The sequence below is a fragment of the Bubalus kerabau genome, chromosome 3, assembly GCF_029407905.1.
Source record: "Bubalus kerabau isolate K-KA32 ecotype Philippines breed swamp buffalo chromosome 3, PCC_UOA_SB_1v2, whole genome shotgun sequence".
Classification (NCBI taxonomy): domain Eukaryota; kingdom Metazoa; phylum Chordata; class Mammalia; order Artiodactyla; family Bovidae; genus Bubalus; species Bubalus kerabau.
The window spans coordinates 84,127,803-84,199,891 of record NC_073626.1 but is presented as its reverse complement, the minus strand read 5'-3'; the positions used below and the strand labels follow the sequence as shown (position 1 = coordinate 84,199,891).

The 72,089-nt window shown below is 38.3% G+C and overlaps 1 protein-coding gene across 1 annotated transcript; it reads right to left on the bottom strand.

Moving 5' to 3' along the window:
- Positions 1-16,746: 16,746 nt before the first annotated feature.
- GALNT3 (polypeptide N-acetylgalactosaminyltransferase 3) lies at positions 16,747-69,009 on the bottom strand. The gene is made up of 11 exons (XM_055572383.1): positions 67,941-69,009; positions 39,140-39,763; positions 35,212-35,384; positions 30,427-30,576; positions 28,509-28,743; positions 27,789-27,906; positions 26,153-26,353; positions 23,955-24,086; positions 23,654-23,755; positions 18,584-18,736; positions 16,747-17,870 (listed from the first exon to the last, which is right to left on the bottom strand). Exons 2-11 carry the CDS (start codon positions 39,652-39,654, stop codon positions 17,748-17,750), a joined length of 1,902 nt encoding a protein of 633 aa, XP_055428358.1. The 5' UTR covers positions 39,655-39,763; positions 67,941-69,009; the 3' UTR covers positions 16,747-17,747.
- Positions 69,010-72,089: the final 3,080 nt, after the last annotated feature.

Below are 72,089 nucleotides of genomic sequence, written 5' to 3'. Positions count from 1 at the left end.
ATCATTTATATGAAGAATTTAAAAAATAAAACAAATGAATAAATATTACAAAATAAATTTACAGATATAGAGAACAAACTAGCGGTTATCAGTGAGAAGAGAGACAAGGGAGGGGCAAGATAGGCTTAGAGGATTAAGAGGTACAAAATAAACAAGATACAAGGGTGTATTGTAGAGCACAGGGAATACAACCAATATTTTATAATACTTATAAATGGAATGTAATCTATAAAAATACTGAGTCACTATGTTGTACACTTGAAACTAATATAATATTGTAAATCAACTATAGTTCAATAAGAATAGATAAAGCTGTTTCACTAGAACATGAAACTTAAGAGTCCCAATATCCCAGCTAGGTCAGGTTTCCTCTTTATCGCTGTACCTAACTGAGTATGTACAAAACTGAAAAGTTGTTTTAATTCAAAAGTAAAACTACACAATGCATTTCTTAGCTTATAGTCTTTGTTCCTAAAGTTACCACTAAAGTAGTTGCTTGCTGCTGCTGCTAAGTTGCTTCGTGTCCGACTCTGTGTGACCCCATAGACGGCAGCCCACCAGGCTCCCCCATCCCTGGGATTCTCCAGGCAAGAACACTGGAGTGGGTTGCCATTTCCTTCTCCAAAAGTAGTTGCTTAGAACCACATAAATATCTTTTAGGAGATGTAGTAAATGGTGAAAATTGTTAACGCTTTTAAATTTTGTAGCATATTAAATGTCTATTTAAAATAACACAGCAGAAGAACAGTAGAGGAGGCCTATCTGAAGTTCTGGAAATAGAAGGTCATGGAGAAAAGGAAGGAGGAAGGCAGAGGAGGTGAAAAAAGAGGAAACAAAGGGAAAGTGTTTCCTCTTCTTTTTCTGAATGCAGGGACACCATAAGGAAAGTGGTTTTGCATCTTTCTTTGCTTTTTCATACCCCTCTTCTTTGGCCAGTATTGTCCTCAGAGCCACACAACAGACTGGCTGGCCTTACCCCAGTCAAAGCTCTCCTCCACTTAGCAAACAGAACTTTCGTTCCTCTAGCACAGTGCAAAACCCTCAGCTAAGTGTATCAATGGCACCTACTTTGTTTTATAACGGCTATAACCCAAGACAAATTATACATAGATATATGCTCCTCAGAAACTCAGTCATGTCTGACTCTTTGTGACCCCATGAACTGCAGCCGGCTAGGCTCGTCTATCCCTGGGATTCTCCTGGCAAGAGTACTGGAGCAGTTTGCCATTTCCTGCTCCTGGGTATCTTCCCCACCCAGAGATCGAATCCACATCTCTTATGTCTCCTGCATTGGCAGGTGAATTCTTTACCACTAGCACCACCAGGGAAGCCTTGGTGGTGCTAGTGTTAAAATAGCCACCTGTTTTATGTAACAGTTTTATATTATATATGTATAATATAATTTTATATAAAAGTATATAATATATATATATATATATATATATATATATATATAACTAGTTAGGGAATATAAAACAGTGAAAAACGATGATAACAACAATGAAATCAGGATAACAGGCTGGAATGCTTAGGACCTCTAACTTTATCCCACTTTTCAAAATACTTGAGGGGTAACACGGCTTATAGTATCTATGTAGATTGAAATGTGAAATCCTCTGTCAAGTCCTAAAAGACTCAAATTCCTTTCATTCACAGAGTCCCAATTCTGTCAGGTTGGTAGCATTTAAAATAATTTATTAGCAAAACAGTGGTGCCCAGATTTCTGTAATGTATGCCATAGAGACGGATCCAGTCCTTTATTTAAATTGTTTGTGTCAGTGTTTTCGTTATACTAAGGAAAAAGGTAGGCTGAAAATGGGACCCATAGTGCTTTTTTATTGTCTTCTTCAGTTTTTAGTTTGTTGTAGCTGTCATTTTTTAACTTTTTATTTTTACATAATTTCAGGTGTATAAAAAATTTCAAGAGTGGTACAGAAAATTTCCATGTACCGTTCATCTAGCCTTCCCAGTGTGAACTTTCATCATCTTTGCTTTATCTCTCATTTTTCCTCCTGAACCATTTGAATGCAAGTTGCAGAACCAATGCCAAGTCACCACTAAATCCTCCGATGTTCTACAACAATTTGTATCCACTCTGCTAACTCGGTGAGTCCCCACACCCTCCAAAGCATTCAGGCTGAAGGGTTATAACTCCTCTCTCCCTGTGTTTTCACATCAGCATTAGGCCCAAGCTTCTACTGACTGAAATATCTCTTAGATGTTTCAGGAATTTGAAGCAGCTCCTGGAGTCCTCTGGCAAAGGTGGGGAGGAGGGGAGGGAAGAGGGCAATCCCTATTGTTTACTCTGTCAAGGTCTCCGTTTTCTAATGTGCTTTGATATCTGAAGCTGCTCTAGCATTTAAAAAAAAAAAAATACCGCTCCCCTACCACCTTAGCTGCTGACCTAATTTAGCTGAACACACTCTATTAAATATTCATTAAATATCAGTGCATGGAAGCACTATATCAAAATGGGTACACAAGGGCAATGCCCACTGGGCTGGTTTCCAGTAAATCAAAAAGCACAGTTCAGAATTAGGGTGGCTGGTGCTCTAAAGAGTACGTGTAACATAAATTTGACTATTTGGAAAGATGGTTTTACACAATAGCAGGAACCAATTTTTTATGTTTTTGATGGGTTAGAAAGCAGAATCAGAAACATCATAAATACAGCATAAGAGAAGCAATGTTTCATCTTCCTATGTGGATATGGAAATAAATTTCCTTATTAAAGCTTAACCTGTTCAGCTTTCACGTTTGCAAGTGTTCATATCCTTGAGCATCAGGGGCAGATGCAAGTATTGTGGAGGCGGAAGCTTTTACAATTTGGGGGTTTCTTGTTATGAAAACAAAACTTAAAATTATGAACATAGAGTGCAAAGATAAACACCTATAGTGAGAATTTAAATCTCAACAAATAAGACCAATTTTTAAAAGCTGACAAATACCATGTCATAAAATCAATAAAGAAGTTTTAATTAATATGCCTCTATATTTTACTGCATATTTTAGCTGCATGCTATAGCCCTATGATGATATTTTAATGTTATTTTCTACATAGAGAATATAAAAATTATTCCATCATACCTCTACCATGAGTGGATAAAATTTCTATCAAAAACAAGTAAACTGACTCCTTTATCAGGGCCAACTGTAAGCAGTGCTCTGCTCGGTCGTGTCTGATTCTGTGGCTCTATGGATTGTAAACTTCCAGGCTCCACTATCCATGAAATTTTCCAGGCAAGAATACTGAAGTGGGTTGCTATCGCCTCCTCCAGGTGATCTTCCCAACCCAAGGATCAAACCATAGTCTCTTGAGTCTCCTTCATTGGCAGGCAGATTCTTTACCACTAGCAGCATCTGGGAAGCAGTAATTTAAACTACTCTTTATCAGATCAGATCAGTCACTCAGTCGTGTCTGACTCTTTGCGACCCCATGAATTGCAGCACGCCAGGATTCCTTGTCCATCACCAACTCCCGGAGTTCACTCAGACTCACGTCCATCGAGTCAGTGATGCCATCCAGCTATCTCATCCTCTGTCGTCCCCTTCTCTTGCCCTCAATCCCTCCCAGCATCAGAGTCTTTTCCAATGAGTCAACTCTTCGCATGAGGTGGCCAAAGTACTGGAGTTTCAGCTTTAGCATCATTCCTTCCAAAGGACATATAAGTATGTCCTTCACCCTCTAGTCAATATAGGCAAAATTTCCTGTGATGAACAACAGGGTGGGAGTGATATATTATCTCAAGCCTTCTCTTGGAGGAACTTTGATCAGTCTTCCTAAATATGAAGCCTTTTGCTAGAATGAGGGTAGAAGAATGAGAAGACCTTGGGACATGGCGGAGGAGGAAGGATGATGAAAAGGGACAAGAGCATAAAGAAAGAAGCAGAAAACAGAGTTAGATTAGAGGATGCTGAAATCATCTTCCGGAACACTGACTCATAAGGCCTTTGGTAACATTTTCTCTTCTCCCATCACAACATGAATCTGAATGCCAAGGAGCGGACATGCTCCCATTGTTGAGAAACAGATCTAAAAGTAAACACCAAGCAGACAAAAATGGGTGATAAACATGATGAGCACCACTTTTCAGCTAACTATAGAAAGATGTAAGCGCAGATGGAGGAGGATAGTTTATCTTTACTGCTGCACTTGAAAAATAAACACCAGAAATATAAATGCCATCAAAATGTTGACTCTTCTCAAACCAAAAATTTTGGTTTCATATTCAAAGTCATGCCTATTTAGAAGAAAAGCACATTCATTTGGGTTTTGTGGTTTGGGGAAAGGACTGCCAGAGAGGAGTGGAAGCCACAGTGGAGCATTCCTGGACAATCCATTGCAGGCCTGGGGAGATCACCATGCAGGCAGTTCCTGCTCCCCTAATAGTCAAAACAGCAACAGGACCACAAATAATTCAAAGCCTGAAACATTTTCTTCCCTCCAGTTCAAACTCTCCTGCTTCTATTAAATGGCTCCAGCAATCCTGCCTCCTCCACAAACCCTTTCCCGACTGAAACCCTGGCAACTCCCTTTGAACTCTACTTTATATAAACACACAATTCCCATGGTTCCCTTATAACTCCATTAAATGCACTTGCTCTGTGGTTGGAACGTAATGCAAATCCTTTTATGCTGCATTTGTTCAATGCTTTGGCTCTACAGCATTCATATCCGGTAGGCCCTTCTGAAGTATTCTAAGTTCCACATCCAATTCACCGAGCATTTTGCTTAGCAAAGCCTCTTATACAGATAAGTATTTATCATTAATGCTTTAGGGCAGATGAGAGACAAGAGGGCCATTTTAGGGACAATAAAATAATAGTAAACAAAGTGGACCCTCCTCATGATGTGTATTTCACCTCCACCACCACCCCCAACTCTTCACCATACTCACCCTCCTTCCTTCTTTACTTAACTATTTTTTCTTTTAATTATAAAATGCTTCATAAATACAGAAGACTGTATGAAATATAAATCTTCATTTTCATGAAGAATGAACATCTGAGCACCCACCTTAAGAAATACTGATGGAATGGACCTTAGACAGTCCTTGTGTGTTCCCTCCCAATCACAGCCCCGTACTTCCACATTCTCAGTAAACACTGATTTTCATGTCAGTTATTGACTTGCTATTCTTTAGATTTTTCACTAAATGTGATTTCTAACAACACATACTTTAGGTTTTAAAAACTCAGTAACAATTACAAGCCTATCGGTGTAAGAAAAAGATCAATATTGCTTCTGATAGAGGATATCTGCCAGCAGAAAATGAGCTGAAGAGGACCTCTGTCATAGCATGCCTTCAGTTTCCCTGTGAACTTACAAAGCTCACTAATCAGGAAGCAGAGCAAAATAGACCGGGAGGGAGGGACTGCCAAAGCTAGGGCATGTGGGGTGTGAGTCCAATAGGTCTGGCAGAAAAAGAGTCCGGAGGGGGATGAGCTCTGCTTTCTCTGCTTCTAAGTTCACTATGGCCCACCTCCTGCTCTCAAGACTGGGTGAAAGATGCTTAATTCAAAGAGTAAATGCCAGGTTACTGAGGGAAGCTGAAGGTCAGTCAGTCTGGCTAAATCTAGGTGGCCCTTCAAAGTAAAGCTCCCAGAAATATCTTCCAGCAAAACTTCCCTGACACCCACATGCCCACTGTTGTGAACAGGGTCACCCCTCTTACCTCTCTTTGCACTCTGTGCTCATCTCTATCCCCAACTTCTACCTTAACTGTAATCATCTGATCAGTGGTCCACTTTCTCGCTGAACTGGACACTCCTTGAGGGAACAGATCATATCTTACTCGTTTTAATAAGTCACCTAAAGTCTAACGTACTGATGTGTACAAATTTCTTGGAAACCAGATACCAAGACTTGATAAATATAAGACAGAATATATGGTCTCACTACCCTGCCCTTATCAAGAATAGGAGATTGGGCGTCTCTCTGGTTAAAGGGCTTCTGTGAATTCTCTTTGCATTCTCACATTTTATGCAGGTATTTCCTTACTGTCTTTTACAGGGGTAAGGAGACCTTTCCACAGTGATGCAAGTGAAATATAGGTCACAAAAATATTATTGCCTTCATTTGTGCCTAAACCAAACATGAGTGTGTTGTACTAAGTAAATAAAAGTATAATTTAATCATCTTCTACTTTTCCTAAGACAACTAGTAGTTGTTTTTACTTTAATAATTAGAAGTGAAAAATGTACTAAGGATGACACTTTTATATATTTATTTATTTTTTTAAACTTACTTATTTTAATTGGAGGCTAGTTACTTTACAATATTGTGGGGTTTTGCCATACATTCACATGAATCAGCCATGGGTGTACATGTGTTCCCCATCCTGAACCCCCCTCCCACCTCCCTCCCCATCCCATCTCTCAGGGTCATCCCAGTGCACCAGCTCTGAGCACCCTGCCTCATGCCTCAAACCTGGACTGGCGATCTATTTCACATATAATAATATACATGTTTCAATGCTATTCTTTCAGATCATCCCACTCTCGCCTTCTCCCACAGAGTCCAACAGTCTGTTTTTTACAGCTGTGTCTCTTTTGCTGTCTCGTATATGGGATCATCATTACCATCTTTCTAAATTCCATATATATGCATTAATATACTGTATTGGTGTTTTTCTTTCTGACTTACTTTGCTCTGTATAATAGGCTCCAGTTTCATCCACCTCATTAGAACTGATTCAAATGCATTCTTTTTAATAGCTGAGTAATATTCCATTGTGTATATGTACCATAGCTTTCTTATCCATTCGTCTGCTGATGGACATCTAGGTTGCTTCCATGTCCTGGCTATTATAAACAGTGCTGCGATGAACATTGGGGTACATGTGTCTCTTTCAATTCTGGTTTCCTCAATGGACACTACCTTTTAAATAATCCTTTCTAACCATAGTTTTCTATGCAATAAGCACCTTTACTGATTTAACTAATCTATAAAATAAGTTAGTAAAAGTAAGATATCTAGATTATCAGATATTACCCCACCACCCAGAATTAACCTAGTAACAATGTTATATATCCTCCCAGATTTTTTTCCACAAAAAATGAGATTATTCTGAATATGCAGATTTCTAATTGGATTTTTAAAAATCCAGTATATTCTAAATATACTTCCCATCTAAATAAATTCACTTCAAAAGCAGTAATGTTTAATGTTTGTATTTGTATATATAGTATACTAAAATTATAAACATATGTAGTAGAATTATAATAAACATAGGAAAATAAACCCAAAACTCAGAAAGTGGGCATTTTTACAGGGTGGAGATTGGATTTGTGAAGGGTCTAGCCATGATTTTAAAAGTGCAAATATTTTTCATTATTTTTTACATGATATATATAAATTTATATATAAATATACTATTTCATTGTATAGATATACAAAAATTTATTCACAACAATCTTCTTCAATAAGCATTTATAATTTTCTAATCCTTCACTAAACAAAATCCTAATGAATATTCTTAAAGTAAAAGTTAAAAAACGCTTTTTTTTTTTTTTACTATAGGACAAATTTCTAGAAATAGAATTGTTGAGTCAAAGGGTTTGCACAATTTTAAGGCAATTAACACACTGCTGAACTGCCGTTCAGGAAGATTATGTCACTCCCAGCAACTTATGAGTGTCCTTTTTTCTCAGCCCTCACCACCACTGAGAATAACTTCAAGAGAACATGAACCGAGAACTTGCAGATGTGTACAAGTTGGATTTAGAAAAGGCAGATGAAACAGGGACCAAATTGCCAACATCCGTTGGATCATAGGAAAAGCAAGAATATTCCAGAAAAACATCTACTTCTGCTTCACTGACTACACTAAAGCCCTTGATTGTGTGGATCATAGCAAACTGTGGAAAATACTTAAAGACAAGGGAATACCAGACCATCTTACCTGGCTCCTGAGAAAACTGTATGCAGCTCAAGAGGAAACAATTAGAACTGGACATGGAACAACAGACTGGTCCCAAATTGGGGAAGGAGTACAACGAGGCTGTGTACTGTCACCCTGCTTATTTAATTTGTATGCAGAGTACATGCAAAATGCCAGGCTGAATGAAGCACAAGCTGGAATCAAGATTGTTGGGAGAAATATCAGTAACCTCAGGTATGCAAATGACACAATGGCAGAAAGGAAGAGGAACTAAAGAGCTTAATGAAGGTAAAAGAGGAGAGTGAAAAATCTGGCTGAAAACTCAACATTCAAAAAACTAAGATCACAGCATCTGGTCCTATCACTTCATGGCAAATAGATGGGGAAAAATTGGAAACAGTGACAGACTAGTTTCTTCGGCTCCATGAACTGCAGCACACCAGGCTTCCCTGTCCTTCACAATCTCCCCGAGTTTACTCAGACTCATGTCCATGGAGTCAGTAATGCCATCCAATCATCTCATCCTCTGTTGTCCCCTTCTCTTCTTGCCCTCAATTTTTCCTAGCATCAGGGTCTTTTCCAGTGAGTTGGCTCTACACATCAGGTGGCCAAAGTATTGGAGTTTCAGCATCAGACCTCCTAATGAATATTCAAGGTTGATTTCATTTAGGATTGACTGGTTTGATCTCCTTGCAGTCCAAGGGACTCTCAACAGTCTTCTCCAGCACAATTCAAAAGCACCAATTCTTTGGCGCTCAGCCTTCTTTATGGTCCAAATCTTATATCCACATATGATTACTGGAAAAACAATAGCTTTGACTATACACCCTTTTGTCGGCAAAGTGATGTTTCTGCTTCTTAATATGCTGTCTATGTTTGTTACAGCTTTTCCTCCAAGGAGCAAGTGTCTTTTAAATTCATGGCTGCAGTCACTGTCTGCAGTGATTTTGGAGCTCAAGAAAATAAACTCTTGTCACTGTTTCCATTGTTTCCCCATCTATTTTGCCATGAAGTGATGGGACCAGATGCCATGATCTTCGTTTTTTGAATGTTAAGTCAGCTTTTTCACTCTCCTCTTTACCTACATCAAAAGGCTCTTTAGTTCCTCTTCACTTGCTGCCATTAGAGTGGTATCATCAGCATATCTGAGGTGGTTGAAATCTCTCCCAGGAATCTTGATTTCAGTTAGTGCTTCATCCAGCCTGGCATTTTGCATGATGAACTCTGCACAGAATTTAAATAAGCAGGGTGACAACACACAGCCTTTTCATACTCCATTCCCAATTTTGAACCAGTCCATATTACATGTCTGGTTCTATTGTTTCTTGACCCACACACAGGTTTCTCAGGAGACAGGTAAGGTGGTCTGGTATTCCCATCTCTAAGTAATTTCCGTAGTTTGTTGTGATTCCCAGAGTCCAAGGCTTTAGTGTAGTCAGTGAAGCAGAAGTAGATGTTTTTCTGGAATTCCTTTGCTTTCTCTATTATCCAATGAATGTTGGCAATTTGATCTCTGGTTCCTCTGCCTTTTCCAAATTCAGCTTGTATATCTGGAAGTCCTCAGTTCATATACTGCCAAAGCCTAGCTTGAAGGATTTTGAGCATAACCTTGCTAGCATGTGAAATGAGTGCAACTGTATGATAGTTTGAACATTTCTTGGCATTGCCCTTCTTTGGCACTGAAATGAAAACTGACTTTTTCCAGTTTTCCAAATTTGCTGACATATTGAGTGCAACACTTTAACTGCATCTTTTTTTTAGAATTTTAAATAGTTCAGCCACAATTCTGTAACCTCCACTAGTTTTGTTCGTAGTAATGCTTCCTAAGGCCCACTTGACTTCACAGTCCTGGCTGGTTTTAGGTGAGTAACCATACCATTGTGGTTATCCATGTCATTAAGATCTTTCTTGTATAGTTCTGTGATTTCTTGCCACCTCTTCTTAATTTCTTCTGCTTCTGTTAGGTCCTTACAATTTCTTTTCTTTATTGTGCTCATCCTTGCATGAAATGTTCCCTTGATATCTCCAATGTTCTTGAAGAAATCTCTAGTCTTTTCCATTCTATTGTTTTCCTCTATTTCTTTGCCTTTAAGAAGGCCTTCTTATCTCTCCTTGCTATTTTCTGGAACTCAGCATTCAGTTGGGTATATCTTTCCCTTTTTCCCTTGCCTTTTGCTTCTCTTCATTCCTCTGCTACTTGTAAAGTCTCCTCAGACAACCACTTTGCCCTCTTGCATTTCTTTATTTTGGGGATGATTTTGATCACTGCCTCCTGTTCAATGTTATGAACCTCTGTCTATAGTTCTTTAGGCACTCTGTCTACTAGATCTAATCCCTTGAATCTATTAATATGTCTCCTCCACTGTATAATCATAAGGGATTTGGTTTAGGTCATACCTGAATGGCTGGGTTGGGAAGATCTGCTGGAGAAGGGTTAGGCTACCTACTCCAGTATTCCTGGGCTTCCCTTGTGGCTCAGTTGGTAAATAATCTGCCTGCAATGCAGGAAACCTAGGTTTGATCCCTGCGTTGGGAAGATCCCCTGGAGAAGGGAAAGGTTACCCACTCCAGTATTCTGGCCTGGAGAATTCCATGGACAGAGGAGCCTGGTGGGCTGCAGTCCATGGGGTGGGAAAGAGTCAGACACCACTGAGTGATTTTCACTTTCACTTTTTTCACTTTGAATGGCATAGCAGTTTTGCCTACTTTCTTTAATTTGAGGCTGAATTGTGCAATAAGAAGCTAATGATCTGAGCCACAGTGAGCTCCAGATCTTGTTTCTGCTGACTGAATAGAGGTGTTCCATCTTTGGCTGCAATCTCATTTCAGTATCAACCATCTGGTGATGTCCATGTGTAGAGCTGTCCCTTGGGTTGTTGGAAAAGGGTGTTTGCTATAACCAGCATGTTCTCTTGACTAGTTCATTTTGTACTCCGAGGCCAAATTGCCCACTATTCCAGGTATCTCTTGACTTCCTACTTTTGCATTCCAGTCACCTATGATGTAAAGGATATCTTTTCTGGGTGTTAGTTCTAAAAAGTGTAGTGCTTCCCTGATAGCTCAATTGGCAAAGAGTCCGCATGTTCCTATGCAGTATTGTTCTTTTAAGGAAAAATTCATGTTTGTCTATACTGGGTCTTCATTGCTGTGTGGGCTTTCTCTAATTGTGATACGGGTTTGATTCCTGGATCGGGAAGATCCTCTGGAGAAGGGATAGGCTACCCACTCCAGTATTCCTGGGCTTCCCTTGTGGCTCAGCTGGTAAAGAATCTGCCTACAATGCAGGAGGTCTGGGTTTGATCACTGGGTTGGGAAGATCCCCTGGAGAAGGGAAAAGCTACCCACTCCAGTATTCTGGCCTAGAGAATTCCATGGACTGTATAGTCCATGGGGTTGCAAAGAGTTGGACACAACTAAGCGACTTTCACTTTCTAGAAAGTGTTGTAGGTCTTTATTGAACCAGTCTACTTCAGCTTCTTCGGCATCAGCAGTTGGGGCATAGAGCTCGATTACCGTGACGTTGAATGGTTTGCCATGTAAACGAACCAAGATCATTCTGTCACTTTTGAGGTTGCACCCAAGTACTAGTATTTCAGACTCTTGTTGACTGTGAAGGCTACTCCATTTCTTCTAAGGGATTCTTGTCCACAATAGTAAATATAATGGTCATCTGATTTAAACTCACCCTTTCCTGTCCATTTTAGTTCCCTCAGATGTTGATGTTCAATCTGATCATCTGCTTGACCATGTCCAATTTACCTTGATTCATGGACCTATCATTCCATGTTCCTATGCAGTATTGTTCTTTTAAGGAAAAATTCATGTTTGTCTATACTGGGTCTTCATTGCTGTGTGGGCTTTCTCTAATTGTGAGGAGGGCTTCTCTGTTGTGCTTCTCTTGCTGCATAGCATGGGCTGTAGGGCACACAGGCTTCAGTGTTTGTGGCACAGGGGCTCCGTAGTTGCAGCTCTAGAGCATAGGCACAATAGTTTTGGCCTATAAGCTTCATTGCTCCACAGCTTCCAGGATCTTCCTGGACCAGAGATCGAATCCTTGTCTCCAAATCTCAAATTTGTACATCACTCTATATATAAAAAGTATTTCAAGATTAATTATTCACCTAAAATAAAAGATAAGACAATAAAGTGTCTAGAAGAAATGGAAATACAATTTTACACCCTTGGAGCAGATAAAGATTTCTTAGAACATACAAAACACTAAACATAAAGTGTGATAAATTACACTTCAATAAAAAGAAGTTCTGTACATTAAAACATATCATTAAGAAAACAAATTCAGACTGGGGGAAAATATTTACCATACATATGTCTAACAAAGGATTTTTATTCATAATACATGAACATCTTCCACAAATCAATAATAAAGAAATCTATCCAATAAACATGTACACAAGACTTTACTTTTTTCGTACACTTTACAAAAAAGATATATGACTATCTAACACAAACATGAAAAAGTGTTTAAAATAACTGTTCATGAGAGAAATAAAAATTGAAACCATAAGATACCCTTCCACATTCATTAGAATGCCTACAATCATAAAGGCTAAAAATACTAAATGCTGCTGAGGACTCAGAGCCACTAAGAGCTCTCATATACTGCCTGTGGGAATAAAAACTATTACAACCATTTAAAAAACAACTACTCGGGGACTTCCCTGGTGGTCCAGTGGTTAGGACTCTACACTTCCACTGCAGTGGGCCTGGGTTCAATTCTTGCTCAGGGAACTAAGATCCTGCAAGCCACACAGCATGGCCAGATAAATAAAATAATAAATAAAAAACAACAGTATCTTGACAGTATCTTTTAAAGTTAAGTGTACATCAAATCTATAAATCCATTCTTATGTATCTATCTAAAAGAAGTAAAACCACACATTCATAGAAATACTTGTACATGAATATTCATTGTACTCTTGTTCAAAACAGCCAAAAAGTCAAAACTGAAATGTCCATCAATGGAAGATGGATAAACAAAGTGTGGTGTATTCATACATGGCATATTACTTGGTAATTAAAAGGCAAACCTACAGATACATAAAGTTTCATGGATGAATCTCAAAAATGTTATGATGAACAGCAAAAGCTCCCTGAATTTTATTATATATAAATTGTATCTCAATAAAAAATTAACTTTATAAAACAAACTAAAAAATACTGCTGGTAGAAAACAAATTATTTAACTCTAATAACACAGAAAAATATATATATAATATCCTTGACCTAATTTATAGACAAGGAGAAGAGAAAAGTGTGAAAATGCTCACAATATGATTAAGTGAAAACATTTTCATACATAATATGTTGTTTACTCTTTAAATGGAAAGATAGCAAGGAAATAAATCATGTTATAGTTTACAAATCCTAGGATTTGTTCTAAAGTGATTTTTCATTTTTTTTAGCTCCTTGACGTCTGGACTCCCTTCCTATTCCTGTGAAATTTCAGCCTTCTTCAGAAGCCCCAAACCCAGATTCCCACTTTCATAAATTCCATTGCTGGATACTGGTAATGGGAATTTACCCCAGCGGCAGCTATGGCAGTAACTCCGGGAATTCATTCACAACTGTAGAAGGAGGGCCGCCTAGTAGCCAGTGTCAGCAGTGGGCAATGCCAATGCCAGGTGACTAAGAGGGGCAAACCATCCGTTTGGTGTTTGGTAACAGTGGAAACTATTCTCACCAGCAACCTTCTGCAGCATGTTAGCTTCAAAGCTATATGCTTTGCTTTATCCTTCCCATTTTTCTATAGTTTTCTCCAGTGTTATAAATGATTCTGTGAACTAGTCAGTACCCTTTCAACAAATTTCTTTTCTACCAAAATCATCCAGAGTTAAGAACTTCAATGGAAAAATAAAATAATAAAAGCACTCTAATACAGAATAATGAATAATGCTCCTTCCAGATAATAAAAATTTTACAAATAAGTAGAAATTATTTCTTCTTCTTTAAAAAAACTTACTAAAAGTACCCTTTTAAAAACACCTTGGATTCCTTTCACACTTTCAAAGACAAATGGTTTTCACAATGTTGTTTTATAAGAATACCAGATTGAATCCTCATTCTCTTTTGGTCCCTTCCAAAATCCCTTGAAAATGACATTAAAAAGACAGAGAAAATTCACAGAAAGAAAGAAAAGAGTTTCAATGATGAAATTTTGGAGTTTGGAATGCAAGCCAGTTCATAGTAAGGGTCAGACCAATGGAGGAAGATTAATTCAAAGCTAGCATTGGAGAAGGCAATGGCAACCCACTCCAGTGTTCTTGCCTGGAGAATCCCAGGGACGGGGGAGCCTGGTGGGCTGCCGTCTATGGGGTCACACAGAGTCGGACACGACTGAAGTGACTTAGCAGTAGCAGCAAGACTGCTTTCAAACACTTGGAGTTTGGAGAACAGGAACAAGATTTATTCTGTGTCTCTGGAGGCCAGAATTAGGGTCAGAAGGTAATATTAGATGATAGCAGGTTGATCAATATGAAGAGCTTTCTAACAATTATCACTACAAAATAGCTAAAAGTCTATTTGCCAGTCAGACCCCTGGATCTTCTCCTGGCCTCAAGCAGAAGCCTAGATATTCACTCACTGGAGAGGGTAAAAAACAGAGAGGGTCTCTCAAACAGGGAACACAAGGCACAGTTGAGGACCGGAGTCCTATATTGAAAATACAGCCCCAGCTGCCTTCTCCCAATAACATTTCAGTCTATTCCCTCCAGGAAGGTGACCAGAAACTTCTCTTGGGATCTAAACAGTCATTTTGTTTCACCTTGCAAGAGCCCCAATAAGGTCATCTAATAGGAAAGACTACAGCCAACAAGCCCTCCCCATACTCATGAATTTTCCGTTAAGTATTCAATGATCCTCTGTTAAAGATAAAGAAGCATCAGACATTTGAGGAAAGTAGCCATTATGAAACACAGAAAGCAAAACAATATGGGAAAATATAGCTCAGAGGAAACTGTCAATACAGTAGATGTAAACACAAAAATTTTACATCAATTAATATTCTTAGAAAAATAAATGAAAAATTATGTTCAGGAATTAACAGAGTGATATATAATAAACATTAAAAGAATGTGAATTGGTTTATGAGAATTATGCAACATCTTTTCTGCATAACCACACTAGGTCAATTGTGATGCAATTTAATTTTTGTTTTCTCTTTTATAATTCTTATCCACACATAACTTGGCAGTGTTTTTTTAAAAAATAATTTGACCTTTTCTAGTTTCTCCAAAGCATTCAACTTTATTGTCTCAAAAATGGAAGCTATCTTTTTGTTCTTACATTTTAATGGTTTACATAGTATTGAACTAAATTGTCTATCAAAAGTAAGGCCACATCTCTGTCAATGTAGGAACTTAAAACTTTATCGTCATGGTCAGTTGTAGTAATAGGCAATTTTAGTGTACTGTTTATTTTCTGCTATGGTTAATTGTATGGTCATGTCATGGCTTTACACCCATCAGATTGACCTGAACGGGTTTAGTACCTCTGGAATAAGGGCAACATACTGGCTCTTCTGCAGCCTACATCATCTCCAAGGTAGCTTCATGTTGAGCAAAAGTTCCACAGTTTCACACTTGAGTGCATCTAAATCTCTCAGATAGATGATAAGAAGTCTCCAGAAATAATTTCCTGCTAGCATTGTTTCAGAATTCAGATTGTAAAAGATTCTATCCTCTCCCTTAAGGACAAATTCCTAATGAAATGAATTATATGACACTTGAGTAACAGCCTGAGACTCCCAAATCAGGTAGAAAGGACTCTCCCTTTGAATGCATTTAATGAAATTATATGAAAATTAACCTAATCTAAATAGATTTTTGGTTGGGTCTTAACATGATGATATATGACATACACAGAGGGAGCTCAGATTTGTTTTTTTTTAATGTGTTTTACTAAGCTCATAATTTATAAAGTCCCTTTGGGGATTTGTTTGGTTTTGTGAGATACAATGAGCTCCAAGAACAATCTGTGCTCCTGGATGTTTACTCTGGAGAACAGAAATAGCACATGTATGTGGGCTCTAGTGTATATTTCACAATACATATTAGTATTATAAAAAGTCATCGTTTTTAAAGTATTAAAGTACTTATTAAAGTATTACTTTTACTAAAGTATTACTTTTTATTACCTAAAGTCATACTTTTTAAAGTATTAAAGAACTATTTTAAAGTAAAATAAAGTAATAAAGTAAAGTTTGAATAATGAGCTGTCATTTGCATCATAACGTATAACATCATAATGTCACGCACTGTGCTATTTCAAAATTATCTGTGTTTCTGCTGTATAAGACCTAGGCTTAAAGGCAATATGCCTACCATAACTTCTGACACAAAGTTAGACCCACAATAAGTATCAGTTGAATTAAAATAATGTTGGCATTGTAATAAAGACTGCAGGGTTTTTTTTATTTTTAATGTAGGTTCAAAGTACAATGAGAAGACGGGGCTTATAATTTTAAAATATTTTCTTACACACAATTGAAGCCAGGTTAAAAAATGAACCCAATCATATTTTACTTCTTCAATAAAAATAGAAGGATCTATATATAAAATTACCAAAAAGAAAAATTGTTAAGTCTTCCAAGTAAGCATCACACACCAAATAGTTGTCATATACTCAAGGAAAGTTATCAGAAATTAGTAGAAATTTCCCTAAATATCTAACACAGAATCTTCTCTATTTCCCATTTTTATGCCATTGCTATTATTAAGGTTTTTTCCCTTAAGAATATCTGATGACTCTGCAATTGATGCTTAGAAATTCAGTATACAAAATTCATGCTTCTCCTATTATCAATTATATATTTTATCCAAAAAATAAATAAACTGAAATCAAATCCTTTATAATAGTGATAAAAATTGGTTTTATTGTATTTTCCATAGATAGAAATAAGGTTTTTGGTGAAAATTTTCATTGCAAAGACAATCTACAACTGAATCGGTAACAAACAAAATTTAACTTTAAAGGAGTCAAGTATTCTGCATCTGAAACTCAATTTCATAAACATTCAAGATTAGTGAATTTTGGTAGGAAAAAAACACTAACAGAAAGGAAAAAGACACCTTTTTAACATAGAGCAACTTAGAGGGGGTTTTTTGTTGTTGTTGTTGTTTTTAATTTCTTTGGGAAAACACACAGTATAGTTACTTTTTAAAAAGTCTTTTAAGGAAGACTTCAGTGTTTCAAATCAAGTAGACTTCAGACTAAAATATATGTTTAAATTTGCAAAGAAATTGAAGTGTTAAAAATAGTCTTCTCCTTATTTATTTAATTTCATGTTTAAGGAAACATTTGACAGGTAAGTTAACAAAATGCAAAAAAAAAAAAAATGTTTACCTGCATTTTTATATAATAAATTCTAGATCTATAAAAAATTTCCTGGTTTTACACAAAGGCCAACTTTTGACCTTCATTGATCCATTTCTATGTTAAAAAAATACAGTATCAAATCTTTCTCCCTCCCCCCAAAAAACTAGAAGAAATATTTTAAATTGTGAGTGTGTGAATGTAACTATGCAAATTCTCAAGTGTACAAAGCACACAAACATCACTTTACTGGAAAAATTATTTTCATCATACTGTAAACTTCTCTTCCTCTACATCTGGACATTTCAAAATAGTCTTTGGTATTACTAGTTATTGTGCTTTGAAATGGAAACTTAAGGGATTTCTGTAGCAGTGCTACATAGACATTTTAAGATATAAATAAGAAAAAAATGCACTTGGAATAAGTTACAATTAGCTGCTTTTGCATAATTTTCAAAAACTACAGTGTATGCCTAGTCACAGTTTTATGAGAAAGAATATCTCCTTTTTCAACTCCTTAATTTTAAGGAACACTTAATCATTTTGGTTAAAAATCCATTTTTGGAGTGAGTCTGATGGATTGCATGACACTAAGCTTGGATGCTCTCCACTTGCTGAAAGGCACATTTTAAAGAATGGATTATACAGAAGTTGGTCCTAGAATAAAAAGAAATGAAACAGACATTAAGTTTCAAGACTCAGAGTTAACTGAGAAATATAAAAACACTTCAAGGTCTCATGGAAGCTTAAGGTAGACTTAACAGAATAAATATATACCATTCTTAACTTTTAATCTTTCTAAGATCTACTATGTTTGATCAAATCTTGTTGGGTTTTAGTGTAGGCAACACAATTTATAATGCCACCGATATTCGATTCAAAGAAGGTGCTATATAAATGTTCTAACATTACACAAAACAATGTACAGGTAAGAATTGCAAGATTCCAGCTAAGCTTAAAAACGGGGGGAAAAAAACCACCTTTCACATATTCCCTCAAATCTAGATTCGTGAAAAAGTAGAAAAATTGAGAAGGAAAGTATCAGTTTAGGTAAGAAAAGTATGACTGTCACAGGAAGCATTATAAGAAACTCCAGAAAAACAAATACGAACTATTATTAATAATCCACAGAAAGCTGATCTGCATAAATCATGCTCTAAGACATTTTACAACCATTCTGCTCTAAGAGTGTTTAATTCATTGATACCTTCTTTCTTAACATAAGGTAGAGATACATAATGACAAAGTTAGCGAAGACAAAGAAATTCTGATGGATAACATTAATGTACTGTTTCATATATTTTCCCAGATAAGCAATAGAGCTACTCAGAATAATTATATAGAGGGGTGAATTAACTGCACGGAGGTACCTTCTGGATCTCCCATATCTGTTCTCCAGTGGCAACTGTTTTGTGACCTTTGTAGGCGCATGCCTTCAGCTGAACAGCACCTAGCGCAGCATGAAGACATAATTCCTTCTGGATGTTATGCCGAATTTCATGTTGGGCAGAATATTCAAAGTACTGTGAAAGGAAGAATGCTGTTATTGACAAAAGCACCCTTGTTGCAAAACTGTCAGCAAAAAAAAAAAAAAAAAAAATCAGCAACTCACTGAACAATAGGTATCATAATTACAAACTGAGTTTGGGGAACAGAAAAGATTATGTCCTTTCTCCAGCCTATCACCAATAGTTACTTAATTAAGAAGGTACTATCTTCCTCCCCATGTCAGAAATTGGATGCTATCGGGTAGGATGGAGGCTAGAACAGGTATGCCATAGAAAAGAGCCTGGAAACTTTTAGCAAGCCCATCATTCCTTTTTCTCCCCCCAAGTGTTCCTTCCCTCTTATTCATCTCAATTAATAGTACTTTCATTTAAACTAGTAGTATTTAAACATGGTACTCTTGGAAATTCCCTGATGGTCCAGTGGTTACAGTGGTTAGGCACTTTCACTGCAGTGGCCCAGGTTAAGTCCCTGGCTGGGGTATTAAGATCCTGCAACCCTCATGCCATGGACAAAAAAAAAGGGGGGGGAAGGCAGTTTTTCATGCCTCAGTTCCCTTGCCTGTAAAAGGTAATTTAATAGCTCCTAGGTGGCGCTAATGGCAAAGAACTTAACTTCCAATGCAGGAGAGGTAAGAGACATGGTTCTATCTCTGGGTCTGGAAAGGGCATGGCAAGTATTCTTGCCTGGAAAATCCCACAGACAGAGGAGTCTGGTGGGCTACAGTCCATAGGGTCATAAATAGTTGGACACGACTAAAACTGCTTAGCACACAAGTACACACATAGGGTTATGACTATAAATGGGTTAATATGCATAAAACATTTAGACCAGTAACTGGATGTAGTAAGCATTCAATTCATTTTTAGCTGTTGTTACTATTATTGATGCTTCTCTCTCTCCACATATCCAATTAATTAGCTCCTTAGTCTTCCTGAATCTTCCTCTCAGATGCTACCATCCTACCCATCCTTACTTCCACACCCTCATTTCTCTTGTTCAGGCACTCAAAATCTCTACTGGAACACCTCCACATGTGCCTCCAACTTCCACTCCAATCTGCTGCCGGTTTGTCTTTGTAACATAGATTTGATCCCTTACGTTCCCTGCTTAAGTGAATCACTACTGTTGCTAAGATAAAGCCCGTACTTCTTAACTGGTCTGTGAAATCTTCCACTTTCAATCTTACATCAACCACTGTCCCAGTTATGCACTGTTCCTTTCACACAATCCTACCAAGGCAGGGCATGTGTATCCACAACTCCAAGACTGCTTTACAGTGCTCTCCCTGGAATACCTCCCTGGATGCTTTTCTGCCTAGCTAACTCCCTTTGATGCTTCAAAAGTCAACTCCAATATTACCTTCCTTCTTTAGTTTTCCCTGAACTTGTCCTGTGCACAAACTTACACTCTCCTCAGGGTTCGCAGAGTCATCAGAGACAACTTCCACAGCACTCTATTAGAATTATGGTGTAGCTAGCTGACTTCACTGTAGACCAAAGTCAGGCAGTGTATCTAGTAATGACATCCATTATAAATCAAATATTTCATAATGTTGACATTCCAAAGAGAAAATGAGTGAACATAATTGATTTTCAATAGGGAAGTAATTAGTCTTAGCACTAATATTTATTGAGCCCTTATTATGTGCTAGGCAGGGACTGTTCTAAACCCTTTACGTGTATTAGAGTAGGCACTCCACAAACATTAGCTGAATTAATCTTGAGTTCCCCTGGCCTTAGCCTCATGCTTAATTTATCTCCTTCCACAAATATAATATCAGTCATTTTTATAACTGATAGCTCTTCAGATGGAGACCGAAAGCTCTTCAGATGGAAAGGAAGACTTTCTTTCTTCAGATTGAAAGAAAATGGGTTTAGATCAGGAAAACAACATTCTGTCTGTGCTTTAAAAAAGATAAACTTTAGGACCTCAAAGATGATGAGAAAGGCTGACCAGTACTTTACTTCACTCCTAATGTTTTTTAAAAAAACATTAAAAGGGAAGTTATAAGGAATGGAAAATAGTTGAAGATACTTAGCCAAAGAGGATGCAATTAGCTAGCTGAGAACACTGGAGAGACTTTATCTTAGAACCAGGACAAAAGCACCGGAAGAGAAAGGGGAAGAAGCAAGGGCTTGTGTAACAAAGTGGTAATGGATTAAACTGCACTCTGCACTACAACAGTATTTAGTCGATTTATTCACATAATCAAAATACTTATTTTCACTTGGCATATTCAAATACCACTACAATGGAGTTTTCTGCTACAAAAAAATATCATTATCTGTCGAGAGAGTAGAAGGAAGCCTGAGGAAATGACCGAGTTAGATGATATCTCAGAAACATCTACCACTCAAGGAACCACAATTCCTAAACTAGTTTAAATGCAGTGCTTGACTGAAAATAACATTTAAAGGAAATAAATCAAAATAAAATCAATGACCATGTCAGGGCAATAGAAACCAGTTATCTTCTTAAAATATAAACCAGAAAATATTATTCTTCCACTCAAAACCCTCAGATGGCTTCTGTCACACTGGGATTAAATCCATGATCTTAACGTGGCCAGCAAAGTCCTATATGACCAGGCCCCTAACCCATGTCTCTGACCTCATTTTCCACCCTCTTTTCCTGGACCACTCTACTCCAGCCACACTGGCTTTGTGCCCGCTTCATTTACCTGCCACTGGGCGCCTGGCTTTGGGTCCCTCTGCCAAGATGCTCTCTTCCTAGGACATGGTTCTTCTCCTAACTCCTTCAGGCCTCTAGGCTAAGGTCACCTTCTCAAAGAGGTCTTCCTGAACCTCCGAAAATAACTAACCACCCCCCTCCCCGCCACACACACACACACAATTTCCCTACCCTATCTTATTTTTATTTATACCTAAAATTACATATTTATTTTTTTCCTTTCCTTTTAGAATACAAGCTTCACAAGACAGAGACTTGGTCTTCTTCACTACTATAAGGGTGTGACTTACTTTATAGACTGTCAAACAAATAATTGTTGAAAGAATATGTGAATTATTTAACCATTCCAAAATGTCTAAAAGATGCCCCCATGATATTTATAATTTAAAAATTATTTTAGAGACAGAACTATAAAAATATCTTTATGGCAATGATAGAAAAATAGAACAGTGTATAAAATATATCTTCAATTTTTATGGTAAAATAGATGTAATGCTATAGGAACCCTGAAATAAATTTATAAATATTTACACTTAGCGGTAAAGAACCTGCCTACCAATGCAGGAGACTTAAGAGACGCGGGTTGATCACCAGATTGGGAAGGTACCCTGAAGAAGGAAATGGCAACCCACTTCAGTATTCTCGCCTGGAAAATTCCATGGATAGAGGAGGCTGGCAGCTGCAGTCCATGGAGTTGCAAAGCAGTCAGACACAACTGAGCACACACTCACACATTTAATGGTAAGATTTTTACAAATGAGGAAATATTTCTCATTGCTCTAAACCTTAATTTTTACTTGGATAGTCCCGTGTTATTTTCAAAAAAAGGCAACTATTTGTATAATGATTTTTTTCTTTTAAAATACGGTGTGTAGGGAAATTTCAAAATAGGAAGATATATACTCATACATCTATGTATATGTACATACATGTAAATCTGTATATATCTGTGTGTATCTCCATCCTATTTCAGAATTATATCTAACCATCAAGCAATGGATCTTATTCCCTACCTATAGCTTTTGGGCATCAGCATCATCTACCTTCAGTAAGTAGATTGATTGGTTTGGATGAGTAAGCATTGGAACTGAATTAAACTGAGGCTGAGTAGAAAAAAACATGGAAGTATATGGACCGGGAGATAAACTGGCCCTTTCTTCTTAAAACTGATATCATCAAAGTTCCATCCTGTTAACACAGGGCATCATGAGTATTCATTAATAATACCATGAAAATCCTCTATGCACATCTTGGACTCTACCAAAACACTTGCAATCCTGCCCTCCCCCAAAAGACACACCAGCTCCTCTCCTTAGGACAATCTGTTCTCACTCCCACCAGCTATTTCACTAACCCTTATGTGTACCTTTCAAAAAATGTTCCCAAATGTCACCTTTCCCAGGCAAATGTATGGACATCCTAATTCTGATGCCCTCCTCCATACCCCCAGAGCACTCAAAGCTTTATCCCAGACCTTACCATCCTGACTGTAAATGGCAGTTTTGAAACAGCGATTTCCTGAAGGAGCTGGAATCTAAACTGCTTGAACCCAGCAGTGTACCTGGTATGCAGGGGTCACTTAGTGAATTTGTTGAATTAACAACGGAGAGAAAGAGTCTAATCTTCCAGGAATTAACTTGTAAAAGGCTAGAAAAGCTAAAACCTAGAAATAATATTTTAATATGTTCTCTATCCATAGTGACATATGACATTTTAGTCTTAATTAGTAAAACAGAGAAAAGGGTAGTAACAAGCAAAGATGTCACCAATCAAGGAGAATCAAGAACATACATATTTTTTAAAAAATCTGTTGAGATAATATTGTGGCCCATAAAAGTACAGTATGAACATGATGTTATTTGCTGTCTAATCCAGTAAAGTATAGCCTTTATGTATAATTTAGCAAAATCACCATGCTAATAGTCATGCAACCTTAAAGGTTCACACAGAAGATCCTGGTTTTGTTTTTGTTTTTATTTCAGATGGCATTATTCTATTATATTCTCATTTGCCTTTCTACTGAATGGGTAAGCAACCTCAAACTGTTTTCAGAGGTAGAGTGAAAATCAAAATAAAGTACTCTGCAACTTCAATATTAATTGCCTAACTTACTCTAAAAGTATTTCACATACCAGTTTACCTGAACATGAAATTGATATATGGGTTCTGAAAGACATGCAAGAACTTACTTGTGGTTGCAGGTACTAAAAAGAAGGCAGGATTTTTCGTGCAGTGCTCACCTGATTTCCCCCAAGTCCATGACACGTGTACAGAATCAATGGTTTGCCTCCTTGGTTATTCTCTCCAACATCCAGACATAGAGGCTGACCAACACTTTTAATCTAAACGGAAATTTTCAAGTTATAAATTTTTTAAAAATCTACGTGGTTTATATATTTTCTCAACTAATTTCTGAAAGTGGTGTTAATGTAAAAATCTCAAAAGCAATAAACCAGAAAGTATTACAGCATTTTTTTTTGAACCACATAAATACTGGTGGCAAAGAATATACCAAATAAAAAGGAACAGGAAAATACTCACATATCCAGATATAACAGGATTAAGGTCTGGCACATACACTTCTGGATAAATATTGTTCAGATACCACGTAAAATTTTTACACTGAAGGCGGTGCTTTATTTCAAATCTTTTTGAAAGATCACCAAATGATTTCTGGAGGAAGATGAGAAATGAAGGGGAATGCTTAATTAAAACAGCACTGGTGAAGTACTTCAAATGCTATTATTTGTATTTACATTTAGGTCTTTAAAAAAAAAATGCTGGGCCAAAATGTAATATGCAATTTAACTACAGTCACCATTCATTCAGGCAATGAGTATGCCTGGCTGCTCACTTCTGGCTTCAAAGAGAATCAAGGACCACTGCAGCGCTGACCTTGTGCTATTTTATTCTTCCTTTGTGCCACAAACCTCTTACATGGGACAGAGATCCTAAATGAAATGCTGAAAGCAAAAAATGGTAGTGGGGACATTCGAAATGTATCCTAGTTTTATACACTAAAGTGGTCTATAAAGTGAGGTGTGAGAAACAGCGCCAATGTACCATGTAATTTATATCTCTTCTCCAGTCAAGACCACAAAGATAATAATAATTTTTATACTTTAGGAATATTTTTTCTAGTTTTAAGGGTACTGCTTACTCCTAACAATATCTCCTAATGATATCCTAACAATAACAATGTTTTAGTAGAAAAAGTCAAGTTTTTAATCAACTGTATTTTATTTCCCTTTATCTTATTTAGAAAGGAATAAGAAAATATTTTTTAAAAGCACTTCTAAATTGAAAAGGTATTTGATATAGGCAAAATTTTAAAGAAAAATTATGAGTACCTAGATATGTGTAAAAGTAAATACTCAAGCTTATCAGTTCAACTAACAAAAATATTTTCTGTGCCAACTTCAATGTTTTGAACACAGGGAGGGGTCTTAGCAAAAAGTAGGAAACTCTAAAGGACTTCTGGGTAGCTTATATATTTTATCATGTATGTCTATTTGCCCTAGGTAAAAATGGGTTTTCTGGGTCACTTGCCACTTTGTGGGTGACAAGAAATCATAAGCTGTATGTAGTATCCACTCGCCTGTTTAGCCAAGTACCTTATACAGTATACAAACTACCCCACTTGTGTCTGTGGCCCTGGGTGAAGGGCTAGCAATCCAGTCCAGTAGTGCTCTGATTTTGCTCGGTACTGACATGTTATAGGGAGATACCAGAGACCAGAGAAAAAGACAAATGAGGTGACCAGATCTTTATGACATCCGAGGTGTTGATGTCCTTTAATCCCAATATATACTTCCTTACAAACTGGCACGGTTTCTTACAAAGAATTGGATGCCATTTACCAAAGCATGTCCTTAAATTGTCTAGTTTAGTTACCACATCCAATATTGAAACTGTTGGGACTCAATTCCAAATGTATTAGGCATGATGATTCTACAGAGCTTTTATCTAGGACAGGTCAATAACAACCATAGTGCTATGCATTTGTTAGTACTTATTTCCTTATTTCACAGCTGTTTTGGGAGACAGGTAAGTATTTTATATCAAGACAGGGAAGGAGAGAGAAGAAATGTGGTGGAGCATACACTCCATGTCTGGCCAACCTGCCAATCACCCTATAAAGTACCATGACCATTTTATAGTCTCAAAGGGCTTTGCCAAAATCACCCTTCCAGAAAGTAGTGGAGCCAGAACTGGAAACAAAAAAGCTTGATATCTTGGTTCATTCTGCCACATCTGACACTGTCTCTCTAATTCAAAATGCCACTTAGCACCTTGATTCAGGAGTTAATCACATCACCTAAAACCAGTTGAAAGCAATTCCACTTAATCTTATTTTCATTAAGTAAAATATTGAACCAAAGCAATCACAAAAACTAAATATCTTTCATGTTAAAAAAAAAAGTAACATCAAGTAGAATGCCTCAATTTAAAAAATTATTTATTTTTAATTGGAAGAAATTGCTTTACAATATTGCATTGGTTTCTGCTATATATTGCCTCCGGTTTTAAATGCAGTTTATTTGACTTAAAAAAAAAAAAAAGAGAGAGAGCGTAGAGAGAGAAAACTGGCATCAGTTAGTTATATATTTTTGAGTTAAAAAGACCAGCTTCAAAAATAATTTCTTAAAAAATGTTTTATACTTGAGTTGACTCAAACAAGTCCAAGGACATGTGAACTTGCTGTGGATTTTTATTGTTAATTGTTAGTTCTAACTTACTTGTTTAACAATTTTTGCTGCATCTGTGTTTCTCCTATAAAATATTTCCTTGTATTCATCCATCCAGACTTCTGCAAGGCGAACTTGGTTGCGAGCAATCACCTGAGTGCCTTTTGGGAAGGTATGAGGGCTTTTGCTGCGAAAAACATGTCCAACAACAGAGCAAGGCATAATCTCCAACTGCCCACCACATTGCCATACCTGATAATTAATGATATTTGTTTAAATTTACAGTATTTTAGGAAAATCAAAGTGTTGCTTTTAAGTTCACCTTTAAGATACTAATAAAAACAAGAGATTTATTACAGCTTTACAAACAGCTTCCTCTTTTATCTCTCTTTACAGCTTTCTCTGTTCCCTGCCAATTCAACTTAAGTTCTTAAAGAACTATCATTAGGCAGTACAGACACTAGAGACCAAAAAAGTAAACATATTTTCAGAAATTACCGTAACAGAATAGTGATTTCAGATCACTCATAAAAATAAATTCTGAAATTTCTTTTTTTTTTTTTTTGGTCAAAAAATATGCAAGTTCTCTAGTATTCACAGAAGACCAATGGCTCTTCTGCATTTGACTTCCACAGCAGATTTGGAGTAAGTGGGCCCAAACTCTGCCTCTTGAACATTCAATTTTGTGATCAAGAAAACGATTCCAGACAGTCATTTTTCCAAAACACAACCTATTAAACTTTGTCATTATATATATTAAAAAATATCATGCCATTTAAGAGGGTCAAAAAAACTTATTTGCTTTAACTCTAAATAAAATGGCAAATCACTAAATCAGTACCTGCTCACTTAGATGTCTTGACAATCTGTTCTGCCATAAATGAAAAATCTAAACGTCATGTTTAATAGTAGGTGCTAACATTAGGGCGGTGATCACATTCTCTCTTTTAAGCACGTGAGAAAGCTTAGTGATGTGTTCAGTTCAACTGTGCTTGAGATTCAACATGTGCTGGGAGCTGGGAATACTCAAATGAATAAAACAAGACCCCTGCCCTTAGGCCACTCAAACTTGGCTAAGATAATCATTGCCATTATATGATGAAACCAGAGCCAAAACTCAGGACTTCCAACTGTTAGTTCAGTTCTTTTTCTACTACATTCCAGCCTAAGTGATGAGAAATGAATGACAAAGCTATTGAAAAAAATGAACTTATGAAATCAAATACATACATGTAGAGATCTAAAACCTTTGTTTTATTTCTCATATTAACTTTTAATATGTATAGAAAAAAAGCTCATTTAATCCAAAGAGTTAAATTCAATGTTCTTTAAAATTATATGTAAATGTTTTTCCATTCTGACTCCCTTGATAGTCAACCAATTTCCTAAAGCACTAGATTTAATTATATTTATCTTGGCTGGAATTCAGTAGCTACAAGTGCATTAATTGGTGTTAATGCCTGGACACAAGCATTTAACTGATTCCTCTTGTTACACTGGCAGCAATGAATAAATATGAATAAATATATTAAGCTACATTTTAAAAGAAAATATATTGATTCTAAAATTTCTAACAATTTAAGAAAGCACAAAAAGTAAAGACTACATACATCTATGATAATCTGTATCAGCCAACTAGAAATATATGTTTCATTGGTTAGTATGTGAGCTATATTTATAAACTTACTCTGAAAGACATTTCTATATTTTCACCTCCCCAAATTTCCATTTCTTCATCATAAGTTCCAATATATTCAAAATAGTCTTTTGATATGGAAAAAAGGCCTCCTGCAAAAGTGGGTGTTCTGAAAAATAATCCATTGTCAAACTTTGTTACACAACCAAATAAGAAAAAAAGAACTATTTTAAGAGCAACTGAATCAAATTTACAAATAAAGAGAGATCACAATTTCAAGGCTTTATACAGATTAATAAAAACTAAAAATGCAATCTTCAAAGTCAAGTTCTGGGGGATGGGGAGGAACTGATAAGTATCCTTCCCTAGCAGAGCAAAATTATTTTGTCTTTTAACTAAACTTAAAGATTCTTAAGTAATGATTATAAGGAAGACATGCTGCTGCTGCTGCTACTAAGTCACTTCAGTCGTGTCCGACTCTCAGCGACCCCATGGACTACAGCCTACCAGGCTCCTCCATCCATGGGATTTTCCAGGCAAGAGTACTGGAGTGGGGTGCCATTACATAGAGCTCACTTAATTCTACTTCCTACTAGGTAAATTGTGTATAAGCAAGTCCATAAATAAAGTACTTTTTTATTCCTTCCATACAGAATATTCTTTATTTTTGTTAGTGTGAATCACCTTGGTGGAAATTACTGTAAAAAACAAAGAATGCATAGACATTCAAACAACTGACTATATATAAGACTTTGAGAGCAATTGTCTTACTTGATTGGATATGTCTCATCCTTCCTTCTTTGCTTCTCATGATCGGGAAGTGTTTCCCAGCCAAATGAAAGGCTCCAGTCAAAATTCCCACGGTTATGGTTACTTCCATAAGGAGAAGGTTTGTTGAATTCAAACGTGTTCAGATCTATGGATGCAATATCTGGGCTCACGACAGCAGTGTAGTTCTCAGCTATTCTGGCCAACAAAGGTTCTAACCAACCATAGAAACACTCACCTGGAAAGAATACAGCTTTAATCAATTCAACAAAACACTCCAGGTTTTTTTTTTTTTTCTTTTTGTATTTTGGAAGAGAGTTTGCAGAGAAATGAGAATATCTAAGTCATTATTATTATTTTGAACATTTATATAAGGGAGATTTCTTAAAGGTTTCTTGTAATGAGATAAGGGTAGGATGACAAAAAAATCAGGAAAGCTGAAGCATAGCTAAGGAGTGACTTTGGTGGGGAGGGAGTGACATTTTTTGAACCTTAAAATGGAAGTAAAATGATACTGATATATTTAAGTTTCACACTGTGTATTTCTCTTTAAAATGGACTATGAATCAAGGGTGACTTTTTGCTATCCCAGGACGGGGGAGCCTGGTGGGCTGCCGTCTATGGGGTCACACAGAGTCGGACACACTGAAGTGACTTAGCAGCAGTAGCAGCTCCAAAAATATTCTGATTTACTTAAACTTGTCTCCCTGAGTAAGGTATAGAAATGGAAATCTTCATTTCTCTGACAGGGTTGTAGGAGAAAATAAGTAAAGGAATCAGGATATTCTGATTTTAGCAATTGGGAAAAAACCATTCAAACCAACTCAGCACTAACGACAGGGGATGAAGGTGTGGCACAAAAGGTCGGATTCTGGCCCCAGGCCAGGCTCTCACATCACACACAGACTTCAGGAGATGTGGCGTGTGCAGTCCTACTCAGGACTTTTCATCATCCAGCCATCGGCAGTCACGGCCCAGGAGGACCCTCAGACAAATCTGCCTGGAGAGGAAGAATGCCCAGTCTGATATTACTGTAATTTTGGAACAGGAGAAGGAATGTTGGAGAAGGGACCATTTCCTTTTGAAAACACCTCTCTTGGATTACCTTTAGACTTTTCTTAAATGCCTGGTATTGAGAGAATACCGGATGTGAAAGCTCTAAAGAGACTCAAGCAAATCCAAAAGCCCTTCTGTAACAATTAGTGTGTGCTCAAAACCATTTGCTTGGTCAAACAGCACCTGAGGGCTGGCCAATCCAAAGTTAAACACTCATACACAGAATAAAACTCAGGAAGCTTGGAGCTCGAGGGACTAAGTGACATTTGAGTAATATCTATGGTGAACATTAAACATTGACTCTAAAAATAGTCTTCAAGTACTGTATTTACAATCATTGGCGCTGGAGAAAAAATTAAAATACAAAGAAAAAAACCCAGCAGCAACGAAAACAAAAACTAACAACATCATGGGAAACACACAGGAAGCGATGAAGGGATACCTCTCATTTGGCACAAGAAGGACTTTATGAATCTTTGAAGGGGAAAGAAAAGAAACAAAACTTTCACTCACTTTAAAGTGCAATAATCAAGAATAATAAGGAAAAACACTTTTTTTTTCTTTTAAATACAAAACAAGCATCTGAAAACCTGTCCCAGGCATGGATAACTCACTGGGGAAGCTGGTCACTGGAAGACATAAAGTTAAAGAACCTCAAATACAAAGGAGGTAAGATCTTTAAATAAGTGAAAGGAATTTCTACCCAGAGCTATAATCTACTTGCGCTATCACTGCTATACTCACCAGTTGGAAGCGATGTTGAAGAAAATGCTATTAGACATTTAAAGAAAAGGTTTCCTTACCTTTTGAATTAGAGGGAGGGAGAGGGAAAATGGTACAACTGTGTTTCTCTGTGCATACTTACAGTGAGCATCTAAAAATGTGAGCGTTTCAGCTGTTGCTACTGTTGCTCCTAGCAACCTTGCAGTGATCAGACCTTTTCTCTCTTTTTGTCTGACTATTTTTACAATAGAAAATTGTTTTATATATTCCTCTAGTTTATCATGCAAGTACTCTGTAAGAGAAAAAAAATCAAGATTAACTCATTTCTAAGTTTATTTCACATGTAACATGAAAGCTAACAAAGAAAGCACAAGGCAATGATTCCTCTGTGTGTATAATCTTAACAGTTGTACACATCCACCCCTTAAGATAAAAAATATTACATCCTTAACTCTACTGAAAAAATTACATATACAAACCTTAACTTTTGGATGATTATAATGTATGACATTATAACACATAGACACCCTGTCCGTGTCATGTCAATAAATACAATGTGTTTGGGAGGAGTGAGAGACTTCAAATGGAATAGACCCCAGGAGTTAAGAACGTTCATTTAGAGGCCAGAGAAAAGAGACAAAGGAAAGAAAGAAACTGAATTTGGCCAAAAAGATATTTGATTCTCTTTTTAAAATTTTTTAAATTCTTTTTAAAATTGGTATTTAAATCTGGAAATTTATAGAAAAATGTGAAGTCTCAAAAAAATTCTCTGACATTTAGCCAGTGGTCAAAATAACTTTAAGACCAAAATCTTGAGAAAAATACAAGTATAAAAATGCAGGGCTACAGTAGTTTGTGAATATTTCTACAAAGAGTCAGCAAAAAAATTTTGAAAGCTCTAGAATCTGACACAGATTTTTTCCAATAAAAATATGAAGGAAGAAAAGGGCATGCAAATCAGTAATAAGGTTATAAGCAGGGAAAATCTGAGTTATGGGTGTGTAATTTAAAATCTCAGTATTCCTATTTGGATGACATACATACTAAGCAAGAGTTAAAATAATAGGTAAAAGAAACAAATGTCAGTCAAGTTACTCAAGTGTTGTCCATATTTTTAAACAACTCCTTAGGCCTGTTTTTTTCACATTAAATGCTCGATTCTTTGTTGAATATATCATGTAGTTCTTCACGTGGCCTTCTTGGGCCATCACACGGACTCAAAAAGACTTGGGAATATTGAGAATGCCAGGAAGCCTCCTGGGTAGATGTTTGCTTCTGCCAGATTTCAGAAGCAATTGGAGGTGACTTTGACTTTATCTGTAATTATGCATATTCTTTTAATTCTCCTGTGGTACAGAAAGGATAGTTGCTTATTTAAAGCTTAAACATTCATGAAAGAGGTAAGAGTCCAGGAATAACATTTGGGGAAAATTAAGTGTTTTCTAAACATTACTATCTCAGAGTAACAGATTAACTTTTTTAACACCTTCTAAGTACCTCAAAATTAATACTCTGAAAGACAAGTAGGATTGTAATTTGTCTTAAAAAAATATAACCATAGATATTTCTGCTTTAATGATAAATTCTCAAAGCAGAAACTTATAAAATAGAAACATTTCAAATATCTTTACAGGAATCGATTTTTTAAATGGAGTCCCTACAGATTCCTTCAATAAACCCTCTCACTGTTCACAAGTTAAGAAATTTTATTCACCCACAACTTTTGAATTTCCTGTAAATTCTTACCTGCTTTTTAAATTTAACCCCCATCCACACTCCTAATTTTATGAATTAAAAAACACAAAACCATGAAGTCAAATTTCCTGGGTCTGATTTACAGCACCAATACTTTTAGCTACGTGAACTTAGGCAAGTTATTTTACCTTTCTGTACCTCGCTTTCTTTACCTAATGAGAATAATAGGATTTACCCTCATAGGGGACTGTTGGGAGGATACAATGAAAGATCAATTATACAAATAAAATATTTAAGACAGGGACTAACTAGCACATTGGGCTTTCCTGGTGGCTCAGACAGTAAGGAATTCATCTATGATGAAGAAGACCCAGGTCTTATGCCTGGGTCAGGAAGATCCCCTAGAGAAGGAAATGGCAATCCACTCCAGTATTCTTGCCTGGGACATCCTATGAACAGAGAGAAGCCTGGTAGCCTATAGCCCACGGGGGTCACAAAGAGTTGGACACAACGTAGCAACTAAATAACAACAAAACTAGCACATGGTCTATGCTTTGGAAATGTTCATTATATTTTGTTTGGTGTCACTGGGTTTTAGCTATCCGTTAATTGATAACCCACATATTCATGCTTTTCCATCGAGCAAATTGAAGTCAGAGACTATGGTTTCTACTTCACAAGCTCCTTTACAGTAACTAGTGATACATTTTCTACAGTGGGTACTCCTTGGATAGTTCTCTGACTGAATCCAATAAGACAATTACACTACTATGCAAAGATAGCTCTTTGTCAAGAAAATATTTCCAAATCTATTGTTGATTGCTATAAAGAATTACAAAAAAAAAAAAAAAATCCGACACTTTAACCAAATAGCCCTGCCATTCCAGACTAATCTAAAGATATAATTCAAAAAAAGGAAAATAACATAAGCACAAGGGTATCTATTGCAATATCATGTTATAGTAAGACTAAGGGGTAAACAAATTGTATGGTTAAGCAAAACGTATCTGGTTCATTACTGTCATTAAAAGTAAGTTTTGAAGGTAACAGAAACAGGCTAATAACAATGTGATGTGAAAATGTCAGATTTCAAAACTGGATTTCTTTCATGGGTATAATTACATAAACATTATATATTTATTTAGATAGTGATTAGGAAAGAAAAGATTAAAATGGTTGAAACAGAAAGATTATAAATAGATATCATCCTTTATTCTGATTTCCTTTCATTCTATTAATCTTGCTGTGCAATTAAATAATATAAGTTACTTTCAACTGAAGGCTTATTAGATGTAGCCTTACTGTGTCCCTGTTATCCGACTTCTTCAAAAATCAACAAAATAAAAATTATCTGAGAAAACAGTTCAAGAAACCAAAGCAAAAGATTTCTAAAATAAAGTTCTGGATTTTTCTTTTTTTTTTTTACATAAAACACACAAGAGAACTTAATCAGATATCACTTAAAAATCCATGGACTTTGGTCCAAATAGATACAAAGAATTAGAAAAATACAGAACAAATCAAGCAATAAATAAACCAACTGATTACAATCGGATGGTGAAGCAACCTGGCTCAGAGGATTAAAGATTCAAATCAGAAATCTGGACGTAATGTAACTTGAATCCAGGGAACTTGAATAACAAAGCTTCTCTATTTGGTGGATAGGTTTTATACCTAAGTCAAAGATCTCTGATGATGAGCAATCCTATTCCATCTGGGTGTTAATTTAGCTCAGTAATATAACCTCTATTCACTTGGCCTATTTTAGTTTAGTTTTATTTTGAAACCATAGGGATGTCTAGAATTGTATGTAGAAATATTTAAATAAACCAAGTTAATAACTTTGTGCTTTATTCACTTACTACCATGTCTAAAATCTGGATATATCTTATAATTAATTGATGACATAGGACATAATAGGCAACTTTTTTCCCTGTCATGGTCTATAGCAATGGAAAAAAAAAGTGAAAGTGTTTGTGGCTCTGCTGCTGCTGCTAAGTCGCTTCAGTCATGTCTGACTCTGTGCGACCCCATAGATGGCAGCCCGCCAGGCTCCCCCTTCCCTGGGATTCTCCAGGCAAGAATACTGGAGTGGGTGGGTAACCATTCCTCTCTCCAGGGGATCTTTCCGACCCAGGGGTCAAACCCAGGCCTCCTGAATTGCAGGCAGGTTCTTTACCATCTGCGCCACCAGAATAAGCCCCATAAAGTAATGATTTACCTAACAGTAGATGGTGCTTGAATTTGATGGAAGAATGTCATCATCATTCTATGGATAAGGAAACTGCTCACTAGTGTTGCCAAAAAGCTGGAATTTGAGTTTAAGAAATCTAGTTCCAAACTTGGGCTCATTCAGGAATAAACTTTGCATTCATTGAAATAATCTGTACCTGTTTGATACCTAAAATATTTGTAATGTTTGAAAATTCAGCAAATTAGAGTATTTGTCCAATTATCCTGTGAGTCCAACTGACAATGTGTAACTTAGCAACTGACTATTGACTTGTAAACTGAAGTGAAAATTCATTAAGGATTTTAGCTAGCTTTGTAAGTGGTATTAGAATATTTAAAAGAACCAAAAATAAAACAGGATGTGGTAACTCCTCAGTAATTTTTAACTACTCTTTTATATTATTTATTAATATATTACTTATATTAATTCATCTAATCTTTAAAACAACCCTAGGAGTTGTATACTAATATATTTCTTCAATTCTAAACCATACAATTATATACTTTTTATGATCAATGGTATGTTAGTTTAATCGACTGTAAGGGTCTTTTTTTCTAATGATATGTACACTAATAATGTATCTTACAATAAATTTGATGAAATATAACATTTTCCCCATTTTACAGACAGAAAAACTGAGTATAAGGGGGTTAAGTAACTTGCCCAAGTTGCATAGCTTGTTAGGACCAGAAATGGGATTCAAACCAAGGCAGCCTACTCAAGGCATAAGCATGTGCTCCTAATCATGTCTTTAAAAGAAAAAAATCTCACACTGAGGACTACAAAACTATAAATAATGACGTTTCACACATTTATAAACTCCAAAATATCTGAGTATGGACATCCTTGGATTCTCCTTCTACCCATGATACACAGCATCCAAGACACTCTATGCAGGCTCTGAGGTGGCATACAGAGAGTAAATACAACCAAAAAGACGTTGGACAACACCACATGGATTTACTCAGGAAATAATCTAATTTGCGTGTGCTTTCTTACCATCTACACTAGCGTCATCCACCAAAATGATCTCCTTCAGCAGTATGGCAGGTGAAGAGTACAGCACGCTGTAGACAGTCCTAAGCAGCGTGGACCATGCTTCATTATGGAAAACTATTATAACACTGGTGGTGGGCAGGGGAGGACAGCGCTTAAATTTTTGTTCAATACATCTAGAAAAAGTCAAAGGAGAAGAGCGATAATGAATTTTATTACATCATTTCACAGCTATACCATTGCTAAAATTATCATTGTTTTCATCTTTAACACAGTAGAAATGCTGGTGCATCGTTTATTTCTATGTAAGATGATCTTAATGCTATATAAAGGCAAACAGATTGAAACAAAAGTTTTACAAATAGACCACTCACCTAGAGATCATGTCCACTGATATTGATCACATGTCATGGATTAAAATATGCTCTTATAAGCTTTCTCAACAATATAACTTTAAATATAAACAACATTTTAGATAAGAAAAATAACCTAGAAGTGAGTCAAACTGTAAAATGGCAAATAAGTGTTAACTGCTCAAATTAAAAAAAAAAAAGTTTTTTTTTCTTTCATTGTAGAAATGATGCCTTTCTCTTTATATTTGCAATTTTTAACAGTGCAGCTTTATTAAATTAATACTCATCTTTGTAGAGATTATCTTAAATTAGATATTTGCTAAGTATGTAATATTTTCTGTTTAATCAATTTCCTTAACTTGCACCTAAACCAAAAGGGAAAAAAAATTCGCTTTCAACAAAGCCTATTTTCTTATAATGATCATCGGAAGCAAAAAGTTGTTAAGTACCTACCACATATCACATGACTTGCTGTGTTAAAGGTGGCTTATGACTGATTAGTGATCCTACTCATTTGCTAAAAAACATTAGTTATAAATAGATCTTGAATTCATTTTTATAGCAATGTCACCCTCAAGGAAAATAATCTTCACATGAACCCATTGGGATGTGGATGGGTCTATACAATCTCCAGCCTTTGAGACTAGAGACGACCACAGTCCTTCCCCAGCTGAGGTGAGGTGAGGATCAAATGAAATAACATATAGGAGAGGCCTCAAAACACAGTAAAATCAGACAGAGTGAACCTGGGACATAAAATATGTGTGGTTTATGGTAAAGATAAAACAACTGGATCTTTGATAACCATAAAAGGTTGTACACTTTTAGAAAACGGGCTATGAAATCCTCCCACACAGTCAAATACCACTATAAATAGTGTGTGAACAATCAAACAGTGCTGGTCAAATCCAAAGATAGGGAAGTAAATCACTGTCACTCGTGGAGATAAGAGCCCAGCACACTTCCGTTGCTCTGCCAGGGCCGATGGGGAAACCGGAGCCCCCACGATGGTACTAGAGGCCTGGGGAAGCAGCCACCCTAAAAGACATATTCTACAAACTCTCACTAATTACTACTTTTATAACCATACATCAGTATGAATGTGTTTCAGATCCTTTTCTGAGAGATCTTTAGGTTGAAATATTTGTAGTGATGAAGGAATTAGATTAGGGGTAAACTATTGAGAGGGTGTTAATACCACTGAGTAGGAAAAGAGGAGGAAGGTTCTGCATGGAGGTGATTTTGCTCTCTAGGACTGTCGTGATTTTAAAGTGTGACATATATATGTATAGCCAGAAGAAAATAATCGCATTCATCCGCACTGGTAGATGAAAACAAACGACTTGTTCTAAAGTGAATTTTGGATAAACTACTCATCTACTCATGAAAATAAAGTCCAAACACAACCAACCAATTTATCTCTCCTTGAGTTAAAATCACACAGAAACAAATAGCGAAATGTAAGTCTGTATTTTTAATACATTAAGTTTTATAAAATAACAAAGTATAAGTAAAAATTATGAAAAACTTCATACTATAGTATTTTTTTTAAGAAAAGAGAAAACCTTATTTTGTGTCTTATAAGCATTTGGGGGAGGAGGCTTTGAGATTGAAAAAAAAATTCCCTATATTTATTTGCCATGTGACTAACTAATATAGTATTAGTTAAGAAATATCAAAAGTTTTTGAAGATTTAAAGTAGGAAACTTTACAAAAATTCACACTAGTGAAATGTTATCTCTTTAATCTCATAAGACTTTCAGTTTAAACTAGGGTTTATTTACATGATAAGTACTAATATCAACTAAAAGTATTGTTAATGCAAGTGATAATAAAATTTCACAATATGATTTCATAAACCTCATTTATTTTGAAACAATTAGCATGCTCAATTTATGCTTTAAAAGTTGTTTCACATGTCATTTAAAGTAGTGAAATTAAAATGACTTGCCAAAGTAATTACAGATTCCCAGTCAAACCATTTGAAAAAGTTGGCATATAGAAATGTGCTTAAGTTATCAGGCACAAGACCATCTGGCTTTGGGAGAAACAAGATCCATATTTCTAATGAGCATGTAAAAGATTAGCAATTCTTCAGAAAATGTTTTTATTGCTGATATAAATTAAAACTATGGAAATATTAAATCTTCAACTCTTCACAGTTCTAAGTATGCATTACTGTCCAAAAAAAGTTTGTCTGTTTAGCTATTTTGCACTTACTTATTGATTAACATTATCGAATATTACTATAGATTCTCAATGCTATATTGGGGAAAAGGCTTATCTTAAGCTCATTTTGTCATGTCAAAGAACAAAAAGCATGCTTCTTGATTTGTGATGGGGATTACTTTTCAATCAACACTTCTTTCAAAATCAGTAAAGTGCCATAGTGCATTTTAACCTATCAGCATAAAAAAGGAACTATACGGTGCCCTGTTAGAACAGCTAGAATATTTTCCACTCATTTGTTTTTTCACACATTCATTTAAAATAATAAGCAATTTAACCCTGAATCATATGCATTAGAATAGAGCAACAGAAATCTAATTTACACAGCTTCAGTATTGAGGGACTCATAGTTGGACCAGGTATTCATGATAACAGATCCAGAAAAATATGAAGAAAGCAATAGACCTAAGTCTACCAAAGTACATTTCTTCAGCCACACTTATAAATTTAATTCTAACTAGAAAGCAAAATATGCAGGCACTGTTTACAGTTTGTCTAGCTTGTACTTTTAACAAACCTACAGATTGCCTGAAAGTGCTGAAATTCGTTTTCACCATTTCAGTCCAAACAGAGTATTTGAATACTACCTCAAAGATAACAAAACAGTTAACTAAGAACAAAGAGTCAGCACAGAAGAATCTGGGGTGGGGGAATGTTAAGCAAAATATATTTGAGATAAACATGTAAACAAAGTAACAATAAAAAGCAATTCTGGCCTTTCAGAAGCTAAAGGGAGAAAACTCAATAAATACAAGAACTTGTTCAACAATACCCCAGAGAAAGAATTGCAGTTGAATTAGTAATTATGACAGTATTGGCTCTTAAAAGAAAGGTTACAAAACACAGGGCATTCTGAAATATAATTATAGCACTAAAAGTAGCCACAGAGTCTGTGATTTAGCTCATAAAGTATCATTATCTAATAGCTCCAAAATCTTGGCACATTTTTAATATTTCTATTCTATAGCAACACAGAGAAGAACAGAAATAACTCTTCCACCTCCCACATTTCCCATAAAATCCACCCCATATTTCCTGCTTAATAGATGAGAAAACTAAAGCTTTTAAGAATAAAGGATTTCCTTGTGGTTCTATAGAGGTCAGATCTAGAATTCTGTTTCCTAATTTCTAAGATGGTAATTTTTCATATATGCAATGCCTCACCAATCATAGATACAGAAATCTACCCTAAAGAATAATAAGCAAAAAATCACTGAAATAGATTAAACAATTGGTATTTGCGAATTCTTTGCTTCAAAGTGGCTAAAGAACAAGTATCACCTTAACTAACGCCCCTTCCAGGCAAACCCTCGAGATAAATACTAAACAATTAATATGCTTCAACATACTCAGGAGGTCGAGTGTCTGGTCCAAGATCTCGGTGTAAAGAAATCCTGTCACTTGCAAAAGCGTTAAAACAGTGTTTTGCTTCTCCACGTTCTTTTTCCTTCTGCTCTTCAGCACTTAAATTGGTTGTTTTGAATGCTTTACCAGAAGCACCAGGTGCGTTAGAATCCTGAGGTGGGCGGTCAAGAACAGGTTTCAACTCTGCCGCTGTATAATATCCTTGCAAACAGGGTCTCTCACCAGCATCAATGTTTTGCCTGACAGGTGCTCCTATTTGCATTTTTGGCATTGCATCTTTAATATTGTTTACAGCTTCTATCATTAAATCAAACATCTTGTTTTTGTTTTTCATGTTCCTTTCCATCCTTGATTCCTCTTTGGAATACTGAACACTTACTTCTCTTTGCATTAAAATCAAAAATATTATAAAGAAAAAAACTACTGCACCAAGCTTCCAGAATTTTTTATGGTAATGTCTTTTAAGATGCAGTTTTACTAATCGTTTTAGGTGAGCCATTCTGACATTAAAAGCTTGTCACTTGACAAATAATAGTTACAGTTTCCTCTGTTATGTATATTTTTTATCATAGATTTGCTGGCAAGAAGGTTTCCTTAAATTGTAATACCTGTAAACAGAAATGATAGATGGTATTAGTAGCTATTCATCCCTATAGGCATGGTTCACTTCACTCACTCAGACAACAACTGAACATAAGCTGTAAACACACTCTTATGGTTAATAACAGTCAAAGATATCTTGGCCTCAAAAAATTACACTTTGGGGAGACAATTGCTATCGTTAACTATAATCTATTGGGTTTATAAAATATTAGAGATCTCTCTCCAGTAAAAAATACATTATGTGTTAACTCTGGCTACTATCTACCATATAACATGCCTAGGTTTTATAAATATATTTTGAGTTTAAAAAGAATTTTAGTTCAATAACCGTGAGGCCAAAGGACTTCATTAAACTGATTGTAAAGAAAGGGGTAATCCAGAAGAAAACAAGAGCACACTGGCAGGTACTGTCAGATACACATCTAAAATAGTGGTTTTTAAGAAGTTCATCGACAATCTGAACTTCATATAAATCAATTAAAATGATAAAGCAGCTTCACCACCAAGTAAACCGGCATCCTCCCAAATCTGCACACCTGATAGTACCTGTGAATTTGACATAACCAATAAAGACTGGAAAATTAAGATAATGTTATACAAAGGCTATTTTTCATAGCTCACACAAACACAAAATCTAGTAGCAAAAAAAAGGCAGTAAGTTTCATTTGAAGTGTCTCTAAAGAGGTGATAGAGATCATTGAATTACACAACCAGTATTTGGTGTGATAAAATCCTGCTTGTAGATGACCCTAAGAACAAAGCAGTATGTTTACCAAATTCTAATACAGGCCACCAGAAGCAGAAGAAACAAAATGTAATAGAGGACATTGACTACAGCCTGAATCACAGTGAAGATGGACTTTCTTCACAATGCTTAAAAAACTGTAATGTGAAGGGTTCAGTACGTGATTATACACCATGCACCATTATAGTCAGTCAAGTAATTAGCAGGGGTAAAGGGGCAAGGAAAATGCCTGTGCTCCCTAATCCTAAACATATTTTAAGGAAAATGCCATTTATAGAAGTAAAAGCTAGCACTTTATTTAATTAAATTCTTTTCCAAAGTTATCACTAGATTTAAAATAAGAAAACCAAGTTCTAAGATGGATTTTCCAGTCTTTAACAAGAAATTTTAAGTTGGATAAACAAAATAGGCAGAACCTGCAAACTTAGTTTGATATACTGTTTCTAATTGGACTGCTCTATATGTTTTCAGTATAGAATGGACACTTTGGTTCCAAAAGATACCTCCGCTATGATGTTTGCTGCTGCTGCTAAGTCACTTCAGTCATGTCCGACTCTGTGTGATCCCATAGACGGCAGCCCACCAGGCTCCCCCATCCCTGGGATTCTCCAGGCAAGAACACTGGACTGGGTTGCCATCTCCTTCTCCAATGCATGAAAGTGAAAAGTGAAAGTGAAGTCGCTCAGTCGTGTCCTACCCTCAGCGACCCCATGGACTACAGTCTACCAGGCTCCTCCGTGCATGGGGTTTTCCAAGCAAGAGTACTGGAGTGGGGGTTATGATGTTTATTGCCCATAAAACTGAGATTCCAATATTTCTCAGCTTGGTTGCTTCAACGGTATCATGTAAAAATTAAAATGATCTCTTAAGCTTTTAACATCACTTTAAGATATAAGGAGTTTCAGAACCACCCAACTGTGGTTATGTCATTTTAACTCTATCAAATGTTGTGCTGGGCTACGGCTATGAAAGGAAAGATACCTTAAAGGTAAGCTTCAAGGAGCAGAGGCCAATAAGAATGATGGCACTTCAACAGGCAATGAAGCAGTGTGATATGACGGAGACTATGAAAGCACGTGGAAGATGAGGAGAAATGTTAGGGAGAATTTCCCAGAGATATCATCCAGCCATAAGCAATTTTTAGGCTGGTGGACAAAAGAGAGAGGAGAGAGAGGGAATGGAGGGGCAAAGGCCTAAGAGCAAGAAAAGATGTGATCAGTCCTTGAGTACAGCAGAAATGGAAGCCACAAGCAGGAAAGGGCAGGAGCTAAGGCCAGAAGGTCAGTTAAAGATCAGCTCACACAGTAAATTTGGACTCTACCAATTTTGTCCTGAATGAATGGAATGGAAAGTACTGAATGACTTTAAAGAAGGACCATAATCATATTTATATTTTTGAAAAATCACAAATTCCTCAGCACCAGCAAAGGTAATGTGTACCAAATCACTGAAGGAAACAGGAAGAATGAAGAGGGCTGACTCAAGAGACTCAAGGAATTGAGATCAAATAGGACTTTGTGAACGAAAGGGAAAACGAGGAGCTGGATGGATAAAATGATGCCTATAACAAAAGCAGGAAATATAGAAAGAAAGATAGATTGGAGATGGGATGTTCCATTTTGGCCATGACAAATTTGAGATGCTGGAAGGATTTCCAAGGTGAGTTTTCATGAGTAAAAAGATACATGGTGGTGGTGGTTTAGTTGCTAAGTCGTGTCCCACTTTGAGACCCTGTGGACTGTAGCCTGCCTGGCTCCCCTGACCATGGGATACTTCAGTCAAGAATACTGGAGAGGGTTGCCATTTCCTTCTCCAGGGAAAAAGATACATAGGACTGAAAATTAGGGAAAGCTCTGTGCTAGAGATGAACGTTTGGCAGTCTTGGGTTACAAAAGAATTCACCAACAGTGAAATAAAGAAGGCCAGAGAAAAAGCTACATTTAAGGGTTGGGGGAAACAGTGGAAATAGTGGCTGACTTTATTTTTCTGGGCTCCAAAATCACTGCAGATGGTGACTGCAGCCATGAAATTAAAAGACGCTTACTCCTTGGAAGGAAAGTTATGACCAACCTAGACAGCATATTAAAAAGCAGAGACATTACTTTGTCAACAAGGGTCAGTCTAGTCAAGGCTATGGTTTTTCCAGTGGTCATGTATGGATGTGAGAGTTGGACTATAAAGAAAGCTGAGCACAGAAGAATTGATGCTTTTGAACTGTGGTGTTGGAGAAGACTCTTGCGAGTCCCTTGGACTGCAAGGAGATCCAACCAGTCCATCCTAAAGGAGATGAACACCCAGGACTGATGTTGAAGCTGAATCTCCAATACTTTGGCCACCTGACATGAAGAGCTGACTCATTTGAACAGACCCTGATGCTGGGAAAGATTGAGGGCAGGAGGAGAAGGGGATGACAGAGGATGAGATGGTTGGATGGCATCACCAACTCAATGGACATGGGTTTGGGTGGACTCTGGGAGTTGGTGATGGACAGGGAGGCCTGGCGTGTTGTGGTTCATGGGGTCACAAAGAGTCGGACACGACTGAGCGACTGAATTGAACTGAAGGGTTGGGGGAGAAAAAGGAGAAACTGGAAGGAAAGAGCAAAGGAATATGAAAAAAGGAGAAACAAGGGAGAACAGACTGACAGATAATGTGTCCAAATCAAGTGGATACAATCTGCATACTACCCTTGAGAGATGTTAATTGTTTGACAGTGGTTGATCTTTAAAAGTAAATGTCATGAGACCTGGTCTAACAGACTTCAGTGCAAAATCAGAAATGAACTTTTCGCAGAGAATCCAATGGTTGGGTTATAGTCATGCCCTTAACATCTTTGGGCTTAGGATCTAGGACACATTCAAACAACACGGCAACAATGATCTAAGATGTTCCAGGGAGATAAGGATAGAAAAAATACTGAGTTTTCACAGGATAATGGTCTCCAACCTACAAAATACAACCTGATCACCCTTCTCTCTTCTAATGGCCTCACTAGTTCCATTCTTCCAATTCCCCATCCTACCCATAAACATGTTTTCTGGCATAGTGTTCATGCTTGATGACAGATATCCTCCTTTCTGTCTGAGACAATCACCAAAAACCCCTTTCTCTAGTGCTACAGAGTGATCCTAGATTTCTTCCATAGCCAGAGTAGGCTTGATTAGGAATTTGAGAAGGAATGAGCTGGTCTCATTCCTTAGAACGTTTTAACACAATGCAGAACAAGAAAGAGTCCTGGGAAAGTAGAGAGCAGAGGGAGATGACATTATTAGCTCTTTCTATAATAGTGATAGTTTTTCTAAAACATTTTATGCCAGAAGTTGTATCTGTGGATAGGGTGGGGAATTAGAAAAAAGGATAGAATTAATGAGGCCATTGGAAGTGAGTTCTTTTTTAAGGATAAACTATAAACTAGAGGAGTTCATCAATAGTGCAGTAATCCTCTCCAGTCCATATGTTTATCTACCCAAGGGAGTCACTCAGTTAGGATTTAGTATAGGATATCTCTACTAGGAGAGTCGAGAGAAGCACATAAAGGACAAGAATTTCCTCCTTTACTCATGGTTGTTTTTTCTGACACTTACCCAATATTGGTGACATAATGAGTACCCAATAAGTGTTCATTGACTAGAGAAGGGATGAAAGTAGACCAAGATTTCATTTATTATCATAAACAATAGAAATAGCTTCTGTTAAACGTTAAGTCCCACATACTTTGACACTTCCTACACAAGTGTACATACTTGCATTTCACTGACAAACATTGAGAGTCAAACAGATTAAGTGGCTTGGCCAAGGTCATTCCAGCAGCATTTCCCCAACTGATGTAAAAGCCTGAGATTTTCATTGAATTGTCTGAAATAAGGCTGCTAGGGTCAAGAATTGATGTTATAAATGTAAGGAAATAAGGGGAAAATCTAGGGTGAAAACTGCAAATAGTCTCTTAACAACTCAAGTGAGGTTTTCTGGACAAATGAAGTTTTAAAGAAAAAACTATTTTCAGAGCATATTTTTGGAAATAAAGATTGAGGAGGATGAGACTGTAGATTTTGACAACAGAGGGTTAAGAAACTGAGACTGCTTAGTGGTAGAGTCTACTAAAGTAGGAAGATGATGGTTTGCTTTTCTCAGATTATTTCTAAGGGAATAGATTTTTTTTTATCGATTGCTGATCAGCTGAAGATTCCAACATAGTTCCCTCAGGACTGTGTATAATGTGATCTTCTTTGCTGCTAATGTATAGTATCAAGCTTCCATTAATGATAAATTACACTTGACATGAAGCATCTCCACCACTGATCTTCAACTCTGGACACACGTGAGCAGAAAGCTCTTTAAAACTGCAGTGCCTTAGGCCCCATCTCTACAGAGTCTGATTTTATTTTACTTATTTTTATTATTTATTTACTCATTTATTTTTGACATTGTGGCTTTTATGGAGAGGAACTCTAGCTGTTTGGATCCTGTGCATTATTAAAAAGAGACTTTTAAGAACTTTTTATAGCTTTATTGAAATGTACATGATGTACAATATGTTGTACATATTTAAAGTATATAATTTTTTATTGTTCTAGTGGTGGAGCCTAGGCCCTGTTTTTGTTGTTATTTTAAACTTTCCAGATAATTCTAAAAGGCAGCAAAGGTTAAGAATCACTCACTTAGGTAACAAGACTTTGGGCAAAACTAGCACCTGATAAGGAAGGGACTGCACCTAACCAAAGACAACCACATTATTAATTTCTAATACTCCAAAGACAGGTTTTCAAAATAGACTCTTGATATAAATTAAGCAAGTAATTTTGACACAGAGAGATAAGATAAAATCCAAAGCAAGAATGACCCAAAGTTTCCTGAAAAGGTTAAGGGATTAATTGCTGATATAAATGAGGCATTGAGGTTATATTCCAAATTATGATGCTGTAAAACCATTTTTAAAATAATATTTTATTCCCATAATAAAGATGGAAAAACTGAGACTGTGAACAATAAAAGACACAATCCTAATTAATTAATGGGTAAGATGACCTGGGGGGGAGGGGTCTTAATTCCTATTCCTGGGAATAATACCATGTTCTTAGACCATACTACCTGCCAACCTTGATGATCAGTGTAAAAACAGCCAATGAACCAAAACAACTCTCTCCTAGAAACAACTTCCAATTGGATTATTAAGTTTGAGAATTAAAAACAGAAACTCAGCACAACAGCAAGCTAAGGATATTTGCACATTAGAAATGATTAGCAGACAAAGGCTTTGTTCTTGTTCTCTTTCTAAAATCTTTAAACATACCTATCCAAAATGGTCACTTGCTAATTATAAAAGATCACATTCACAGAAGAGAAGGGAATACCATAAAATAGTTTTTCAAAACTAGAAAAAAGTAATTAAAATTCAGATTTTCTAAATTCTAAATCCTTACAAATGTCAAGTTAGAAAAAAAATAAAATTCAGAGAAGTACTGCTCTTAAAAAATTAATCTATATCTTAGTATATATGTAAACATTATAAAAAGGTATTAATAATAAATAAAGATACCTATAAATGATACTTTGAAAGGTTAAAATAATATTCACAATTCTAACAGTTTGTGAGACTGGCTTAAAATCAATGAATTGTTCTCAAGAGTAAAAATATGCTTCCATCTGAACAGAAAAGAAAACAAAATCTCATAAGTTAAAATAATCTAACTACAAAGTTGTGCTTCCAAGTATTTAGACCGTGGCTTCTTAAACTATAATGTGACAATAAATCATCTGGGGCTATTGTTTAAATGCAGATTAAGATGGGAAAATATCAAAATAAGATCCATCATTATTGTCATTATTGTCCCTCCAGGTGAAAAAGCACACATTTCAAGAATATTAGTCGTTAGTTTAATTTTAAAATTTCAACTAAAACAATCTTCTAAGGCAGTGGAATGCAGAACTTCATAACTGCACATAAGAGTAACATTTAATAAAATAAGCAAACAGTGGTTCTTTCCATATCTTGTTTCTATATTTGTCACAACAAATCTTTACAATTTTAGGGATTCAAGGTCTGGTTTCAGTTGAACTTAGTTGGCACAAAGCCTAATTGGTATATGAAACTTGCTTACAACTTGAGTTAAAGCATGCTACAAAGAGTTAAGAATAACTACACAAAGCAAGAAATTACAAAACTACATCTTCAAATCATAGCCTAGATTGTAGATTAGCAAAAGTACACTATTGTGAATTAATACTCATTGGAGCTTTTCCATGCATCATATCTGGATTTCCTCACTGAATTTAAACACAAAACTTGCCCTGATAATAAAGCCTTAAGCCCTGATAGCTCAGTTGGCAAATGCAGGAGACCCCGGTTCTATTCCTGGGTTGGGAAGATCCGCTGGAGAAGTGATAGGCTACCCACTCCAATATTCTTGGGCATCCCTTATAGCTCAGTTAGAATCCGCCTGCAATGTGGGAGACCTGGGTTCAATCCCTGGTTGGGAAAATCCCCTGGAGAAGGGAATGGCTACCCACTCCAGCATTCTGGCCTGGAGAAATCCATGGACTGTATAGTCCATGGGGCTACAAAGAGTCGGAAACAACTGAGTGACTTTCACTTAAGTCTTGGGCAGAAACTTTAAGTGCCTGTCATCTGCTGTTGAAAATGTTAATGAACAGAGGAGTGGTAGGAAGTCATTTCTGTTTGTCTTTATTGGTGGAATAAAATTTCATGATGATTTGCTACTTATAGTTTCTTAGTTCTGATTGTTTAAGTCCACATGCACATCCTTGTCAACAATTCTGAGCAGGAAGTAACTTCCGGATGTATGACAAGTGACAGACACTAAAACAAAGCAAACTGCATGGAGACAGCCACACACAGCAGACAAACCCCAAAGATCCCAGCTCAACACTAAGTAAAATTGTGCTGGGTGACTGGAAAACGCCACCAGCAGACAACAAAATGCATGAACTGTCATAAAGTAGGATGACTTTTGTCACAAAGTAGGATGGCTTCTGAACCAAGGTATCTTCAGGTTGAGGCAAAAGCCTAGTGATAGGTTTGACTTCCAGTGACTGTGAAGCATAGGCTTTAGTAAGGAAAAGAGCATGGTCAGACATTCAACTTCTAAACCATATTTGGTCAGATAAACATCCTCATTAACGTATCTTAGGTGAAAGGTTGTAGATCTTGATTTGTGGACCAGCCAACCTATCTTTATAGTTTGGAACAAAAAAGTAATTACGGAGTTACACTTACCCATGGGGGTAACCAGGTAGGTAGGGAGGCAGGCTCAAATACTACCTCCTGTCACACCTGCACCTATGAATGAATTTCACATAACACATGAAAGATATATGGCATAAGAATCCGCCTGCAATGCAGGCAACCCAGGTTCGACCCCTGGGGCAGGAAGATCCCCTGGAGAAGGAAATGGCAACTCACTCCACTATTCTTGCCTGGGAAATCCCATGGACAGAGGAGTCTGGTGGGCTACAGTCCATGTGGTTGCAAGAGTGGGACACGACTTAGCTAGTGAACCACCACAGTTGATGGCTTTGGGATTAGCAAGGAGACAGAAAGTAGATACTGATTTGAACAAGGAAAGGTTAACGTATTATTAAGAGAGAACTGGAGAAACAGAGAACTGACTAGTAGGAGTTAACAAGAATTGTAAAGAACACAGATATGGTAGATATAAGGAGCAACCACTACTCCTAAGCTGACCTGAAGGCCCAAGAACTATCCCATCACAAGGGCTGAGATCCAGAGATCTTAATGGAGATGGGAGAGCACTGGCTGCCTAATAGTGAAAGAGTCACGGGGTGCCTTAGTGGAGACACTCCCTCTGGGGTCCTGAAAGCAGTCATTCCTAGCAAGGTATCAAACCCCAGAATTTGCTAGGTGCTCAGGAAAACTTCTGGCTGCCAATGGAGCTGAAAAGCTGTCCTCGGCAGGAGTCTAGTGTAAAACTGTCATGGGCACCTTGGGCCAGTGTAGCTCCAAGCTAGTGTCTAAGATAAAAGTTGAACAGCCAGCTCTCTTGTGGGTTCCCAGTGTGTTCATGGTAGGGCTATTGAAAAGTATATCCCAATAGCAAAATAACTATATTCCACCAAACAAGATGCACCCTTCTCACAAGTGAAGGGGAAACCTCAAAATGGGGAGACACAGAGTGCCAACAGCCATTGTATCCACTGTTAGGACTATGTGAAATTACTTCTCCAATTCTGTCACAGTCCCACCTAATATTCTGTCACCTAAAGACTGAATTATAACGTTAACTTTTAACAACTTCTGGTGTAATATTAGAAAAAAAAATGGGAAGGAAAGAAGAAAACTGCTAGCAGATACAAATACACACATACATACAAAAGGCAACAGAAAAATGTGCAAAACTACTGCAATCCTCATTTATTTCATTGGCCAGGAGACCATAACTGATACTCACGGCTTCCTTCTTCCACTATTCATTCTGAGTGAACTCTGTCTGCAAGCATTGTGTGCTGTTAATGCTAGCAGATAAAACAAATCCATATCCTGAATATTTGTCTGTTTTAATGAGGATAAATCTCTGCTCCCTCAGTGATGGAAAGTCAGAGAGAATCAACCTATCACCCAGTGGCTGGCTGGTGCCCCTAGGCACTCAATGTTGATTTCTCATTGACTAAGAACTCAGCAGTACCGGGGTCCAGCCCCAGTTGGATCCAGGGATTCCCTCGGGAGGACTGCGTCTGCAATTAAAAGGATAGATAAAGAGATAAGGAAAGAATATTGCAGTTAGGAAAATAGAGGAGAGAAAAGAGGCTGATATTCCTTGGTTATGCAGAAAGCCAACAAAGCCCCAGCACGGGACTTACTCTGTTCACGTAGGCCTCCAGCGCCCTCTTGAATCGCGGAAGGTGCCCCACCAGAAGCCCAGGCAGGAAAGTGAACACAGAGGGCCCCTGCGCTTCAGGGGATCAGCATGAAAGGGAAAGAGAAAGAACGACATGGGGAGACCAAGTCTGATGAGCAAGGCCCACACTTTATTTTCCAAAGTAGTTTTTATACCTTAAGTTGTGCATAGAGGATAATGGGGTGGGGGCAGGGGGGCAGGGATATAGTCATGCAAGGTCAGCAGTCCTTGATCCTTATCGAAGCCAAGCTTTTTTTCTGCAAACTTATCATATGCAAAAGCTTTAGGTGATTTACATCATCTTCTGGCCAGGAGGCCTGTTAACATTTTATGGCCCTTTCTTCAGAAAACTTATTTTTCTCTAAAGGTGATTATTCTAAAGTCAGGCGCCACCCTGCAAAAGCATTAGATAAAGTTGCATTCCTATAGGGCAAAAGTGTGGTGGGCTATAACAAGAAAAGAATTAAGTCAAGGGTCCAAGGTTACGAACATTAAAGCTACTACTTACATTTCTATACACCAACTATATTAATCAATACACTCCCAGGGACACAGTAGGTAAGGGATATGGAAACTTGGCAGCAAGCATTAGCTCAACAAAGAAATCCTCTACTAGTTCTATTCTAACAATTTTAACTCTCTGAGAAGCTCTGCATGTTAGAATATCTTAAGCTTCCCATGCATCTCGTGTTGGGAGACTGTGAACAATCACATGCATAGCTGCAGGAGTCCGAACAAACCTGTCATGCAGGCTAGAAAGTCATCAGAGGGGTTTGAATTGAAACACACCTATTATGCCCAGGAGACTTACTAACTAGAGTTTTAAGTTGATTTTCTTACAGAGAAAGGTGGTCGGGGATAGCCCCCCGTTAATGTCAGAAGAGTTGGTGAAAGTCGTGAAATAGTGAAACAGACAGATTTTGGTTTTGGGGTAGATGCTCGGGCAGGTCCAGGGGGCCTCTTGAGTTCTGATTCGCCTTTGCATGTCAGATCCTCTCCGCATGACCTTTGTCATGGGTGGGAACTCCCGTGCTGGCTCCCGGCACAGCAGTAGCACTAGCCAGGCAACTTTAGAAAGAAGTCCATGTTGTGCCCACATAGCCTCAGTTTCTGCCACCATGGCTACTATGCATGGGCCCTCTGCATATGCACTGGGGGAGACAGGAGAAAGGCTAACTGGCATCCATAGAGTGTGTAATTCTGTCCACTTCATTATTAAGAGAAATAGGTACTGTATGGTAGGCATTGAGATGGGACATGAATTTCTTCAGGATCTCTCCTTTTTGAAAAGTCCATCCTTATACCACTCCCTCAAAATTCCTTGTCACCAATCTTCCAATCTTGTTTCTCCTAAGTCCCTGACCATACAGTTGAACCATGAGCAACTGCCCATGGCTCATTATACACCTTTACTGCTGGCATCTCTCATTTCAGATACACTATACAAATTATATCTACTATTCGAAATTCTTGGAGAAGGCAATGGCAACCCACTCCAGTACTCTTGCCTGGAAAATCCCATGGATGGAGGAGCCTGGTGGGCTGCAGGCCATGAGGTCACGAAGAGTCGAACACGACTGAGCGATTTCACTTTGACTTTTCACTTTCATGCATTGGAGAAGGCAATGGCAACCCACTCCAGTACTCTTGCCTGGAAAATCCCATGGATGGAGGAGCCTGGTGGGCTGCCGTCTATGGGGCCGCACAGAGTCGGACACGACTGAAGCGACTTAGCAGCAGCAGCAGCATTCAAAATTCTGCCGAATGGGAGAATTTTCCTTCTCCACTGCCCTTTACAATCAGGAGACTTGTAATGCTATAGCTATCCACTCTTGAATTTGTTGTTTAGTCGCTCAGTCGTGTCTGACCTTTGTGACCCCACGGACTGCAGTATGCCAGACTTCTCTGTCCTTCACTGTCTCCCAGTTTGCTCAAACTCATGTCCATTGAGTCTATGATGCCATCCAACCATCTCATCCTCTGCCACCTCCTTCTCTTCTTGCTCTCAGTCCTTCCCAGCATCAAGGTCTTTTCTAATGAGTCAGCTCATCACATGAGGTAGCCAAAGTATTTGAGCTTCAGCTTCAGAATCAGTCCTTCCAATGAATATTCAGGACTGATTTCCTTTAGGATGGACTGGTTGGATCTCTTTGCAGTCCAAGGGACTCTCAAGAGTCTTCTCCAACACCACAGTTCAAAAGCATCAATTCTTCAGCACTCAACCTTCTTTATGGTCCAACTCTCACACCCATACATGACTACTGGACCTTTGACTAGATGGACCTTTGTTGGCAAGTAACATCTCTGCTTTTTAATATGCTGTCTAGGTTTGTCATAGCTTTTCTTCCAAGGAGCAAGCATCTTTTAATTTTATGGCTGCAGTTACCATCTGCAGTGATTTTGGAGCCTAAGAAAATAAACTCTCTATTTCCACTGTTTCCCCATCTATTTGCAATGAAGTGATGGGACCGGATGCCATGATCTTAGGTTTTTGAATGTCGAGTTTTAAGCCAGCTTTTTTATTCTCTCTTTCACCTCATCAAGGGGCTCTTTAGTCCCTCTTGGCTTTCTGTCATAAGGGTGGTGTCATCTGCATATCTGAGGTTATTGATATTTCTCCCAGAAAACTTGATTCCAACTTTAGCTTTATCCAACCCAGCATTTCACATGATGTACTCTGCATATAAGTTAAATAAGCAGGGTGACAATATACAGCCTTGACATACTCCTTTCCCAATTTTAAACCAGTCCATTTTTCCATGTCCGGTTCTAACTACTGCTTCTTGACCTGCATACAGCTTTCTGAGGAGGCAGGTAAGATGGTCTGGTATTCCCAACTCTTTAAGAATTTTCCATAGTTTGTTGTGATCCACACAGTCCAAGGCCCTAGCATAGCCAATAAAGCAGAAGTAGATGTTGTTCTGGAGATCTCTTGCTGGGTACCAGCTCTTGAATGGTACCAGCATATTCTGCAGACTCCCCTGTAACCCAGGCTTGAGAAATACAATAGGAGCTGCTATCAAAGAAGTCAGAGTCATTTGCTCATACTTTCCAAATTTGCACAAGCTCTGTCCCTTACATACTACTGGAGCTGAGGGCTAGGCCTCCCCACCAAATATGCCTCAATGGCATATTATTTTGAATTAAAGTTACTTATGAAATATCTGGGCTTCCCTGGTGGCTCAGACGGTAAAGAACCTGCCTGCAATGCAGGAGACCCAGGTTTGATCCCTGGGTCAGGAAGATCCCCAGGAGAAGAGAATGGCTACCCACTCCAGTATTCTTGCCTGGAAAATTCCATAGACAGAGGACCCTGGAGGGGGCTATAGTACATGGGGTCTCAAAGAGTCAAACATGACTGAGTAACTAAAAAAAAAAAAAAGAAATATCGAATGAAAGAGGACCCTTCAGCCCTCCTGTATACCAGAAAGCAGGAAATAAATCTCTCATGTAAATGGGGGCATGCTCTCCTTCTGTAGGTAGAGGACACCCTATTGCCAGAGACAAGGAATCTGGGGCCAAGAAACCTGTGTTAAACATACACACACACTTTGTTACTTCTTTAATTTACTACTACAGCCCAAATTGTTTAGATTCTTTACCAAATGAGCACTCAAATCCTAAGTTTCTTGTCCTATCAATTCCTCACAAATGTTATTGTTTCTTTGTGTAAAAAGTATAAAAGATGCCTACTCTGGCCACCTCGTAGGTCCCATCTTCTATGAGAACTCTGTGTTCATGCATTAAAAGTTGTTTCTTTTATTTCTGTTAGTCGCTCGTGTCAATTTTATTATTAGTCCAGTCACAGGGACTCGGGAGGAGCAGAAGAGGACATTTCCCTCTTCCTGACAATACCATTTCCACTTGATGACAGATTGTTGCTGAGAATGGCCAACTTCATGGCAAGGTAGCTCAGACAACACTCAATGATGAGAAGTCTGGCCCACATGGTAAACTGACACCCTACATTCATGTATTCAGGATCTACCTGGTAGCAAACCAAAAAATGTTTCAAAGGCTGTGTGTCAAAGGGTGAAGAGTTAGCTAAAGAGGTCAGAGGTTTACTTCAATATCTCAGAAATCTGCACTGTGATTCTGCTCTTGGTGCTTGTCAGAGGCTCTGTACAGCCTCTCCATTTCCTGTAGACACTCAGAAAATCATTGACTCTGCTAGGTCACACAGCCAGATTGGGAGCACAGTATGCATGTGTCCTGGGCTTGCTGCACAGCCTTTTATTGCTCTGATCGTCTTTCAAAACTAGCAACCTTAGGGGTTACTCTATAGACAGGCTGAAGTGGCATGTTCAAAGGTAGTACATGTTGCCTCAAAGTCAAGAAGAGCCTTTTGGGCACAGTGACTACTGAATATCCAGAAATGTTACTTAAGTGTCCTTGAATATTTGTAGGGCCGAATTATCAATATTACCCTCTGGTAATATACCCTCTGGTTATCAATATTATATTACCCTCTGGTTATCAATTATCAATATTACCCTCTGGTTCTCATATACTTTACTAAGACATCTAAAGTACCAAGTACTTCCTGCTCATTGGATACAATCAATAAAATAGCATCAAGAATAGGCCAGTGTGATGTTTTGTGGAATGTTGGGATGATTAAGATTTCTAGAACAGAAGGACTAACCTGACCCTGAGGTAAAACTGTGACAATATATGGTTGGCCCTGCTAAATAAAAGCAAATTGCTTTTGGTAGGCCCGGTAAATTCATTATATCAGTAGGTACACACCAAAAGCCAGGGGCTGTGCTGATTTGATCAAGTAAAGATACTATATCTGGGTCAGCAACTACAGCTGCTCCTTGGACAACATGGGTTTGAAATGAATGAGTCCACTTACACGTGTATGTTTTCAATAGTAAATACTATAGCATTATGCGATCTGAGGTTTTTTGAATCTGCAGATGCAGAACTGCCAATACAGAGAAACTACACGGTTGGAAGGCTGACTATAAATTATATTCAGATTTTTAACTATTTGGAGGGTTGGTGCCCCTATCTGCATATTGTTCAAAGGTCAGCTGTAATGTGGAATCAGCCAAATTTATGGTAGTCCAGTCATTCTCTAAGATTTATCCAACTTTTACACAGGCCAAATAAGTGAGGTAAACGGAGATGTGACAAATATCACTAGTCTTATTTCAAATCTTTGATGGTGGCATTAATCTCAACAATTTCCTCTGGGATATGGCATTGCTTCTGATCTACTGTCTTACAAAGGAAAAGTCCTAAGGTCTTCCACTTAGGTCCCCTACCACAGTGGTTCTGGACCTGTGATTTAGAAAGCTAATACAGTTATCTTGTATATCTATTCCAATTATACTTTGAGAAACTGAGGGAATAAGATCCACAGAGTGGATCTTCTGACCATCTGAGCATACCGTGAGTCAGGCTTGAGCTAACACTCCATATATTCCACATCCATTCTAAGTCCCCATTTTCACTGGTGGACTACAAGGATATTTTTGGTCCTCAGGAATTAAGTGTGAAAGCTATGATTATTTCCTTTTCCTCAAAATGCAGTTTAACAAATGGCTACAGGTTCCTTCGGGAAAGGCTTAGAGGAAGGCTTATGGTATATGCTTGAGGCAGTGACACAGTGCTCTTCCTCAGGGGAACAGGCCGGCACGTCAACCAAATCACTCTCGATTTGGGAACTGACTTAGGTTTGGAAACTGGATGAAAGGTCATGACTCTCAACTGTGGCCACTAAAGCTTTTTGCTACCACATCTAGAGCTTCTCCCGTGAAATACACAAAGTGCCAGAAGTCTGTTGATTATTTTACCCACAAAACCATTTGAGGTTTGGGCCCCATCTGAGGGCCAGTGCCTTCTGATTACACCTATGTCCCTGCTTTCCTTTATTGCACAAGTAACCCGATTCATCCTTGGTGGTTAAATGCTGCCACTTGGTTTCTGCTGCTATAGGATTCCACCATCTCCACTGAAATTAGGGAGCCAATCTCATGGGTTACTAAAGATAGCAACTATAGATTTTTTCAACAATGCAGAGGCCCCTTCATTGTTTTTTTCTCAATATCTTCGTGAAGGAAGTGTGCATGGGGCCTTGTCATGGAATACAGTTGGAAGATGGGTGTGCAAGTTGCACACAATAAATCCAATCAAACATTCCTTTTGGGGTCCAAAACTCACAAGTTGCAGATATATGCCTGTCCATGCATTCTTCTTTTGAGGGCTCAGAGTATTAAGAAATAGGGGAGAAGTGAAGATTGCTTGCTCAAACCTTTATCCCTTTGCATTCATCTTTCTACAGGTTTATGCACAACTCATTTAGTAAATACTTGCTCACAAGCTCTCAGCTTCCATTCCTCTCTAGAAAGTGTCAGCAAACTCTCTGGAAAGGGCAAAACAGTAAATATTTTTTGCTCTGTGGGCAGAAATCATCCATATTGCAACTCCTCAACTCTATTTTTATGGTGTAGAAACAGCTATAGACAATATATAAATAAAAGGGCATAGACGGTTCTCATAAAATTTTCTCTACAAAAACAGGTGGTAGACTGAATTTGGCCCAAAGGCTGTTTGCCAACCCTCTAGCCTAGAAATCAAAAAAAAAACTTCCACCTCAGCATTTATATATTTCCCTTACTTACCCCATTTCCATTAGCTAACACATCCCCAGATATAAAAGAACAAAATAAATTCTCCATAAATCCATAACATTATTTATTTTAATTATGCATAAAAGCAATGTCTTCCTTTAAGATTAGGCCAGACATGTGCCTGATTTGAAGCACACAATATCCCTCCACTGATTCAGTTACCATTTGAAATTTCTGCATCCTATGGTTAAAGTATGAAAAAACCCTTTTAATGTATGTTTCAGTTGGAAATAAAACAATGTCAGTCTAAACTTTAATTCTTCTTTCAACAGATGACCTCAAGTAGGGCAATTTTTGTCAGGACGATACCACACACTGAGGCTATGAAACACATGTTGAATGCCAAGCTCCATGTAGAGAATGGAGGGGTACCTAAATCTGTGGGATCTGTATTTACACTTAAACCTTCAGGCAAAGGGAAGAGGTTTTATTGGATTTTAAGCAGGGTGATGAACTAATCAGAACTGAAATTTAAAATGATTGCTCTTGAAGCTGTGATGAATATAGATTTTTTTTCTCCCTGAGGGGAGATGGTTGGGAAAGCCAGAGAGGAGGCTGAAGGCAATTAGGAAACTAGTAAAAGTAATCCAGGTGAGAGCAGAAGAGGTGTGGAGGCTCAGGATATGATTTGGAAATAAGAGTTAGCTGAACTCAACAAATAAATCAGTGTGGAGGCTGGGAAGGTTGTTAAGCTGTGAAGTGTGTTAAAGATAGGTTCTTGGCTTGCTGAAAAAGACCACTTAATGACATGCTTGGGCTTCCCTGGTGGTTCAGTGGTAAAGAATCTGCCTGCAATTCAGGAGATGCAGATTCAATCCCTGGGTCAGGAAGATCCTCTGGAGAAGCAAATGGCAATCCACTTCAGTATTCCTGCCAGAGAAATCCCACGGACAGAGGAACCTGGCACGCTACAGTCCATGGGGGTCACAAAAAAGTTGGACACGACTAAGTGACTGAAAAATAACAACATAATCTCCACTCTGGATTACTTCAGGGGTAGACCTGGAGCTAAAGTAATGGAGCAAGAAGTCATGAACACTAAAGGAGGTGATGACAAAGTTCAAAAATATGGGTCCTATCTGAAAAAACAAATGTCATGGTCAAAAGCTCAAAGAAAACAACTTGCATTAGAAACCCTCTCTGCACTATTAATGGCTCTCCAGAAGGGCCCACTTGTCACCAGTATTACCCACTTATTCTTTTACCCTTTATTCTTACCCCAGTTGATGCAGAATCATCAAACATCCAAGGTCTCATACTACCCAGATCTCCATCAAAGTATCAACCAAATATGAGAACAACTTCTAGAAATTTATCCCACACATATGTTAGTATTCAAGTGAAATGACAACCTGTAAAGCTTTTACATTAAAGCATTCTTTTTTTTAAAATTTCTATTATGGAAAATTGTAAAACATATAAAAGTAAAAAGAAAAAAGAACAGCTTCCATGTTTGTTATTGTTGTTTAGTTGCTAAGTCATGTCCGACTCTTTGTGACCCCATGAACTGTAGCCCACCAGGCTCCTGTCCATTGGATTTTCCAGGCAAGAATACTGGAGTGGGTCGCCATTTTCTTCTCCAGGGTAAAGCATTCTTTTTAATATCGAAAGGTTGAAACAGCCTACAACTCTACCAAAACGAAACTAGATAAATAATGATAGAGTCATATGATGGAATAGTAAGCAAAGTTAAAAACAAAGAAGCAACTTTATATGCTGATATGATGTTAGTTCCACAATACAGTTAAATTGGGGAAAAAAAGCAAAATTTATTTGCATTTCAAAAACAGAGAAAATATACACTTTTTTTTTTTTTTTTTTAAAAAGAAAAAGCATTAATTGCCTCCAGAGAGGAAAACTGGGTATTAAAGGACACAGTGAAAGGAAAAGGGCTACTGGATGTTGGGGGTGTTCCATCCAAATTAGGGAGCGCAAAAACAACAGACGTCATGGTATCTAATAAATACGAACTCTGTCAGAAGTCAGCAAAGAAAGAGCCCAAACAATTGCTATGGAACAGGACTAGAAAGCAATAGTCCAAACAGAAACAAGAAGACAGAGAGCTCTAGGAAGGGACCCATGAATTTGATAGGTTTGATTAGGTGAAAAATATCTTACTGAGACAGTGTTGGGTTATATAGAAAACCATATATGGAAAAACTAAACATGCTATTTTTTCTTAAGTGAGTTTATGATTAACTCAAAGATTTTTAAAAATTCTACAAGGAAGCATGTTCATAATAGACTTGCTCGGCTCAGTGGTGAACAAGATTTCACAACAATAAATACACACTAAAATGCCAATAAAATGTGAGACTATACTGTGACATCTATTGGGAAATCAAGGTAAGGAGTGCAATGAGTATGTGTGTGAAAAAGCTTAAGATTTATCTACCATATAGGCAGTCAGTAGGTAATGTCAAAATAATGCATTAAGAAATAGCAGTATAAGCATATTATTTCAAAAGGTAAAAATGGGAAGAAACATCTAAAAGAGGTGAAAGCGATTGCCTTCTCATAGCACGATTGGGAGAGATGAGGGTTGAGAGGATTTCTGTTGCTACTGCAGAATCTTTTAAATCGTACTTTATTTTATTTACATGTAAGTCAGGAGAAGTATAGGATTTGGAATGAGACTACTTAGATTTGAATCTTGGCTCTGACATTTCACTAGACTTGTAGATAGAGGAAAATTACTTATTTTTCAATTTTCCTATCTCTAAATTAGGGGCAAAAATATGCACTTCACAGAGCAGCTTTGAAAATTAAATAACTAATTCACGTAAGTTCCTAAAATATGCCTGGCACATAACTGCTCAGTAGTAAAATAGTAACTGAGGACAAAAATTATTAAGACAATAAATATTAACTACTGTTATTTGGTAAAAATATAAAGGCATTAATAACTAAAATCTATTTTTTATACATACGAGTCACATACTAAAGTCTGCTCCTTTTAGGAGCAGAGGAAACTTTAATTTTATTTAAGGTAATATTCCCAGGTATTAAGTAGGACTTTACCTCTTTGGGCTTCAGTCTTCACTTTAATCCATAGCTGGAGGTGGGGGAAAAGACCCATGAAAAATTCCAGTTACAGTAAGAGCTTAAATTGGAATCAGAAGGTAAGTTTTAGCTAGATAGGGTGAAAGGGGAAGGAGAGTTCCAGGCAGGAAGAATGACACAAAGACCTAAAGGCAGGAGGGACTTGGCAAAAAAAAAGAAAAGAAAAAAAGCTAGTAGACCTAGAATAAAGGACACGCACAATAAAGGACAGAAATGGTATGGACTTAGCAGAAGCAGAAAATATTAAGAAGAGGTGGCAAGAATACACAGAAGAACTATACAAAAAAGATCTTCATGACCCAGATAATCACAATGATGTGATAACTCACCTAGAGCCAGACATCCTAGAAGTCAAGTGGGCCTTAGGAAGCATCATTACAAACAAAGCTAGAGGAGGTGATGGCATTCCAGTTGAACTATTTCAAATCCTCAAAGATGATGCTGTTAAAATGCTGCACTCAATATGCCAGCAAATTTGGAAAACTCATCAGTGGCCACAGGACTGGAAAAGGTCAGTTCCAATCCCAAAGGAAGGCAATACCAAAGAATGTTCAAACTACTGCACAATTGCACTCATCTCACATGTTAGCAAAGTAATGCTCAAAATTCTCCAAGCCAGGCTTCAACAGTACATGAACCATGAACCTTCAGATGTTCAAGCTGGATTTAGAACAGGCAGAGGAAACAGAGATCAAATTGCCAATATGTGCTGAATCATCAAAAAAGCAAGAGAGTTCCAGAAACACATCTACTTCTGCTTTACTGACTACACCAAAGCCTTTGACTGTGTGGATCACAACAAACTGTGGAAAATTCTTAAAGAGCTGGGAATACCAGACCATCTTACCTGCCTCCTAAGAGATCTGCATGCAGGTCAAAAAGCAACAATTAGAACCGGATATGGAACAATGGACTGGTTTAAAATTGAGAAAGGAGTAGATCAAGGCTGTATATTGTCACCCTGCTTATTTAACTTATATGCAGAGTACATCATGCAAAATGCTGGGCGGGATGAAGCTAAAGTTGGAATCAAGTTTTCTGGGAGAAATATAAATAACCTCAGATATGCAGAAAATGACACCACCCTTATGACAGAAAGCCAAGAGGGGCTAAAGAGCCCTTTGATGAAGGTGAAAGAGAGAACAAAAAAGCTGGCTTAAAACGCATCATTAAAAAAACTAAGATCATGGCATCCAGTTCCAGCACTTCATGGCAAATAGATGGGGAAACAGTAGAAACAGTGGCTGACTTTATTTTCTTAGGCTCCAAAATCACTGCAGATGGTGACTGTAGCCATGAAATTAAAAGACGCTTGCTCCTTGGAAGGAAAATTATGACCAACCTAGACAGCATATTAAAAAGCAGAGACATTACTTGCCAACAAAGATCAATCTAGTCAAAGCTATGGTTTTTCCAGTAGACATGTATGGATGTGAGAGTTGGACAATAAAGAAAGCTGCTGCTGCTGCTAAGTCGCTTCAGTCGTGTCCGACTCTGTGTGACCCCATAGACGGAAGCCCACCAGGCTCCCCTGTCCCTGGGATTCTCCAGGCAAGAACACTGGAATGGGTTGCCATTTCCTCCTCCAATGCATGAAAGTGAAAAGGGAAAGTGAAGTCGCTCAGTCGTGTCCAACTCTTTGCGACCCCATGGACTGCAGCCTACCAGGTTCCTCCGTCCATGGGATTTTCCAGGCAAGAGTACTGGAGTGGGGTGCCATTGCCTTCTCCAAAGAAAGCTGAGCGCCAAAGAATTGATGCTTTTGAACTGTGGTGTTGGAGAAGACTCTTGAGAGTCCCTTGAACTGCAAAGAGATCAAACCAGTCCATCCTAAAGGAAATCAACCCTGAATATTCATTGGAAGGACTGACGCTGAAGCTCCAATACTTTGGCCACCTCATGCGAAGAGCTGACTCATTTGAAAAGACCCTGATGCTGGGAAAGATTGAAGGTGGGAGAAGGGGTTGACAGAGGATGAGATGGTTGGATGGCATCATCGACTCGATGGACATGAGTTTGAGAAAGCTCTGGGAGTTGTTGATGGACAGGGAGGCCTGGTGTATTGCAGTCCATGGGGTCACAAAGAGTCAGACACGACTGAGTGACTAAACTGAACTGAGAGCTAGAACAGAGAGTGATGATGAGAGAGATGTGCTCTGGGCAGGAACTAAATCAAGCCAAGCCTTTAGACTATCTTAAGGAGTTTGACATACCCTGAGGCAATGAAAGGCTTTAAGCAGCTGGGTAAGAAGACCAATATTCTGAGAAGATCCCTCTAGGTACCCTGCGAAGCAACTAGAAAGAAGTTCAGAGAGGCAACAGGGAGGACACATTGCCAAAGTTCAGGCAAGAGATGCTAGTGCTAGGAATAGAGAAAAGTAGATGGATTTGAGAAATATTTATTTAAGAGGTAAAACTGACAGAACTTGGTGAAGGGAGACTTCCAGGAAGGAATCTTTCATCTTTTTTTTTTTTCTGGTCTAGTCTAATTACATTATATTCTTTACGTGAAAACTGATCTCCTAAACTTCTCACCAATACAAATGTACTCAATTGTAGAATATTTGCAAACAAAAGCTGCAAGGCATTTCAATCACAAAATTAACTTTTCACTTCTAAATGGTAAAACCCAGGTCTTGGAACAGAACCAAAAGGCACAAAAATAACACTGAATTCAAAGAAATCAGATGGAAATAATAGCAATATGAACTAAATAGCCTAATTAAGTATGTTTCCTACTTCCCAATTTCTGCAATGTCTATAAAAAAAGCAAATATACTTCCTGCCCAATGCCTCTCTCTCCTTTCTGCCCCATTTTTACTCCGATATTTTTATTTCATAATAGTTTAAGTGAAAAGAGAAATTTTACATGTTTTGCAAATAATTTATTAATAAAAAGTGTGTGTGAGTTCACAGGTGAGCCAGCAGACTGTATTATATCACATATGTAAGTCACATGGTAAAAAGACACCTCACCCAGCTCAGGTGTATGTGAAGTGTATGTTGCTTGGGGTGGCAGTATCCTAAATGATGTGAGATCTCAGTTGACTCTTAAGAATCAGAAAAAGTTATAAAAGTAAACATAAGAGGGAAGGTGCTCTGAGCAGTGCAGAGGAACAACAAAAACAAACAAAACAGATGACATCTGTTGCTGAAATAAAAATTCTGAGTATAAATCCATAGTTAAACGAGGGTCATACCTGGTGGGGCCATTTTAAGGGCCATAGATTCTCTATCCTGTGAGCTATGAAAAGTCATTACATGATGTGAAGCAGAAGAGAAAGAAGTTCAGGTTTATATTTTTAAAGAGTTTAGCACCTCAGGGGTTCTTCTGAGGATGGATTTGAGCTTAACACTATCTGTTGAGATATCAGGTGGCACGTGACTATGGTACCCAAGATAAAAGGTGAAGAGACCCTGAACTAGAGCAGTAGAAGTAGGACAGGAATTTGTGAAAAAAGAAAAAAAAAATAGGTGGAAAACCTTAAAGAGATTCAGTATTCTGATAGTTCTAGAAGCTAAAATGAGAGTAAAAAATGACCTCTGGATTTCTGGCATGACACCTGGATGGTGATACAGACCAATAACCCCTTCTCCAAAATCCCAGGAGCCTAATATGTTTTAAAAACTGAGATATTTTGGATGTTATAAAGGAGATATGGTTTACATAGCCAATATAACAGAGTATCCCCCAGCAGCACTTGGATGGTACCATGTAGTCAAACACCGGAGAAGGCAATGGCACCCCACTCCAGTACTCTTGCCTGGAAAATCTCATGGACCCTGGTGGGCCGCAGTCCATGGGGTCGCTAAGAGTCGGACACGACTGAGCGACTTCACTTTCACTTTTCACTTTTATGCACTGGAAAAGGAAATGGCATCCCATTCCAGTGTTCTTGCCTGGAGAATCCCAGGGACGGGGGAGCCTGGTGGGCTGCCGTCTATGGGGTCGCACAGAGTCGGACACGACTGAAGCGACTTAGCAGCAGCAGCAGTAGCAAACACACACAGAGGGGCTTCCCAGGTGGAGCTAGTAGTAAAGAGCCCGCCTGCCAATGCAGGAGATGTAAGAGAGGAGGGTTTAATCCCTGGGTCAGGAAGATCCTCTGGAAAAGGGCATGTCAACCCACTTCAGTATTCTTTCCTGGAGAATCCCATGGACAGAGGAGCCTGGAGGGCTACAATCCACAGGGTCGCACAGAGTCGGACATGACTGAAGTGACTTGGCACACACACACTCAATCAAGCATAGAACTATTTCTTCAGCCAGACACACATCCACCAAGCAGAGTAGATGATAAACAGCTTGCTGACAATTCACTCAGGTTTCATGGCAAATGTACCGAATTCTACTGAAAAATGAGTTAACCAAAAAAATTTTTGTTATCAGAGATTCTTTTGGTTTTGGATTTGTGGATAAGATACAGTAAATGTACTAATGCTCATAAAGAAGATACAGGAAGTAAAAGAGGTTGTCTTTTGCTGTTGCTGCTGCTGTTTTGATGGGATGAAGGTTCTGGTTTACACATGTAAAATCTCAGGTAATTATGACATCTTAAAGATGTCCAGCAGGCAATGGGATGGATGAGATAAAAAAACTAGTTTGGACAGTTTGAAACTGAAACAATTATAGGGGAAAAATGTGTACTTGGGAAAATAATCTCTGTTTAGTGCCAAAAATATGAGGCCAACCCAGAGAATGACTGAAGAAGATTTCATCTAATTGCCAGTAGTCACTAATGACCTAGAATTCAGAGTCCTACTTGTCTCTGCTTTGCCATAAGTTAATGCATGTTGGTCTTTTGTCTTTACTGGCACTGATTTGAATTCATTGCTGCTCCAGTACTTTTGCCTGGAAAATCCCACGGACAGAGGAGCCTGGTAGGCCGCAGTCCATGGGGTCGATAGAGTCAGACACGACTGAGCGACCTCACTTTCACTTTTCACTTTCATGCATTGGAGAAGGAAATGGCAACCCACTCCAGTGTTCTTGCCTGGAGAATCCCAGGGACAGGGGAGCCTGGTGGGCTGCCGTCTATGGGGTCTCACAGAGTCGGACAGGACTGAAGCGACTTAGCAGCAGCAGCATTGGCCCCATATTAATTGTGTTTTGATTACTCAAATTATATCAAACTAATCATTCTGATCCTAACTAGATGCATAATTAGATAGGTGATTAAAAATATTTCTTTCTCAATAAGACTTTACAGTCATAAAAGATCTAGCATAACAAATGTATTTTTATATTCAATGGACCAAAAAGTTAAATATGTCTGAGGATGATCTGGGCATTAATCATTTCCAAAATATTAAAACAGTAATATTTGCTTTTGGAGAAAGATTCCTTTTACCAGGAATCAGAAGGCAGGTTAAAATTAAAAGCTTCTATGGAAGGCTTAATCATCCAATCAGAGCTTCCAAGCGTACATCCCTACAGGTCCTTTAGGGATCCAGTCAAATTTCTCAATTTCCCAATCTAGTTTTTGCAGGGGGTGGGTAAATGGTATGATTTCTACAATATGTCCTATGTTTGTTTCATAGTAAAAGGAAAACATACATTAACAAATTACAAACCAAAGAATAAACTTGCCAGTTTACTATAATAATTTTTTTCACCCTCTACCCACCATATAACTCAGCCATAAAAGTTAGCACTTAGAGCTGGACATAATTCTTTTTCTCTCTCAAGCTTTCATTTGATAATAGTTACCACTGTAATCCCTTCAGAAAAACCTTTCCAATTTTTCCTATCCCCAAACATACCACAATATACTGAGAACTCATTTAAGATAACAATGATGTACAGTAAGGTTTCATGCAGTTCCTAATGTTTGAGAGATTGGTCTAGCACCAGGTCCTAGAGCCTCTAGCCATCCAATAAATGTTTCATAAGGATTACAGTATAATTTTATACATTTTTAAAAGTACAGTTTGATTTTCTTCCCTGTGAATGTGTCTGTGAGAGAGAGACATAAACTGCTAGAAAAATCAGCCTTAAAAAAATGTAAATTCAATAGGACATCACCATTTTTATTGTAGGTTCCAGCCCATCTGGGCCCATAAAAATCAATGCAGTGTTTTAGGACCAATATTTTTTACAGTAAATAATAGAGAACATCCAGTTGTAAGGTTTTTACTGCCTTGTAAACCTTGCTTCATTTATATACACACATACTTCAGGCTCTTGTATTGAAGAATAGAATGCAATTCCGAGGACTGCAGTCCAAAAAAAAAAAAAAAAAAAGTTTTAAAAACATTGATGTTTTATTGGCCTAAAATAAAATACATTTTAAGCCAATATAATAAAAGATCAGAAGACTAAATTATGTCTTCCAAGTTGAGTCAAAAAATTAAATGTGGCTCTGAAATACCAAGGAAGGATTAAAAATCTCAAGCCACATGTCATCATCAATACACATGTGCTCACAGTGAGAGAAAAGATTGACAGCCTCACTCAGTCTCCCTGGAGTCAGGCGTCATCTGGGCAGTAGAAATTAGAGTAAATCAGAGCTGGACAAAGAACAATTGACTGTTCTGTAATTACAAAGGACTTACAAACTATATGAAAGACAGAAAGATAAACATCTTAAGATAAACGAGAAGGTGGGTGGTGAATAACATGGGTCTTGAGTCAAGTTACTCAAATAAGGCCATGTCTACTATTAACTTGCTAGGGGAACTGAAGTTAGAATCTCTTCTCAGCTTCAGTTCATCACAAAATGGATGGGTTGACTGGATATCCAAAGTGAGAAGGGGATCCTAAGAATGGTAGGGCTAGAAGGGAGTCCTGATTTAAGTCATTATCTTAATCTAAGGAAGTATTATTTTTTTCTATTTTGCAGATAGTTTAAATGAGACACACTGTTACTCTAGATAATGCAGATATGCTACATTTCTCTCTAGAATTAAAAGCAAAGATAATCTAATAACATCTGGCCCAATAATCAATAAGATTAAATTAATACCATACACTCAGAGAGCAATGTGTGTGCGCTCAGTTGCTCAGTCCTGTCTGATTATGACCCTGCGGACTGTAGTCTGCCAGGCTCCTCTATCCATGGGATTCCCAGGCAAGAATACTTGTATGGGTTGCCCTTTCGTTCTCCAGGTGATCTTTCCCATCCAGGGATCGAACTCTCATCTCCTGCTCTGGCAGATAGATTCTTTACCACTGACCCACCTGTAAAGCCCCTCAGAGAGAGCAATACCCATATCTAATTTTTAAACAGTATTTAGCACATATATTTCTCTGTGGAAGGTGAGGCTCTTTTATGAAAAGCAAAACGCACTGGTTAAAGCTATCATTAATAATAATCTCCTATTGTGCTGTGATCGAATTTTTAACTTTAATTGCACCTTAAAAAATTATTTGTGTTTCCTAAGGCATTTTATGTTAAGTGTTCAATTTAAACTATGTTTAAAAAAAATTAGCAAAGATAGAACTAAAAAAATCTAGACAGTGAGACTGTATATTATTAAAATTTCTATGTAAAAATGTTGTCAAAGCAATGCAAAAAGAAAGATGCTTGGTACAAACTGTTCAGAATGTTTCAACTAATATGTATGCTAGACTACAGATATTAAAAGTTTAATTTAAAGAAATTTATTTGTAGGGCATGATTTTAACCTTACATAGTTTAGCCACAAATTCAAAGAAAAATTTGCACAGTAAAAAAAGCAATAGATTTCCCCACAACCAGAAATTCTCAAATAAAGTCCGCGACTTTGATTTTTAATAATACAAATTGAATTAAAATGTCTCCAATATTGCAGCATAACTTCTATAGCAAATTATGTTCACTGTTCATTTGATAAGGTATTTTGAAAACCAGAAGAATTGGTAACTCCATGGAGTTCTTAAATCAGAAACAGTTATTTGATCAATTTTAAAATGAGGTGTTCGATGGACTTTGAAAGAAAAGAAAATAAAAATCTAAGGTAAGCACCGGTTTTACCCTCATTTCTTAGGCTTCAGAAAAGCCTAATTAGGCAGGGAAAGGAATTTGGGCCTGGCACACCCAGGTTCAGACGTGGCAGGTTCCTGAAACAAAGTTTTTTTGAACCTTTGAGTCATATACCACAGGCAGACCAAACCCGCGATATGCAGGTTGTTAAGTCAACAGGTCCTTTAACGAGATGGTGTGCGGTCGGTGAGTGGCAGTTGGATTTCCTCCTGACACGAAGAAAATAACTTCTTGATCAAACCGGAAAGTGGGCGCAGCTCTGGCTTAGGGAGCGCACCCGGAAAAGTGCAGAGACCAAACAGACAGAGAGAGAAGGATGTCCGCGTCCCGACCACAGAGCGCCTTCCAAACCACTCGGAAACCATTCGAATGGCTCGGCGGCCGCGGTTTCCAGTTAGGACTGTCTGGGGTCCGGCTGGGAAAGTTGTCTGCCAAGCTCGGCCCTTCCCGCCGCGGGCTCGCCGCTCCGGCACCCGCACAGGGGAGGGAGGAGACCTGCAACCTGTTAGCCCGAGAGGAAGCGCGGCCGCCCCGGTCCCTGCCCTCCCCACCTCCCCACCCCACCCCCAGTCCGCGACCCTCAAAGGGACAGGCTCCGGGCCCCCGGGACTTCGGCCCGGAGCTGGATCTTCTGGAGCCTCTTTACAGAGGGCACCGCGGGTGACAGAGTGACCCCCGGGGCGTCACCTCCCCTGGCCTCGGGCACCCCTTTCGGCTTCTCCCGAAGGGCAACTGAAACACCGCTCTCGAGACCATCTCCAACCGGCCACCGGGACCTCCCCGGTCTCCCCGCCACGTGAGCCTCCGCGTCCCTCCGACCCCCCTCCCCACCTCCGATGCTGCCCTGGGGCAACGGGTCCCCCCGCCCCGACACCAGAGCCGGCCCGCCGACTCACCTGGCGGGTGGGCAGGGCAGGGCAGGGCGGCGGGAAGCGGCTGCCCGGCAGGCGCTGAACGTGGGCCGGGCGCCAGGTGCAGGTGGCGGCGGCGACGGCTCCGGTTGCTGTCGCTACAGTTGCCGCTTAGTCCAGCTCCTCCTCCGCCGCCGCCTCCTGCCTTCCCGCTGGGCCTCCGGCGTTGCCAGGAGAGGCCGAACCGAGGCTCCGCTTCCTCTCGGAGTCTCCCAGGTGAGCTCCAGCCTGCGACGTCGGCAGGGGCGAGGCCCCCGCCCCGCGCCTGCGCGCCAGCCTCCCGCCCCGCCCAAGCCCTACCTGAGCGCTCCAGGTGAGGACCGAGGTCCGCGCTCGGGGCGAGGGCGCAGTCCCTGGCCGCGCGCAGCCGCCGCGCGGCTCCTCTGTCCGCGCGAGAGGCGAGGCTGGTTCTCCGTTCCGGGCGAGTCTCAGCCTGTCTACCCTGAGGAGTCCTGCGCTGACCTGATGTCAGGGGTCACCTTGTAACCGGGACACAGTCTGAGTCCTTAGGGAACCAGAGGATCTAGATATCCCTCAGACACACTTCTCTTCCTCTGCGTTTTGCCAAAATGAAGGGGTGCGCTGTCCGGAGATCGGGGTGCCCCGTGCCTCCGAGGACCACCTCATGACAGTAGCGACGGTTGGCTCGTAGGGTTTCCACGAGCAGAGTTCAGCAGCGTCTGTCACCACTTAGGTTCGTGAGCTATTGGGTGAGCTTCCTTCCCATGCAGTCTTGATTTCATCACTTGCCTCACTTCAGCGCAGCTAGTGGTTTCCGTTTCTGCAAGCGCGCGCTCTGGTAGGGGCGCCTCACGTCCAAAGGAGGAGCCTCTGTCTTCCAAAGAAGAGCTTCTGGTATTTGGCAGAGCCTTGCGAATTTGGGGCGCGCCACTCCTTCCTGGGTTGCTATCGAAAGGCAAACCGATTGCCAGATGAGAGGAAAAGCAGCGACAGTAGAGAACAACCCTCTGTCCTTGTTTGCAAAGACGCTGAGGTTTCCTAGAGAGGGCTTGCTTCTCCGCAGTTTTGCTTAAACCCAACATCTATTGGGAAGTGAGAACGCAGTCTCTAGGGAACTGGTGGGGTTTGCTGTTCTTCCCAAAACCAAAAAAAGAAAGAAAGACAAATTTTAAATCCTTCTATGATAGCTACAACTTTCTGTTTCAGTCTTCCTGCTGCTGTTCTGACAAGCATTGACACACCCAAAACCAGGACTTAAAATGACCTTTCTACCTTCCTATGAACTCACTCATTTATTTAGCTGTATCTTGAATGTACATGGGAATATTAAGAGAAAAATAGCTGAAAATGTTTCAGTGGCATGCTTAATTACCTGGTGGCAGGTTTTTCCATAAAGTTTACCTGTGGCCTTCCTCCAGCATTTTGGTACATATTCTTATGGTTCCTGTTTATTGGTATGTTAGTGTTATGTGTGACCTAAAGTACTTTACTAGTTTTACTTTACTAAAGTAAAGGTTTGTTCACAAAGAGTCAGACACGACTGAGTCGCTGAACTGAACTGAAAAGTAAAGGCTTAGAAATACTGGTCAGTACAGTATCAACAGGTGTAGTTTTAGGACTTGGTTCATCTAACATTGGTTTTAGCATCCACAGTACTATTTTATATTACAGTCATAAATCGGGTTTAAAACTTTAGTTAGTTGTTTGTTTTGTATATTGTGGTTACCTGAAGCTGAAACTCCAATACTTTGGCCATCTGATGCGAAGAACTGACTCATTGGAAGAGACCCTGATGCTGGGAAAGATTGAAGGCAGGAGAAGAAGGTGACAACAGAGGATGAGATGGTCGGATGGCGTCACTGACTCAATGGTCGTGAGTTTGAGTAAACTCCAGGAGTTGTTGATGGACAAGGAGGCCTGGCGTGCCGCAGTCCATGGGGTCGCAAAGAGTTGGACACAACTGAGCGACTGAACTGAACTGCAAGCATTAAGAAACCATTTTATATTTATGACATTTTAATGTGTGTGTGTGTGTGTGTGTGTGTGTGTGTGTGTGCTAAGTTGCTTCAGCCATGTCTGACTCTTAGTGACCCTATGGACTGCAGCCTGCCAGGCTCCTCTATCCAAAGGATTCTCCAGACAAGAATACTAGAGTGGGTTGCTGTGTCCTCTTTCAGCGGATCTTCCCTGCCCAGGGATCAAGCCCTTATTTCTTTATGTCTTCTGGGTTAGCAGGCAGGTTCTTTACCACTATCACCACCTGGAAAGCCCCTTTTATATCAGTACTTGCCTGCAATTTTTTAAGCTCTCCCTTTCTTGCCACAAAAGTTCAGGAGCTACTTATGTGTGTTACCATACCAACTTGATCATATTTGTTGTTAGATCCAGAACTAAAAACACTACCTAAATTCCACATCCCCCAGCTCCTTTTTAAAAAATTCTGCTACTTTCTTTGTTGTTTGCTTTTAAGCAGATATTAGAGTGTCAGCCTTTGGGAAATTTGGGAGAAATACAAAGCCAAGAAACTTGAACCGAGAAATAAATAAACTAAGAAATCCTAAACCAAGGAGTCTATGTTTCTTATCTGGTACTCCTCATCCCTAAATAAGGCAGGAGCCAAAGACTATCAGATTTTTGATGTCCCACCAAGCAACAAGCAATTTTCACTAACAGGGCAGGATAGAGCAGATGAATACAGAAAAGCAACCTGGAATCCAAGGACTGAAATTCTTTGACGGCAATACTAGAAAAGTCAAATAATAACTGCCAGGCTACTCTGTTCATGGATTTTTCAGGTAAGAAAACTGGAGTGGGTTGCCATTTCCTACTCCAGGGGAATTTCCCGACCCAGGGATTGAACACTTGTCTCCTGTACTCCAGACAGTCTCCTCCTTTGCAGGCAGATTCTTTACTGACTGAGCCACCTGGGAAGCCAAAAGAGAAGCTAGGGGAGAACAAGTAAATAGGACCAAAATGCTGCATGAGTGAAAAAAGACCAGGAAAAATAAGAAAGAACTAAAAATTGATGGTCACTTTTACAATGAAGACAAATCATTTAAATAAGAAAAACAATATTTCTTTGTCTGGCATTACTATTAGCATTACACATACTGTTTCATTTCATTCTGAAGCAAAGTCTTAAAATTAATGAAAGTTATTCCTTAACAATAAAATTAAAATGCCACAGGCCCAGAGGAAAATATTGTTATGCTGAAATGTTTAATGTCCTAAATCTAATCAGACAAAGGGTTTTTGAAAGTATCATGTTATTCAAAATTATGAAATAAAGAATTTGTTTTATAAAGAGGAAATCAGTATTTCATCATAAAATAAAACCCAGGAGACTTAGTGTAGACATGCATCTCAGAAACAAGCATATTTTATATATACATATATAAGCTTTTTGGGTTTTTTTTGGCTGCTATATGAAGCAGGCAGACCCAAGTTCCCAGACCAGGGATTGAACCTGCATCTCCTGAACCAGAAATGCTGAGTCCTAACCACTGGACCACCAGGGAAGTTCCTGAAACAAGCTTATCTTAACACTACATATTTGGCATAAAATGGCAGTTAAGATAGAAAACCAAGCAGATTTTACACAGGAAGGAAGACAGACATTATCTCACCTCCACTCCCCTCTGCCACAGGAAAACACACACACACACACACACACACACAAGACTAACCACAAAATGCTCATTTATATGGGTTTAAAATAATACTCGGGCCTCTCTGGTGGTTCATCTGTAAAGAATCCACCTGCAATGCAGAAGACTGCCTGCAGAACAGGAGATGCAGGTTCAATCCCTAGGTTAGAAAGATCCCCTGGAGAAGGAAATGGCAACTCACTCCAGTATTCTTGCCTGGGGAATCCCATGGACAGAGGAGCCTGTGGGCAACAGTCCGTGGGTTGCAAGAGTCAAACAGCACTTAGCAACTAAACCACTCCCAAAATATCACTCACTATTTAATAATTTCTGTTAATATATAAAGTAGTGGCAAGACCAGTATCTGAAATTTAATAGGTACTCAATAAATATTTGTTAAATTAATAAATAGATCCACTAAATATCATGAAAAAAACAATAATCAGAGTGTCTTGAGCTGGGTACAAGCCCAAAAGAATGCTTTAACCAAACAGTTTGGAGAAATAATTTAGGCAAGTAAGAGTAA

Coding starts and splice junctions, on each gene's coding strand:
- GALNT3 (XM_055572383.1), bottom strand. CDS start 39,654: ATGGCTCACCTAAAACGATTAGTAAAACTGCATCTTAAAAGACATTAC. Junction 24,087..26,152: donor CAGCAAAAATTGTTAAACAA/GTAAGTTAGAAC, acceptor ATCTTCCTCCAG/AAATCATTTGGTGATCTTTC. Junction 23,756..23,954: donor ATCCTGTTATATCTGGATAT/GTGAGTATTTTC, acceptor ATTTCCGTTTAG/ATTAAAAGTGTTGGTCAGCC.